Source organism: Bos javanicus, chromosome 13 (genome assembly GCF_032452875.1).
Source record: "Bos javanicus breed banteng chromosome 13, ARS-OSU_banteng_1.0, whole genome shotgun sequence".
In the NCBI taxonomy this organism is placed as follows: Eukaryota; Metazoa; Chordata; class Mammalia; order Artiodactyla; family Bovidae; genus Bos; species Bos javanicus.
In genome coordinates, this window is record NC_083880.1 from 29697910 (window position 1) to 29757257 (window position 59348).

General features: G+C 42.7%; 3 protein-coding genes and 1 long non-coding RNA gene across 8 annotated transcripts; 2 read left to right on the top strand and 2 right to left on the bottom strand.

Moving 5' to 3' along the window:
* The first annotated feature begins 2045 nt into the window (after positions 1 to 2045).
* OLAH (oleoyl-ACP hydrolase) lies at positions 2046 to 30895 on the top strand. The gene is made up of 7 exons (XM_061435574.1): positions 2046 to 2076; positions 8054 to 8239; positions 20418 to 20556; positions 22784 to 22934; positions 23778 to 23950; positions 29114 to 29196; positions 29779 to 30895. The coding sequence occupies exons 1-7, from the start codon at positions 2046 to 2048 to the stop codon at positions 29916 to 29918; spliced, it is 903 nt and encodes a 300-aa protein (XP_061291558.1). The 3' UTR covers positions 29919 to 30895.
* Positions 30896 to 31724: 829 nt separating this feature from the next.
* Positions 31725 to 38575, bottom strand: ACBD7 (acyl-CoA binding domain containing 7). The gene is made up of 4 exons (XM_061436112.1): positions 38112 to 38575; positions 33400 to 33517; positions 33235 to 33297; positions 31725 to 33150 (listed from the first exon to the last, which is right to left on the bottom strand). The coding sequence occupies exons 1-4, from the start codon at positions 38121 to 38123 to the stop codon at positions 33077 to 33079; spliced, it is 267 nt and encodes an 88-aa protein (XP_061292096.1). The 5' UTR covers positions 38124 to 38575; the 3' UTR covers positions 31725 to 33076.
* A 1365-nt stretch (positions 38576 to 39940) lies between these two features.
* On the bottom strand, positions 39941 to 51807 carry LOC133259095 (uncharacterized). The gene is made up of 3 exons (XR_009740263.1): positions 50452 to 51807; positions 48695 to 48879; positions 39941 to 42789 (listed from the first exon to the last, which is right to left on the bottom strand). It is a non-coding gene; the product is annotated as an uncharacterized LOC133259095 (long non-coding RNA).
* RPP38 (ribonuclease P/MRP subunit p38) lies at positions 43195 to 57871 on the top strand. 5 transcript variants are annotated; one of them, XM_061436119.1, is made up of 3 exons: positions 43195 to 43311; positions 53632 to 53672; positions 56927 to 57871. In XM_061436119.1, exon 3 carries the CDS (start codon positions 56938 to 56940, stop codon positions 57784 to 57786), a length of 849 nt encoding a protein of 282 aa, XP_061292103.1. In that variant the 5' UTR covers positions 43195 to 43311; positions 53632 to 53672; positions 56927 to 56937; the 3' UTR covers positions 57787 to 57871. The 5 variants fall into 5 exon arrangements, with proteins under 5 accessions (XP_061292103.1, XP_061292099.1, XP_061292102.1 ...); XM_061436115.1 differs by lacking the exon at positions 43195 to 43311 and adding an exon at positions 51941 to 52183; XM_061436118.1 differs by lacking the exon at positions 43195 to 43311 and adding an exon at positions 51961 to 52177.
* The last annotated feature ends 1477 nt before the right edge of the window (positions 57872 to 59348 follow it).

A 59348-nucleotide genomic window follows, 5' to 3' on the forward strand; every position in this document is an offset into this window, starting at 1 on the left:
TCAGGAAGAGAGGGAAGTTCAGTTCAGTTCAGTCACTCAGTCGTGTCTGACTCTTTGCGACCCCATGAATCACAGCATGCCAGGCCTCCCTGTCCATCACCAACTCCCAGAGTTCACTCAGACTCATGTCCATCGAGTCAGTGATGCCATCCAGCCATCTTATCCTCTGTCGTCCCCTTCTCCTCCTGCCCCCAATCCCTCCCAGCATCAGAGTCTTTTCCGATGAGTCAACTCATCTGAAGGCTGATCTCCTTCAGAATGGACTGGCTGGATCTCCTTGCAGTCCAAGGGACTCTCAAGAGTCTTCTCCAACACCACAGTTCAAAAGCAGCAATTCTTCTGTGCTCAGCTTTCTTTATAGTCCAACTCCCACATCCATACATGACTACTGGAAAAACCAAAGCCTTGACTAGACGGACCTTTGTTTGCAAAGTAATGTCTCTGCTTTTGAATATGCTGTCTAAGTTGGTCATAACTTTCCTTCCAAGGAGCAAGCGTCTTTTAATTTCATGGCTGCAGTCACCACCTGCGGTGATTTTGGAGCCCAGAAAAATAAAGTCAACCACTGTTTCCACTGTTTCCCCATCTATTTACCATGAAGTGATGGGACCGGATACCATGATCTTCATTTTCTGAATGTTGAGCTTTAAGCCAACTTTTTCACTCTCCTCTTCACCTCCATCAAGAGGCTCTTTGGTTCTTTTTCACTTTCTGCCATAAGGGTGTTGTCATCTGCATAGCTGAGGTTATTGATATTTCCCCTGGCAATCTTGATTCCAGCTTGTGCTTCCTCCAGCCCAGTGTTTCTCATGATGTACTCTGCATATAAGTTAAATAAGCAGGGTGGCAATATACAGCCTTGACGTACTCCTTTTCCTATTTGGAACCAGTCTGTTGTTCCATGTCCAGTTCTAACTGTTGCTTTCTCAAGAGGCAGGTCAGGTGGTCTGGTATGCCCATCTCTTTCAGAATTTTCCACAGTTTATTGTGATCCACACAGTCAAAGGCTTTGGCATAGTCAATAAAGCAGAAATTAATCTTTTTCTGGAACTCTCTTGCTTTTTTGATAATCTAATGGATGTTGGCAATTTGATCTCTGGTTCCTCTGCCTTTTCTAAAACCAGCTTGAAAATCTGGAAGTTCACAGTTCACATATTGCTGAAGCCTGGCTTGGAGCTGTTGGCAGATTTTGGAGACTAATCCCTTACTGGTTGCATCATTTTCAAATACTTTCTTCCAATCTGTGGGTTGTTTTTCTATTCTATTTATTGTTTGAGTTGCTGTGCAAAAGGTTTTAAGTAGATCCTATTTGTTTATTTTTGCTTTTATTTCCATTATTCTGGAAGACAGGTCAAAAAAGATGTTGCTATGCTTTATGTCAGAGTGTTTTGTCTATGTTTTCCTCCAGGATTTTTATAGTGTTCATTCTCACATTTAGGCCTTGAATCCATTTTGAACATATTTTTGTGTATGGAGTTAAAGAATGATCTAGTTTCATTTCTTTACATGTAGTTGTTCAGTTTTCCCATTGCAGAGACCATCTTCCCAACATTGTGTAGACTTGGGGGGAGGTGAGTTTTACATCCTTCTGCTCCACATTTTGATCTCTCTCAAGCCTGATTCTTTTGATTTCCCCTGCTTGAGAGTTGTTCTGAAAATCCCAATTGAGCAATTTTTCTTTTAGCACTTGAGATTAGGCTCTCTTCTAGCTTTCCACTCTGCTGTTCCTTCCAGATTATAGACCATCCCCTCATCCTCTGGGATTTTAATATTTGCCCTTTGTCTTTGTTTTCCAGTTTCATCATTACATACATTTCTTTCTTTATAGTCTATTCTGCTCAGAATGTGCTGGGCATCTTTACTTTTTGGATTGGTATTATGTATCAGTTCTGGGAAAATCTAAGCCACTGTCTCTTGAATATTGTCCCTACCTCATCCCTCTCTTCTCTCCTCCAGGATTTCAATCAAATAGATGCTTCTATTGTTTTTATCTTGAGGACAGAGTCACTATTACTTTTGTCTGAGGTAACTCCAAATGTTGAGAAATGACCCAGGACGTCAGTGATATCTATCGAAGTAAGACGTCAACCGAGTAAATTGACATTTACTCAATCGACATGTCAAAAAAATGTCTATTAAGTTTTTAATTTTTATTTATTTTTGATTACAGTGGGCCTTTGTTGCTGTGCGTGGGCTACTCTCTAGTTGCGGTGGTTTCTCTTGTTGTGGAGCACAGACTCTAGCGTGTGCAGGCTTCAGCACTTGGGGCATACAGGCTTAGCTGCTCTGTGGCATATGGGATCTTCCAGGACCAGAGACTGAACCCATGTGCCCTGTATTGGTAGGCAGAGTCTCAACCACTGGACCACCAGAGAAGACCTATTAAGTAAAAGTAAACACTCATCCTGCCTATAACTGATCACAAGATGTGCCAAGTCAAAAATAAGATGATATCAGAAAGAAGAATAGGTTTTATTTATTTCTATTAGAAACAGCTGATGGAATTTAGCCTCATTTTACTGAAGGTCTATAGCCCTCAGTAAGAGCCTTCAATCATAAAAACTAAAAATATGCATCCAACCTCTGATTGCCAATTTTTCTTGGTAGGCAAAGCTTTCTCTTCTGGCATTTTATGTCCTTTCTTGAAGAGTCAGTGAAATCCTAATGAATCAAGCAGGTGGTGTCTTTGAGAATTTGTGATTTCTCCAGGCCATTCTTACTAAGAAAACAGCCTGAGTTACTAAGTGATTCCCTGCCTCTGGGAACTTTCTTTCTCTAAACAGGTTTTTCAGTTCCACCAGCTTCCGTGCACTGCACTATAAGAAGTCAGCACACTGAGAGATCAGCCTGGTCTCCGGGGAACACTCCTGAGGCTCACAGCTGAGTGATCCAGAGCCTTGACATGATTCAAGGAGCTTCTAGGAAGTAAAAGGATAAAGTCCACTTGGGGAGTGGTAATTATTCTCCCTTTCTTTTCTGAATATTTGCAGCTTGCAGAGTTGGAAGTTTGGTATTTTATTTTTTAGTTATTTGCTTATCTTTGGTTGTGCTGGTCTTCACTGCTGTGTGTGTGATTTTTTTAGTTGCAGTGAATGGGGGCTACTCTTTATTGCGGTGCATGGGCTTCTTGCTGCAGTGGCTTCTCTTGTTGGAGAGCACAGGATTAGGCACACAGGCTCAGTAGTTGTGGGGCATGGGCTTAGATGCTCCATGGCAGATAGAATCTTCCCAGACCAGGGGTTGAACTCATGTCCCCCGCATTGGCAATGGTTTCTTATCCACTGAGCCAGCAGGGAAGTCCCAGAAGTTTGGTATTAGCAGTAAAGTTTTTCTAAGACTTCCTAATTCTTTGTTAAGTTTTAAAACTTTATAAATATCTAGAAAATGAAGACACCAATATTTTAAAAGCAAACCTCCCCTCAGACTCCAATTTTCTACTAAGTATTGAGTGTTCTTGGCTTGATTTGGCTGCAGGGTGCTTACTAGCTAGAGTTTTAGAAATGTTGCATCTTTGTCTTTCTCTATATTAGCCGGGGGTTCAGCTAATGGAAGCACTTACTGATGATTGAATGTGAGCTGAGGCGGGTGACTCCAACATAACATCTGTCATGTTGCTTCTAACCCATTTCTTCTCTTTTTTTAAATAGGGCTTGGAATAATCAATACAATCAACAGATTTTAAAGTGTACTCAAGGCCGGTCAGAGGTTTTATATCCAAAGAGGTATTGAATTTGGCACTGGCCAGAAAGTTCCCGAGAGCAGCAGTTTTGCACCATTTCCTCAAAAAATGGAGAGGAGAGACAAAGCTGAGACCATCAGGTATGTCACTGTGTGCAGTCTGGGTCTTTCCAACCCCAGGTGCTCTAATACTCTGTTCTGGAAGTTGCCCTTTTACATGGAAAGGGGCTTCTCAGAGAAACCTCATTTGATGGCCATTGTCCCTGCTGCTGCTAAGTCACTTCAGTCGTATCCGACTCTGTGTGACCCCATAGACGGCAGCCCACCAGCCTCCCCTGTCCCTGGGATTCTCCAGGCAAGAACACTGGAGCGGGTTGCCATTTCCTTCTCTAATGCATCAAAGTGAAAAGTGAAAGTGAAGTCGTTCAGTCGTGTCCGACCCTCAGCGACCCCATGGACTGCAACCTTCCAGGCTCCTCCATCCATGGGATTTTCCTGGCAGGAGTACTGGAGTGGGGTGCCATTGATTTTCCCTAGTGCAAGGCATTTGTGTTTTTGCCACACCATGTGGCATGTGGGATTCTAGTTTCCCTACTAGGGACCGAACCCATGTACCCTGCGTTGGAAGTGCAGAGTCTTAACCACTAGACCGCTAGGGAAGTCCTGTAAGGTATTGTAAATGGCACCAACTACTCTCTATGTAAAATGGTACTGACTTGGTGGTGAGCTTAATGTGAAATTGTAAATCCATGACTTGGCCAAAAATGTGAAAGCAGGATTCCATTTACACCCAAAAGTAGAGTAGAGGTCTGTGTCCCTGGCTCTCTCATCTGAAGCCTCCCAGGTATGCTATCCACTCCCTGCCACTTATGGGTCTACCTGTTTGTTGATGCTGAGAAAACAAGAAAAGGGATAAAGTGGGGAAGTAGCTCTTAGGATGAACAGGACTTGTGTTCTAATTCCTGACTTGTCACTGGCCAGGTGACCCTGGGCAAGTAACCTAATGTCTCTTGGCCTCAGTTTCTCCAACTGTCAAACCAGAATTAATAGAAAACATTAATTTTTGTTTTGTGGGTTCCTAAAACCATGCTAAGTATTTTTGAGACATTTAATCAAAATGTAAGGAAGATGCTATGATTGTCCTTATTTTACAGATGAGGACATTGAGACTTTCAGTCACTCAGGTCATTTTCCTAATGTCATATCAATGGATTTGAATTCAGATCTCTTTGTTTCCACAGGCTCTTGAAAGTTAAAGTCACTCAGTCATGTCTGACTCTTTGTGACCCCATGGACTATACAGTCCATGGAATTCTCTAGGCCAGAATACTGGAATGGATAGCCTTTCCCATCTCTAAGGGATCTTCCCAACCCAGAGATCGAACCCAGGTCTCTCACATTGTGGGAGGATTCTTTACCAGCTGAGCCACAAGGGAAGCCCAAGAATATTGGAGTGAGTAGCCTATCCCTTCTCCAGTAGATCTTCCCCACCCAGGAATCAAACCTGGGTCTCCTGCATTACATGCAGATTCTTCACCAGCTGAGCTATCAGGCTGCTGATAGTGGGTTAAATGATCACTCTAATCCCTCTCAACTCTAAAGTCTTAGAATTTTATGATTTAACCAAAACCAAAAATGAAGAAGGGGAAGATAAAGAGAAGGCAAGTGCAGGTAGAAGGCTTCCACCCAGAGGACTGGCTCAGGAAGGTTAGCTTTTCTTGGTCTTCGTGTGTTTTTCTCAGGAGACACAGGAGATTGGATGGATGCAGAGGACAGGCAAGAGCCCAAGCATGAGAACGTTCTGCTAACTGTCCAGGCTTCACAGCAATGAGCACTACCCTCTCAGGCTCCACCTTCTTGTGAGATCCTGGCCGTGGGTTTGCTGTGGAGGACAGGCACCCCATCAATGTGGGTTCTGAGGACCCACTGTGACACTGGCCTGGCTCTAAATAAGTGAAGGGCAGCTCCTACCCCCACTCCCAAGGCAAAGAAAGGTGGTTTTATCTTGAAACAAATAATCAAACAGTTTCACTGGTGGTTCAGTGGTAAAGAATCTGACTGCTAACACAGGAGACACAGGTTTGATCCCTGGGTGGGGAAGATCTCCAGGAGAAGGAAATGGTAACCCAGTATTGTTGCCTGATAAATCCCATGGACAGAGGAGCCTGGAGGGCTATAGTCCATGGGGTTCCAAAGAGTTGGAAATGACTTAGCAACTAAAAAAAACAGCAATGATCAAAGTGTCTACACCTAATTTTGTGTTTATGGCTTTGTATCGTTTTTCTTATAGAACTCCCCTACTTCTGCTGATTACATAGTCTTCAGGTATGGCAAGGCTAGTCTTATTCTGATATTTTTGTTCATGAGAATGCAAGTCATTGAAATAGACTGAAGTAGGGCTCCTTGGCTTTAAAAAATATGGACCTGTTCTAAAGTAATGTTGAATATAAGTCATTTTTCTAGACTCTTCAATAGCTTCCAGAAATAAGGTTCAGAAAACTCACCCATTAGCTATGTAGCTTTTACCAAACTGTGGAAGGCACTATGGAAGGCTTTTGTATTCCTTTAAAAAATGACTCTAGCGTTTTTCCAGTAAATGGTTGATACCTATGAAGCTCTTATTTAGGGCTGATCCATGGTCAGTGAGTTTGTTGGTAATAGGTTTAGTTAGAAGGAATGTAGCCTCAAGTACATAATGTCCCTCTTCAAAAGAAAACATTAAAATTACCCCTTTGGGGGGACTTCCCTGACCATCCAGTAGTTAAGACTTTGCCTTCCAATGCAGAGGGTGTGGGCCTGATCCCTGGTCGGGGAGCTAAGACCCCACATGCCCCATGGCCGCCAAAAAACCAAAACATAAAAAACATACTGTAACAAGTTCAATCAAGACTTTAAAAATGGCTCACATTAAAAAATCTTTTTTAAAAAATTGCCCTTTTGTTTTTTCTCTTTAAATTAGCAATTATTACATAAATGCTCTGATACAAGCCAAGGAGTTTTTCTCCAAAAGTTATTCTTTCCCCCAAGAAAGGTTTTAACTTATGCTTAAGTTTGTGTAAAGTTTCTCATAATTAGTAGTGTTCTATTATTTTATCATGAAAACCAAAATCCTCTTTAAAGAACACATGTAAACCAGACAAAATCTCAATCAGTTAGTTTTGGATGCTTGTAGAGATCAACTGGGGGTGTGTCCCTGGTAGTTCAGCTGGTAAAGAATCCGCCAGCAATGCAGGAGACCTGGGTTCAATCCCTGGGTTGGGAAGATCCCCTGGAGGAGGGCATGGTAACCCACTCCAGTATTCTTGCCTGGAAAATCCCCACGGACAGAGGAGCTTGGAGGGTTACGGTCCATGTGGTCACAAAGAGTTGGACACGACTGAGTGACTAAGCACAGCACAGCACAGAGATCAACTGACTAAATGGGAACCTAAAAAAGAGAGAGGCAAGACAGATTTAATCACGATAGTAGGGTTGATTTGGAGAAGGCAATGGCACCCCACTCCAGTACTCTTGCCTGGAAAATCCCATGGACCGAGGAGCCTGGTGCGCTGCAGTCCATGGGGTCACTAAGAGTCGGACGCAACTGAGCGACTTCACTTTCACTTTTCTCTTTTCATGCACTGAAGAAGGAAATGGCAACCCACTCCAGTATTCTTGCCTGGAGAATCCCAGAGACGACGGAGCCTGGTGGGCTGCCGTCTATGGGGTCACACAGAGTCAGACATGACTGAAGCGACTTAGCATAGCATAGCATAGCATAGGGTTGATTATCTCACATTTGGCAAGACTATATAACTTTTTAAATAATTTAATGATCAATTTGAAAACTTTACAGGAAGTGTTTAAATTATGGATGATACAAATGTATATATATTGAATGTTTATGTTGAATATATATATATTGAATTTTTAAAAAAACAATTATCTGGAATACTAGGTGAAAGGATGCTTGGACATTGCGGTAAAATTTCCAACAATTATATGCAGATGCAAAAAGGTGTCTTTAATTAACACTCAGAAGGGAGTGAAAATTATGTGCTCTAGAAAACTTACAGATGACCTGAAATCATGAAGACATTGAGATAAAACTGTGTAGATACAACTATTCCCTGAATTGGGAAAAAGGTGATTTCTAAATTAGCATGTCTATCCCTTTTAAATGTGCATATAAAACGTATTTCTGAAATATTACATATAGATACTTGACTATTTCACTTACATCTATCAAAGTTTATATACACTAACTGTTAAAAATGAATCCACGAAAATTTTTTTTGGTCGTTCTTGTTGGAAAAAAAAAAAGGCAATCCCTTTACATATGAATACAGTCTCCTTATAATGAATAAAAATTTCTGTTAAAACACACCTAATTCAGTTAGGACAGGTGAACTGACTTTACATCATGTTAAATATTTGAATTTTTTCCCTAGGAATGAAAAAGTTGTGAACTGCTTATACCAGAATCGTAATGCACTTTTTAGGCTGGTTTGCTTTCCTTGGGGAGGAGGTGACTCCACTTATTTTGCCAAATGGGGCCAAGATATTCCTAATTCCGTGGAAGGTATGTAAACTTTTATCAGTAAGTAATTTGCAAGGTCAGATAACATGCACATACAAACGATACAGATTTCCTTACTGGGGGATAGTTAATATTAATCGACACTCAAGATTGTTGTTCAATAATGTGATTTTTCTATTTCCAGAGCAAGAAATTCTGTTATCTTCTGTTACCAAATTAAACATGTTATACCGTTTGTTAAGGCCAATAGGTCACTGAGATTCTGTTCAGACTCTGTTCAACTTTTTTATGCCCCTTGTCTGTCTATTACCCTGTCTGTCTTAGGAATTTTCTTTCTTTCTTTTTTTATTGTTGTTGTTGTTTAGTCTCTAAGTCATGTCTGACTCTTTTGTGATTCCATGGACTGCAGCCCATCAGCCTCTGTCCATGGGATTTCCCAGGCAAGAACACTGGAGTAGATTGCTATTTCCTTCTCCAAAAGATCTTCCTGACCCAGAGATCAAACCCGCGTCTCATGCACTGGCAAGTGGATTCTTTACCTGGAATCCCCTGTCCTAGGCACTTTCTTATTGGTGGACTGTGAGCTTGAATTTTTTTCTCACAGCAGCATGAAAGTGAATTAAACACCACTCTTAAGTCATTTTCTGATTATATTTTCTTATTCCCTGACATGGGTGACTTAAGATAAGTCAAAGCCTTGAGGGACAAAACACTGTACCTCTTATCTCTCTGAAACTGTAAGTCGCTCAGATGTGTCCAACTCTTTGGGACCCCCATGGACTGTATAGTCTGCCAGGCTCCTCTGTTTATGGGATTCTTTAGGCAAGAATACTGGAGTGGGTTGCCATTTCCTTCTCCAGGGGATCTTTCCCATCCAGGGATCGGACCCAGATCTCCTACCTTGCAGGTAGATTGTTTATAGTCTGACCCACCACAGAAGTCCTTTATATCTGAGGTCATGGCATCTAATTCTTGGCTGACATTGCAGCACTGTTTTCTAACTTTTGGCTCAGCTGGTAAAGAATCCACTTGCAATGCAGGAGACCTGGGTTCAACCCCTGTGTTGGGAAGATCCCCCAAAGAAGGGAAAGGCTACCCACTCCAGTATTCTGGCCTGGAGAATTCCATGGATCGTATAGTCCATGGGACTGCAAAGAGTCAGACACGACTGAGCGACTTGCACTTTTCCAACTTTCCCTCTCTAGCCCTGTGGGAATACATACAGTGCTGCTGACTTCTTGGCCTCTTAAAAGTAAAGCAACTATATTCCAACAGAAATTTAAAAAGAAAAAGTAGGCCTCCACCTGCAGTCTAGAACTTGCAACCTGTACCAGGTAATTGACACATCTCTACAACAGGAAAAAGGCTGGAGAAATCGCACTTCACTTCTCCAGAGTTTTCCTCCCTTCAGGGAGGTCCAGGTTGCCCCAGCAGTTCAATGATGCCTTCAGACAGGTACTGTGTGTGTGTGTTATTCAGCTTCCCTACCTGTTCAATGAGAGGATTTTTCTGCTGTAAGGCATTAAAAATTTTTTTATTGGATTATAGTTGATTTACAATGCTGTGTTAGTTTCAGATGTGCAGCAAAGGGACTCAGTTATACCTATATTCACTCTTTTCTTTTTTTTCTTTTTTTATAGACTCTTTTCCCATTTGGCTATTACAGAGTATTGAGTAGAGGTCCCTGTGCTATATCAGATCAGATCAGTCGCTCAGTTGTGTCCAACTCTTTGCGACCCCATGAATCACAGCACACCAGGCCTCCCTGTCCATCACCAACTCCGGGAGTTCACTCAGATTCACGTCCATCGAGTCAGTGATGCCATCCAGCCATCTCATCCTCTGTCGTCCCCTTCTCCTCTTGCCCCAAGTTCCTCCCAGCATCAGAGTCTTTTCCAATGAGTCAACTCTTCACATGAGGTGGCCAAAGTACTGGAGTTTCAGCTTTAGCATCATTCCTTCCAAAGAACACCCAGGGCTGATCCCCTTCAGAATGGACTGGTTGGATCTCCTTGCAGTCCAAGGGGCTCTCAAGAGTCTTCTCCAACACCACAGTTCAAAAGCATCAATTTTTCGGTGCTCAGCCTTCTTCACAGTCCAACTCTCACATCCATACATGACCACAGGAAAAACCATAGCCTTGACTAGACGGACCTTTGTTGGCAAAGTAATGTCTCTGCTTTTCAATATGCTATTTAGGTTTGTCATAATTTTCCTTCCAAGGACTAAGCGTCTTTTAATTTCATGGCTGCAGTCACCATCTGCAGTGATTTTGGAGCCCCCAAAAATAAAGTCTGACACTGTTTCCACTGTTTCCCCATCTATTTCCCATGAAGTGATGGGATTGGATGCCATGATCTTCGTTTTCTGAATGTTGAGCTTTAAGCCAACTTTTTCACTCTCCACTTTCACTTTTATCAAGAGGCTTTTGAGTTCCTCTTCACTTTCTGCCATAAGGGTGGTATCATCTGCATATCTGAGGTTATTGAGATTTCTCCCGGCAATCTTAATTCCAGCTTGTGTTTCTTCCAGTCCAGCGTTTCTCATGATGTACTCTGCATATAAGTTAAATAAACAGGGTGACAATATACAGCCTTGACGAACTCCTTTTCCTATTTAGAACCAGTCTGTTGTTCCATGTCCAGTGCTAACTGTTGCTTCCTGACCCGCATACAAATTTCTCAAGAGGCAGATCAGGTGGTCTGGTATTCCCATCTCTTGAAGAATTTTCCACAGTTTATTGTGATCCACACAGTCAAAGGCTTTGGCATAGTCAATAAAGCAGAAATATATGTTTTTCTGGAACTCTTGCTTTTTCCATGATCCAGCAGATGTTGGCAATTTGATCTCTGGTTCCTCTGCCTTTTCTAAAACCAGCTTGAACATCAGGAAGTTCACGGTTCACGTATTGCTGAAGCCTGGCTTGGAGAATTTTGAGCATTACTTTACTAGTGTGTGAGATGAGTGCAATTGTGTGGTAGTTTGAGCACTCTTTGGCATTGCCTTTCTTTGGGATTGGAATGAAAACTGACCTTTTCCAGTCCTGTGGCCACTGCTGAGTTTTCCAAATTTGCTGGCATATTGAGTGCAGCACTTTCACAGCATCATCTTTCAGGATTTGGAATAGCTCAACTGGAATTCCATCACCTCCACTAGCTTTGTTTGTAGTGATGCTTAAAAGGCCCACTTGACTTCACATTCCAGGATGTCTGGCTCTAGGTGAGTGATCACACCATCGTGATTATCTGGGTCGTGAAGATCTTTTTTGTACAGTTCTTCTGTGTATTCTTGCCACCTCTTCTTAATATCTTCTGCTTCTGTTAGGTGCATACCATTTCTGTCCTTTATCGAGCCCATCTTTGCATGAAATGTTCCCTTGGTATCTCTAATTTTCTTGAAGAGATCTCTAGTCTTTCCCATTCTGTTGTTTTCCTCTATTTCTTTGCATTGATCACTGAAGAAGGCTTTCTTATCTCTTCTTGCTATTCTTTGGAACTCTGCATTCAGATGTTTATATCTTTCCTTTTCTCCTTTGCTTTTCACTTCTCTTCTTTTCACAGCTATTTGTAAGGCCTCCCCAGGCAGCCATTTTGCTTTTTTGCATTTCTTTTCCATGGGGATGGTCTTGATCCCTGTCTCCTGTACAATGTCACGAACCTCCGTCCATAGTTCATCAGGCACTCTATCTATCAGATCTAGGCCCTTAAATCTATTTCTCACTTCCACTGTATAATCATAAGGGATTTGATTTAGGTCATACCTGAATGGTCTAGTGGTTTTCCCTACTTTCTTCAATTTAAGTCTGAATTTGGCAATAAGGAGTTCATGGTCTGAGCCACAGTCAGCTCCTGGTCTTGTTTTTGCTGACTGTATAGAGCTTCTTCATCTTTGGCTGCAAAGAATATAATCAATCTGATTTTGGTGTTGACCATCTGGTGATGTCCATGTGTAGAGTCTTCTCTTGTGTTGTTGGAAGAGGGTGTTTGTTATGACCAGTGCATTTTCTTGGCAAAACTCTATCAGTCTTTGCCCTGCTTCATTCCGTATTCCAAAGCCAAATTTGCCTGTTACTCCAGGTGTTTCTTGACTTCCTACTTTTGCATTCCAGTCCCCTATAATGAAAAGGACATCTTTTGGGGGTGTTAGTTCTAAAAGGTTTTGTAGGTCTTCATAGAACCATTCAACTTCAGCTTCTTCAGCATTACTGGTTGGGGCATAGACTTGGATTACTGTGATATTGAATGGTTTGCCTTGGAAACGAACACAGATCATTCTGTCGTTTTTGAGATGGCATCCAAGCACTGCATTTTGGACTCTTTTGTTGACCATGATGGCCACTCCATTTCTTCTGAGGGATTCCTGCCCACAGTAGTAGATATAATGGTCATCTGAGTTAAATTCACCCATTCCAGTCCATTTCAGTTAGCTGATTCCTAGAATGTCGACATTCACTCTTTCTATCTCTTGTTTGACCACTTCCAATTTGCCTTGATTCATGGACCTGACATTCCAGGTTCCTATGCCATATTGCTCTTTACAGCATCGGACCTTGCTTCTATCACCAGTCACATCCACAGCCGGGTATTGTTTTTATTTGGCTCCATCCCTTCATTCTTTCTGGAGTTATTTCTCCAGTGATCTCCAGTAGCATATTGGGCACCTACTGACCTGGGGAGTTCCTCTTTCAGTATCCTATCATTTTGCCTTTTCATACTGTTCATGGGGTTCTCAAGGCAAGAATACTGAAGTGGTTTGCCATTCCCTTCTCCAGTGGACCACATTCTGTCAACAGCGTAATCTAACAAACCATCAGGCATCAATTACTACTGCCTTTTCAATACTACTATTTTGAAATATTTGCTTCACATTTTATTTTTACTTTTGATTAAGATCTCTATTAATCTTCTTAAAATACAACTATTTTTAAAAATGGCTTTAGATTTATGGAAAGATTGCAAAGTTGTTCTCAACTATCCTTCATCCAGTTTCCTCAATTATCTTCGACACACAGTTTCATGTCATTATATTTCAGGGACATTTACATGGATTATAATTTCAAATATTAGTTCTTTACCAGTCTTTTAGTTTGTTTACCTTTCTTGAGAGTTGCCATTTATTCCTGTGTTGGAACACTCTCTGCCTTTTATGAGTATCACCTTCTTTGGGGATCTTTTCCTTCTTTCTTTGTTTTCTTATTCCCAGCTCTTTTATTCCTGTCCTCCATATCCATTTAAATACACTGCATCTGTTACCTCGCAGACAACATTCAGTCATTTTAAAAATAATTTTTGTCCCTTTAATCAATTTCTTTCCAGTATTCTGTCAGCCCTTTGCGTAACTGTTTGACTATTTCTGTTCAGGATTTTCAATTTCTGAGTTAGAGTGTTTTTTCATATCTGCAATTTCTCATTTGAATTTATATTAGAGTTTTGTATGGTTTGCTTTGCTTTGTGAGCTTTTTAAAAAGCATGTTCAATCATTAGCTGAAAAAGTTTGACTCTTACTTTCTTTGTTTTGTGTGTTACGCTTACTTCTACTCATGATGAAGTGTGTTGCATTTTCCTGACCCACAAAAACGGGTCATTCTGGAACTTTGAGATGTTTTGAGGAATAAACTCAAATTCTAAAACAGTGGGACTCATATGCTACATTTTTGCAAGGAAGGAAATGAACTTACATTTACATATGCATAAAATACCTTTCAAGGCTTATGTTAATAATTGATACATTTGATTGCCCCTAGCTGGTTAACTAGGTGGCTAAGGAAGGAATGATGCTAAAGCTGAAACTCCAGTACTTTGGCCACCTCATGCAAAGAGTTGACACATGGAAAAGACTCTGATGCTGGGAGGGATTGGGGGCAGGAGGAGAAGGGGACGACAGAGGATGAGATGGCTGGATGGCATCACTGACTCGATGGACATGAGTCTGAGTGAACTCTGGGAGTTGGTGATGGACAGGGAGGCCTGGCGTACTGCGATTCATGGGGTCGCAAAGAGTCGGACACGACTGAGTGACTGATCTAATCTGATCTGAAGAGTAAGATTTGGAGAGATTCTTGCACTGCAAGCCTTTTTGTACTTCTTGAACCATGTATGAATTTAAACTGCCCTGGAAATTAAAAAAAAAAAATCCTGTATGAAAAAACAAACAACCACCCAGGTCATTCAGCAGCAAGTAGCCCAAGGCAATTAGTTGGTTACTCTGTTTATTAGATCAAGGGTGGCCTCTTCTGTCACTATAAGTGAAGTGCAGTTTATAAATAAATGACACTGTAGAGTTGGGGGTTCATTCTTCTGATTCTCTGATGCTACCTGGCATCTGTAGGGCTCTTATCTTCAGCCACTTCCTTCTTTATTTTTGCCATCAGGCCTCCAAGGGATGTCCCTCCCTTTCCAATGTGCTTTTCTCAGCCACTACAACTCTGCTCCCTCATGCTTTCCAAGCCCCTTTCTCTCCATTTCCAGGTACCAACGCTCTGCCATGGGAGTCTCCCCAAAACCCATGCACTGGAAGAAGAGAGCCCTGTTACTAATATATAAAGATATTTTACAAATTATTGAAGGTCATTTCATATGAGGTTTTCAATCAACAGTTGACAGTTTAAGATAGATATTTCACATATTTTTCTGACTTTATAGAAATGTAACATACTGTAATATTCCTCTGAACCTTGCTTTTTTCTCCTCTGTTTTTTTTGAGATTCATCCCTTGGATATGTGACTCTCTACTTCACTGACTTTTAACTAGTATATATTATTCCACTGTGTGACTATATGTGTCTAGTCTTCTCTTTATAGGTATTAAGGTCTTTTTCTGCTATGTATAATAACTTCTGTGAGCAGTCTCATATACAGTTGACCTTTAAAAAATGCAGGAGTTAGGGATGCTGAACCTCTGCACAGTTGAAAATCCACGTATAACAAATAGTTGGCCCTCTGTTTTCAGGGTTCAGCATCTGTGGAATCAACCAGCTGCATTTCTTGTGGTACTGTAGTACTTACTATTGAAAAAAGTCTGCATATAAATGGACTCTCCCGGTTCAAACTCTTGTAGTTCAAGGGGCAACTGTATGTGTTCATGCATGCATGGATAAAAGTCTATACTTAAAGGTAGAATTTCTGGGTATTGAAATAGGAATGTCTCTACTTCAAACCGTCCTCCAAAAGAACTGCAAAGATTTATACTGCCAAAGCAGCACATGAAAATTCGTATCCCTTTATATCCTTGACAACACTGTTATTGCCAAGGCTTTTAATTTTTTTGCCAATCTGTTCATGAAATTATTCTGACTTTGTTCTAGTATTTCCAGTGTTATTGAGATGTAAATGACTGGATAAGCTTGGGGCTTCCTAGGTGGTGCAGTGGTAAAGAATCCATCTGCTAAGGCAGGAAACGCAAGAGACAGAGGTTCAATCCCTGGATCGGGAAGATCCCTTGGAGGAGGAAATGGCAACTCACTCCAATACTCTTGCCTAAAAAATTCCATGGACAGTGGAGCCTGGCGGAATACAGTCCATGCGGTTGCAAAGAGTCATACATGACTGAGTGAGTGCACACACACACACACATGCATGCACATGGTGAATAAATTTAAGCTGAACCACATAACTTGACATGTATATATTGTGAAATGATCAACATGTAAGTTTAGTTAACATCTATCCTCTCAAATAGTTTCAGCTATCTTTCCTGTGATAATTTTTTTGATCTATTCTCTTAGCAATTTTCAAATATGCAATATAATATTGTTAACTATAGTCACCATGTTATTTTACATTATGTCCCTAGAATGTATTCATAGTAATCAAAATAGTATCCTATTGGCATAAAAACAGACACACGGGCAAATGCAATAGAATCGAAAGTTCCGAGATAACCTCCCAAATACACAGTCAACAAACATTTGACGAGAGCGATATGAAAGTCGCTCAGTTTTGTTAGATGCTTTGCCACCCCATGGACTATACAGTCCATGGAATTCTCCTGGCCAGAATACTGGAGTGGGCTGCCATGCCCTCCTCCAGGGGATCTTCTCAATGCAGGGATCGAACCCAGGTCTCCTGCATTGCAGGTGGATTCTTTACCAGCTGAGCCACCAGGGAAGCCCACAGAAAAGACAGTCTCTTCAATAAATGGTGCAGGGAAAGCTGGATATTCACAGAAGAATGAAACTAGACCACTCTCACCACTCACTCAAAAAATTAACTCCAGAAGAATTAAAGACTCAAACATAAAACCTGAAATCATAAAACTCCTAGAAGGAAACAAAGAAAAAGCTCCTTGACATTAATCTTGGTTACAATTTTTCAGAGATGACACCTACAGCCCAAACACAAAAGTAAGATAAATTAATAAGATAACTCCAAACTAAAAAGCTTCTGTACCATAAAAGAATCAGCAAAATGAAAAAGCAACCTACCAAATGGGAGAAAATATTTGCAAATAAAACCTCTAAGAAGGAGTTAATAGCTAAAACATATAAGGAACTCATACAACTCAATACCAATAAACAATGATTTTAAAACTGAATAAACAGAGGAACTGAATAGATATTTTCTGAAAGACAACTTACAGATGGCCAACAGGTGCACGAAAAGATGCTCAACATCACTCATCATCAGGGAAACGCAAGTCAAAACCACAAGGTATCACCTCACACCTGTTAAAATGACGGTTCCCAAAATGACAAAAGACAACAAGTGTTGATGAGGACGTGGGGAAAAGGGAACCCTTGTGCACTGTTGGTAGGAATATGAATTAGTGAAGTTACTCTGGCAAACAATATGGAAGTGCCTCAAAAAATTAAAAATAGAACTACCACTGCTGCTGCTAAGTCGCTTCAGTCGTGTCCGACTCTGTGTGACCCCATAGACGGCAGCCCACCAGGCTCCCCCATCTCTGGGATTCTCCAGGCAAGAACACTGGAGTGGGTTGCCATTTCCTTCTCCAATGCATGAAAGTGAAAAGTGAAAGTGAAGTCACTCAGTTGTGTCCGACTCTTAGCGACCCCATGGGCTGCAGCCCACCAGGCTCCTCCGTCCATGGGATTTTCCAGGCAAGAGTACTGGAGTGGGGTGCCATTGCCTTCTCCGAGAACTACCACATGATCCAGCAATTCCACTTCTGGGTATATATCTAAAGAAACAAAACTGGTTATCTCAAAGAGATAGCTACCCGTCCCATGTTCATTAGAGCATTACTTACAATAGCCAAGACATGGAAGCAACCTAAGTGTCCATTGATGGATAAATGATATAGAAAATGTGATATCTAGATAGACAGATAATGGAATAATAGTTAATACTGAGCCGGAAAAAAGGAAATCCTGCCATTTGCAACATCATGGATGGATCTTAAGGGCATTAGACTAAGTGAAATAAGTCAGACAGAGAAAGACAAATACTATATGGTATCACTCATATGTGGAATCTAAAAGAACAAATTCAGAGAACAGAAGTAATTGGAGGAAATGGGTGAAGGTGGTCAAAAGGTACAAGTTCCAATTGCAAGATAAATTACTCTGATTTTAAACGGAGCAATCCTTGTTATAGGTGAGACTGGGTGTTTTTCACATATACATATATTGTTGTTGTTCAGTCACTCAGTTGCGTCTGACTCCTTGCGACCCCATGGACTGCTGCAGCAATGCCACACTTCCCTGTCCTTCCCAATCTCCTGGAGTTTGCTCAAATTCATATTTCTATTCATGTTTCCTTTCCTGTGAGTTTCTCATCAGATTCTTATGCTTACTATTCCATTTGATTCTCTTCTTTTTATTGATGTATAGAAATTCTTTACATATTTATGACCCTAATTTTTTAGGTATTGCTGGTTAAAATGTCTTTCCCAGTCAATGCCACCTCTTTCTTTACATGTCTTTTGATTTGTGGAAGTCTTAAATTTTAATATAGTCAAGTTTATCTCCCTTAAAGTTTGCACTTCTTACAGCTTACTTTAAAAAGTATACCCTGTCAGTCACAAAGTTATTTGCCAATATTTTCTTTTATCAATTTTAAAGTATTTTGTCATATTCAGGCTAGAATTGACTTTTCTATATCGTGTAAGAGCTAGGTATTTATTGATTTCACATGAATAATCAGCTGACTTGGTTATTCAGAGACCTACACTTTCCTTCCCACTGATTTTAAATGGCAACACAGTTATAAAGTGAGTTCCCACATGTATGTCATCTATCTCTAAGCTCTCTATTCTGTGCCATTGGTCTATTTGCCTTTCTCTTAAATTTAAGGCACTTCAATGCCTTGTCCTTCTCAGTCACCCTTGAAACTTGGTGTCTTATATTCCTGATACAAGCCACGATGGTGTGGTCACTCACCTAGAGTCCTGCACATCCTAGAGTCCAAGGTCAAGTGGGCCTTAGGAAGCATCACTACGAACAAAGCTAGTGTAGGTGCTGGAATTCCTACTGAGCTGTTTCAAATCCTAAAAGATGATGATGTTAAAGTGCTGCACTCAGTATGCCAGCAAATTTGGAAAACTCAGTAGTGGACTGGAAAAGATCAGTTTTCATTCCAATCCCAAAGAAAGGGAATGCCAAAGAATGTTCAAACTATGCATGATTGCACTCATTTCACACGCTAGCAAAGTAGTGGTCGAAATTCTCCAAACTAGGCTTCAACAGCACATGAACCGAGAACTTGCAGATGTTCAAGCTGGATTTAGAAAAGGCAGAGACCAAATTACCAACATCCGTTGGATCAAAGAAAAAGCAAGAGAATTCCAGAAAAACATCTACTTCTGTTTCGTTGACTACACTAAAGCCTTTGACTATGTGGATCACAACAAACTGTGGAAAACTCTTAAAGACATGGGAATACCAGACCACCTTACCTGCCTCCTGAGAAACCTGTATGCAGGTCAAGACGCAACAGTTAGAACCAGACATGGAAAAATGCACTGGTTCCAAATTGGGAAAGGAGTACATCAAGGCTGTATATTGGCACCCTGCTTATTTAACTTATATGCGGAGCACATCATGTGAAATGCTGGGATTGACGAAGCACAATCTGAAACCAAGATTGCTGGGAGAAATATCAGTAACCTCAGATATACAGATGACACCACAGTTATGGCAGAAAGTGAAGAGGAACCTCATGAAGAAGCTCTTGATGGAAGTGGAAGAGGAGAGTGAAAGAGCTGGCTTAAAACTCAACATTCAAAAAACAAAGATCATAGCATCCAGTCCCATCACTTCATGGCAAATAGATGGGAAAACAATGGAAACAGTGACAGACTGTATTTTCCTGGGCTCCAAAATCACTGCAGATGGTGACTGCAGCCATGAAATTAAAAGATGCTTGCTTCTTGGAAGAAAAACTATGACCAACCTAGACAGCATGTTAAAAAGCAGAGACATTACTTTGCTGACAAAGGTCAGTCTCTTCAAAACTATGGTTTTTCCAGTAGTCATGTATGGATGTGAGAGTTGGACCATAAAGAAAGCTGAGCGCTGAAGAATTGATGCTTTTGAACTGTGGTGTTGGAGAAGACTCTTGAGAGTCCCTTGTTCTGCAAGGAGATCTAACCAGTCAATCCTAAAGGAAATCAGTCCTGAATATTCATTGGAAGGACTGAGGCTGAAGTTGAATCTCCAATACTTCGGCCACCTGATGCAAAGAACTGATTCATTGGAAAAGACCCTGATGCTGGGAAAGAGTGAAGGCAGGAGGAGAAGGGGATGAAGAGGATGAGATGGTTGGATGACATCACTGACTCGATGGACATGAGTTTGAGCAACCTCCAGGAGATGGTGAAGGACAGGACGGCCTGGTGTGTAGCAGTCCATAGGGTTGCAAAGAGTCAGGCACAACTAAGCGACTGAAAACAAGAAGCCATAGACAGTCATTCTGTTAGCATAGGCTCATGACTGGAATTTTTAATTCCCTCTTATTTTTTTTTCTCTTCTAGTTATACCATTTACCTTATTGTGAGCCAAACTCTGCACACATGTGATTCATCCAGTGTTTCTAAATGTTTGTTAAAAATTCTCAATGTTGGAGAGTATTTTTCAGATATGTAGTCTGCTGTAGCTTGTGTTCATTTAATCAGCAAATTCTAAAATTTTTCTCTCCTTACATTTGACTACTATTATTCACATCTTTGAAACTCTTCCCATCATATTAACATAAGCCCTTTCACAGTATCACAGCAACCCTCCCACCATCTGCACACATTAACCATCTTCCTTTACTTCCAGTGCATGCCATACGGCTTGCTGGGAGAGAAAGTCGGCTTGAAGAACCTTTTGCAAGTGACATGAATCAGATAGTTGATGAAATTGCCTGTGCCCTGCTGCCGATCATCCAGGGTGAATATTTTGCATTTTTTGGCCACAGGTATTTAACCTCTGTTTTTAATTTTTTTAATTTTGTTGTTTTTAAACCTCTGTTTTGAAAAACATTTGGGGGACTTTTTTCCACCACAGATCCATGGTTAAGGTTGTCCTCTGTGTCTTATGGGATGTGTGCCTTTGTTTTAGTTTGGTTTTGATATTTCATCACTGCTTGAAAGAATGATTCAGTATGGTTAGAGCTCTTCTCAAATGAGACAGTCAGACTGAAAGAAGTCCTAGCAGGGACCGAAAAGATGGAAAGCCCTAGTGCTGAAGTGAACGAAACCTCTCCTTCAGGAGTGTGTAAATCCTAGGCTTCTCTCGGTATCTTCTCTTTTGAAAATAGCCCCAGTATTGGGTAACTCTGACCAGCCAAGGCTCTTACAATTGGCCAGTTTGTACAATCATCCTACTTTTTTTCCCTTTTAGGCAGAAAGCATTAAGACTTGTAAAATAAAGACTCTAGCAGCAATGTATATCCCATTTATTTTTTAAATTAAAAAGGATAGAAATAGTATGTATTTCTTAAGCTAAACTGTAGAATTTTAAGGTTAAGTCATAAATATCAGAGTTCTGTCTGCCTCTTACTCAGTTCGACCTTCGGCAACTTCCTTGGGTTTCTGAATTAAGTTTCTTCCTCTGTGAAGCTGGAATGATAATGGCTCCATTTCTGAGGATTAAATGAATAATAACCATAAATTACTTGGTATTATGGTAAGGACTCAGTACATTTTGGCTCCTGTATTATATATATTTACAGATATGATTGAGCAAAAAAAAAAAATGAAAAATTGAAGTATCCATTATCCTAGATAATCCTTCAGAATTTTGATGTGACTCCATAGTATTTTTGATGTTGGGATCCTATTTTATATTTCTTCCTAATTTCCCCCCTGGCCCCACTTAAGCTATTGCTATGGAGATCTGTAATCGCTGCAAGATGACTTTGTCAATTCCTTTTAAGAGAATACTTATTTCTATCTTTTTTTCTGTTATAAAAGCACTTTGGTGACATTTTGGTAGAAAATTTAGTATACATTTCTTATAAATTTCTTAAGGACCACATGTCCAGAATTGAGTTAATGATATACACATTGATAGAGCACTTGATAGAAATTTCCAAATCACCTTCAGTTTACACTCCAGCAGCAATGACCATGGAACTGAGTTTCCTTTGTTCATTGCCTGAAGATATTTGCAAAAAATGCTCTTGATCAATACTGTCTACAAAATGTAACTACGTAATGTCTACAGCAGTTCACAAACTTTTCATTCCTGGCACTGCTTTAATACTGGGTTGACCAAAAGGTTTGTTCGGGTGTTTCTGTAACATGGTATGGAAAAACCCGAACAAATCTTTTGGCCAACCCAATACTTCTAGAAGCATTGGGGGGATCAAAGAGATTTTATGTGTGGTTTATCTATCAATATTTACCATATTAGAAAATAAAACTATGAAACTTTCCAGATACTTAACGTTAATAATCCCCTTATATGCTGATATAAAGAATACATATTTTATGCAAGACTATATTCTCCCAGAAAATCACTGTGGGAAGAGTGGCACTATTGTACACTTTGGCACACATTTAATGTCTGGCTTATTAGAAGGCAGCTAAGATTCTCTCTTTTGCATTCCAACTATGCTGATAACCCGTGACACAAGTGGTGTATGGAAAACTCAACTATACTCTCATAAAAAAAAAAAAACACGAGAGTTTAAAAGGGAAACATTTTAGCAATATTCTAAAAAAGGCTTTAACCTCACAGACTACCTAAAAAGGTGACAGGGACTCCTGGAAGTGCCCAGACTATACCTTGAAAACTGCTGATAAATATTCAATACATAATGACATCTATCTTTCAGGGAGGAAAGGAAATTTAAACTAATTTCAAGACATGGTGGAAATCAGTACTCAGTCTTAGTTTGAATTATCTAGGATGTCTTGAAACACTGCAGATGTGGCTGCAAATCATTGAAAACCTGCTGCTGCTGCTGCTGCTAAGTCACTTCAGTTGTGTCCGACTCTGTGAGACCCCATAGACGGCAGCCCATCAGGCTCCCCCTACCATTTACAAATAAGTTAGCTATTATTCAACTAATATAAGCTCTCCTTTGGTCTGTTTCTTGATCATTGCTATGTTTATGATGCTTGTTCTTGTGGATTTCTGATGTATTACCATGAGTTTTGTTGAATAGTTATTATCATGTTTTTCTTCCCCAAATGTAGTATGGGATCTTTTACTGCTTTTTTTACCGCACTACATCTCAAAGAAAAATATAATCTAGAACCGGTACATTTATTTGTGTCAAGTTTAAGCCCTCCTCATGTAAGTAATTTCATTTTCCTTAGGGAGGGTGGTGGAAAGGAGGGAAGTGCGGTGGGGAAATCAAGTCATTGTTTTCCGTTCTGATGAGTTTTGATCCAGTAGACATGGTGATGAATAAAAGATACTATTGGTTAATGAAACACTCACAAATCTCTTTTACTGTCCTCTTCTCATCTTTGCTCTGAAATGCACTTTAACTGTTTCCTGGTCAGTGCCTGCACTGGCCCAGGCATCTCTGATTAAAACTATTGATTCTAAGTGTATTTTCCTCCATTCTGAGTCAGCAGAGGATTTAACTTTCAGCAAACTAACTGGATCATTCTTTTTTTTTTTTTCAATAAAAAATGTTTATTTATTTTTGGCTGGGCTGGGTCCTCGTTGCTGTGTACATCTTCCTCTAAGTTGCAGAGAGCCAGGGCTCTTCTCTAGGTGTGGTGCAGGCTTCTCATTGCAGTGGCTTCTTTTGTTGTGGAAAGAGGCTCCAGCGCACACAGGCTTCAGTAGCTGCTGCACATGGGCTGAGCAGTTGTGTCAGGCAGGCTTAGTTGCTCCGCGGCATGTGGGATCTTCCTGGACCAGGGATTGAGCCAGTGTGCCCTGCACTACCAAGGCAGATTCTTTTCCGGTGGTCAGGTACTCCTGTCTGCCATCAGGTGATGGTCTGTAAGCACTTCTGTGTCTGAAGGTGTATTCCTGACGTATCCGTGGAGAGACATGTACTCCACGTCCACCTACGTCTCTGCCACCTTGTTCTTCCCACAAGGCAGATTCTTAACCCCTGGACCACCAGGAAAGCCCTGATCAGAGAATTCTCAAAATCACCAAAAGGGAGCGTAGAGAGCGTTCAGCGTCTGAGCAGGTGCTTTAAATGAAATGTCAGACTAATGTTTTTACTGTTTCAAGTCAAAGGCCCGCATTCATCTCCACAAAGATGATTTGTGTAAAGAAGAAATTTTCTATGTAATGAAGAAAGTGGGAGGCATTCCTGACAAATTTTTTGATAAGAAAATGAGTCCAGAATTTGTTACCAGATTGTTAGCAGATCTTCATATTTTGAATGATGTCACGTAAGTCATTAAGGCACGTTTTTTTTCTCTCTCTCTCTCTTTTTAAAATAATTGTCTATGGAAGATGCAGGTTGGCTGTTCTCTGAGGATCCTTATCCAGGAAGGCAGAGTTTGACTTGCTTTCTTTTGAGGCCCACCTGTGATATTTTTGCCGCCTTAAAATGGAGCCTGGGCATGGAAATTACATCAATCAATGATGCACAGGGCATCTTTATCTTTTTTTAAAAAATGTGGTTCAATGTGTGTTGGGTTGGCCAAAAGTTTGTTCGAGTTTTTCCATAAGATCTTACAAAATCCCCAAATGAACTTTTTGGCCAATCCAGTATGCTTTATCACATAAAAAACATTTGTTGAATAAATTACTAATGTCAAAGGATGCTCATCTTCTTAGGGGAACAGCAGAAGGGGATCCCTACTTATTAAATATGTGGAGGTGATCCAGGACAAGGGAGTGGTTTGCTTCTTGGGGGAATTTTGTTCCAGAACCCATTTGGCTCCATGACACCTGACTATTCCTGTCTCCTGAGAGGTCTCACTGACATTTGATTCTTCTAATAGGACTGAAGTCCTAATGTTCCAGATACTGGCCCTAATAAACTGAAACCACAAGGTTCTCCTTTTCCTAATCTCCCCACAGCAGGTCCTGTGGGGCCAGCATTTGGGCCTCAGTCACTATTATATACCATCATGCATTTCTTCAATTTTGTCTGGCTCTTGTCTCCTTTGGGGAGGAGCCGGACAGACGGGTCTGTGTTCCTTTTCTTTCTGCCACTGTGCCTGGAGCTGAACCTAGGGCCTCCACAGGCAGTGCCTGTGAGTAGAAGTTTATACAAATAGCTTTAAAAAAGGAAAAAAGTGGAGCAGACTTGAAGCACCTTGAGAACAGAGACAATCCTGTTCATTTCTATCACATCTCTGCGTTCACACCAATGCTCACCTCTGCTCCACCACTACGGGCACTAGCTGCCCTGGTCTGTCATCTCTTTCCATTTCTACCCCAACCGTCTGAGCAAACGTGATCCCCATAGGGCTGTGCTGTCTGTGTTCCTGGCTTAGCGTAGAGTCAGAATCCAAGAAACACCAGTCCAAGTCTGACATCCCCTACCCCTACTAAAGGAAACGTAATCCAAAGCACTGTGGACATTAGTGAAATAGCGTAGGCAAAAGCTGCTTTTTAATTAAGCCTCGTACAAACATGCCTTCTGTAGAGGCTGTTCACCAGGATCCAGACCCCTGGCCTAGTGGCTGTGAGATTTGGACTCAGGGTCCCGTCTCTCAGAGGAAGGGATGCTGAGAGTAAACCCCTCAAGGTGTGGTGGGTGAGGATGCAAGGAGGTCGTGTTTGGGAGACGCCGTGGATATGGCACACAACAAACCACCCTCAATTTTTAAAAATCCAACCCAACAATTCACTACCAGAGGTTCTGATGACTTTGGGGAATTAACATTTGTTAAGAAGAACCCTGAGTGCTGGAAAGGGAGCCAAGGTTCAACAACAGACCCTGAGAGAAATTGAAATAGAGAAGTTCATGACTCACGGGTGGTGGAGGAGGTCCATGGTGCACCTAGTGGGGCCACACGGGGAGGTCAAGGCCAACTGCAGGCAGAGAGGTGGCTGGACCTGATGGACACGCCCTTAGGCCTGGGTGGAGGGCTTTGGGGTTCCTGGGCTAAGTCCGGATTGCTATTGACCAAAGAGCGAACCCCAAAGAGCGGGTTTTGGTAAACTTCATGGGAGGTTTATCTAAAAGGTACACAAGGGAAGGCTCCAGGGGGCCCAGAGCAGCTGTCACCTAGGCCACTGGGGGAGGGTCACAACAGGAACTCACCCGTTTGTGACTCTGCTCCAGGAGGGCCAAGTGTCAGGTCCAGGCTCTCACAAGCTGCCTGGCCACACAGCATGGCTGCTGAGGCACCAACATTATAAAGCAGTTTAGCTAAACTCTCAAGAGGTCTCAAAAGAAACCTCCCCCAGACTGAAAATAAAAGTCATCCACAAGGATATTCTACTCGCAGAATACCAAAAAAAAAAAAAAAAAAAAATTTTAACAGTCTCACCCTCTCCTCAGAGAATCAAATCTCAGGAGCTACTTAGAAGGATTCACTTCCTCTCTCCAAATCTCAAATGTCCTAAGCTTGTTCTGGATTCTCCTCTTGCTGCTTCAGCTCCTTCCCCTTCCTTGGTCTGCTTTCCTCTCTCCACCTCTCTGCAGCACTCAGCTTTTCCCAATATACAGGAAATCAGGCCTGGAATGTCTCTCCACCCTCTCCTTGCCCATCACCCACCCCCAAGGCTCAAAGCCCGGAGGTCAAAAGGAAAATCTGAGGCAGGAGGGAAGGCTTTGCAGCTCCACTTCACTGAAGCTGTCCTCCTGTCCTACTCGGACGAACACACAGTCCTCTTCTCTCTCTGGGACCCTGATGACACACATGTCAGGCTGTCTGTCATCATCCCAGGGCTCTCAGATGTTCTCCTTTAAAAAAAATTTTTTTTCTTTTCGTTTCAGTTTGGATAATTTCTATTAACCATCTTCACATTGACTTTGCTCAGCTGTATCAGATCTACTGATGAGCTTGTCAAAGGAATGTCCTATTGCTGCTGCTGCTTATTTCTAGGATTTCTTTTGGACTCTTTCTTGCAGTCTTCACCTCTCTAATGAACTTCCCTATTTGTTCACATATGTCCATCTTTCCTATGAAACCCTTTGGCATCTCCATCATAGCGACTGTCAAGCCCTTGTCTGACAGTTCCAACATCTGGGTCTTATTTGAGTCTTGTGCGTATGTGCTAAGTCACGTCAGTCGTGTCCGACTCTTTGCAATCCTATGGACTCTAGTCTGCCAGGCTCCTCTGTCCATGGGGTTCTCCAGGCAAGAATACTGGAGTGGGTTGCCATGCCCTCCTTCAGGGGATCTTTGCCACCCAGGGATTGAACCGGAGTCTTTTGTGTCTCCTGCTTTGGCAGGTGGGTAAGTTACCACTGGGCCACCTGGGAAGCCCATTTAAATCTTATTCTTTTAATTACTTTGCCTCTTGACAATGGAGTTATTTCTTGCTTTTTGTGTCTGATAATTTTTTTTTAATTTAAAGCTAGGTATCATGCATAAAACAGATATTCTATTGAAAGATATCATGCATGAAACTGACATAAATATATTTTATGATTTGAGCACATCTCCTCTGGCAGGCCATGAATGTGGGGAGTTGGGTCAATCCAGACTGGAGATGAGCTGAGTTTCAGTTTTGTTGCTACTATGGTTACACTTCAGGGCAATGGTTCTCCCGTTACTGCGTGCTTACTGTGGAGACTGGACTGGAGAATTTTTCTCAATTTTTCTGTCTCTCTCCAGGCTCTCCCCACTGACAGCTGTTGTTTGGTCCCCTATGTGTGATGCTAGCCTCTGGGGTAACAAGGGGAGCTGTTGGACATCTGAGCCAATCTTCAGCTTCAGTCTTAGTCAGGTCCTCTGTGTCTAGGCCTTGTGGGTGGGTCTGGTGGGTATTGGGTGGAAGTTTCCAGTCCCGCCCCAGTAGTAGAAGACTTTGCCTTGGCTTTTGTATAGAATTGGGGGCCTGGTAGCTCAGTTGGTAAAGGATCCACCTGCAATGCAGGAGACCCTGGTTTGATTCTTGGGTCACGAAGATCCCTTGGAGAAGGGATAGGCTACCCACTCCAGTATTCTTGAGCTTCCCTGGTGGCTCAGATGGTAAAGAATCTGCCTGCCGGTGGGAGAACTGGGTTTGATCCCTGGGTTGGGAAGATCCTCTGGAGGAGGGCAAGACAACACACTCCAGTATTCTTACTTGGAAAATCCCAATGGACAGAGGAGCCTGGCAGGCTACAGTCCATGGTGTTGCAACGATTCAGACACAACTGAGTGACTAAGCACAGCACAGGGGGCCCAAGACCCTTCCCATTCCTTCCCCCAGGGTAGAGGGTTAATGCTTCCATCCCCTACATCCATGGGTCTTCCCATGTGCCCTGGGTGGGGGGCGTGGAGGGGAAGTGTTTGATGCCCCTCCTCTAGCAACTGAGATTTCTGCTTGGTAGGAGGGGAGGACTTGACTGGGGGCAGGGTCAGTGTCCATCTGATGGTCACATCCAATTTCCTGCTGCCCACCTGCCCTGCAGAGAGGGCTATTTCTGACCTCCTGCCTTGTTCCTAGTCTTTCTCATGAACCCCTAGTGGGGGCCATGGACAGAAGCCTGTGAGTCAGTGTGAACTGCATCTGACACATCTCCCCATGCTTGGTCCCCAGCACTTGAGCATTTGTAGCTGGTTCCTTCTCGCCCACATGGACAGCAGACACCCTTCATCCTGTGCTCTGCCCACACGATGAGCCAGTCCCTGTGACCCATCTCTCCTTAGAGGGGCCCAGTCTTCCTTGGAGTTCGGTTTCTGGTTTGCCTTGCAAACTCAGCTTCCTGAAGAGTTCAAGAATTTATGGTTTTGCAGTTTGTCGGGCTTTTTTCCTTGTTAGGCCACAAGTGGTGCTCCTGGTTTTCTACATTCCAGGCAGAAGTGGGACTTCTTGCCCGGACTATTGAAATAGACAATTCTTTGTCCCCTTCAGTCTGCTCGACACATTGTACCAGAAGGGATGACTGTCAAGTCTGGTCACGATGTGCCTTGCGCTAAATCCTCCTGGTGGCTTCCTGACTCTCTTAGGATGACCACATTCCTTCAGGAGACCTACACGTGGCCCTTTCTTGCTTAGTATTATTTCTTTTGGGGCACACCACATTGGATGTGGGATCCTGGTTTCCTGACCCAGGATTGAACCTGCACACAGCAACCCTCTCCCAAACAAGGGAGGGCTGGAGGATAGAGAGGTGGCTATTTCAGGGGAATGACAGTTAAAGATACTACATAGCCAGCCCCGTTTTGTGTTGGACCGGGTGCCCAGGTGCTACCTGTCTGCACCTGACTGTTCTAGAAGCCAGAAGATCTTGGAAAATAACCTGGACCACAGTGACTCTCAGACAGGTGCTGACATGTAAACGTGTCACGGATTAAAAAAAATAAAATGTTTGTTTTGCTGTAAACAGTAAAAGGGAAGGAAGTGAGGACTTGTTTGATTTAAATGAGGTTATTAATAGGAAAAGATTCTAGGGGGTGTCTATTATGAAACGTTACTAACCGGCTCCTTTATATTTGCAGCTCTGACATACCCTCTAAGACTCGTCTTTCTTGTGACATAACATGCTTTTCTGGATCTGAAGATATACCACTGGATATGGAAGGTGAAGTGATCTTGATGGTTTGAGGTGTTTTATTGAGATATCTGATGATTTCCATGCCAGAGGTGCTGGCATGCCTTACAGCACAGATCTGATTTTTTTAAATGTCCTGTACTAGTACATAAATCCAGTCACACTTTTTTTTCATACACTACAAGGGGATATGTAATACCCATGCTTCTTTTTATATCCTTAAACTATTGCTATACTTCAAGTAAGTGTCTTTTTTAAACGATTCGTTTGTGTAAAAATGGTCTGGTCAGTATAGGGCACAAAGGCAAATAAAAGTATTAGTGTTAACAACAACAACAACAAAACTCTCAACTGGCAGTTACATGGAGTAGAAAACTGGTCCTGGTTTTATCTAGTGTAAACGGAGAGATGTCAGTTGTGTGTAAAATGGGAGAAGGTGGGTGATACCACTGTATACTGCTAGGTCTCTGAGAAATTAAAAATTCAGGGTGTATAGAACATGAGACCATGGAAGTAACCCTACGACTAGTGTGCTCTTAGAAAAGTAACACCTGGGAGTAACTCTGTGGGTGGTGGCGTCATCTGTTATTAAATACAATTCTGTTTTTTCAGCCTGGAAAGACGTAACCAGTGGAAGTTTCGACAGTTTTGTGCTTCCAGGAAACCACTTCTATCTTATGGAACCTTCCAACACAAGCTTCATCAAGAAGTACATAACCAAGACTCTAGAAATATCAGCGTTCACCTCTTGACAGATATCTCCCCTTCTTGGTCTTAAAACAGTCCAGTTGATTATCTGATACTCTTCTTCAGTTTTTTAGAGTAGCTTAGGACTTTGTTTCAGAGATTGGAAAATGATACATTTGCTGCTGTCAGGGTGATGGTTATCTACAAATGTATTTCCCCAGAGCATTTACGTATCTAGGGGATGAAAGATGAATGGGTCAAGAATACTTCCGGGAGGGTCTTTCTTCTTTGTATTAGAATCTCATTTGAGTCTCATCTGTGGAAGGTTTGTCAATGAAATTCCTGCTTGGTCGATGATTTATTTCTTCCTTTCGGTTATTCTGACAGTGAAAATCACAGACAGGGGAAGTGCTTGAAATGAAATGACTGTTTCATTAACACACTGTGGCCCAAAGCCTGATCTCACCTTTTGAAATATAGGGTTGCCCCATTCAATGAGGAAATGTAGCCTACTGTTAAAATAAGACAGCCCTGAATAATCATTGCTGCCTGTCCTGGCAAGTCCCCGGAATGCCTGTAGCCTTCTTAGGTTCTCTTCTAAGGGGTTCCTCCAACCTGGATTGCCTGTTGTCTCTGTGTGTCCCTGCTGCTCTTTATGCAATGACCAACTGGGACTCAGGGCAACTGTTTGGGGTCTAGTCCTTGGCATACAGAGGGTCAAGCACAAATGCCAGACCCAACAGGCTGCCTCAGCTTTGTGTGTGATCATCTGAACCAGACATAGAGAGAAAGCACACCAGTTGGAAACAGACAGAAAAAAAAAGGGGGGAAATTAAATAGGAGAATGACTTGAGTCCGAGCAACGGCAGAACACCACTGGTAGGATTCATACATACCTACTGCCTGGATGGAGAGGCACCATATCCCCAGGGCTACGTGGGTCCTGCCATCTCTGCCAAATCCCAAACTGTGTGTGTCTCTTGGAATCCTAGCTGTTCAATTGGCACCTTGATTTGTTATCTCCCTCGGTTCTTCACAATAAAGCCCCTACTTCATGCAACCAGTGTCTCTTCCTTATGGCTTCAAATGCTTGACACAGCTTGACACACTAAAATGTCGCTTCTAAAGCATGGATGTGTTTGGGATCACATAATAGGGGGTTGTGTTTTTGTTGGTTTAAAAATAGTATATAGAGAATCTTAGTAAGTTTAAGGGAAATGCACACAAGAGGGATTTTTTAGAATGTATCATTCTTTTTAATATTTATTTATTTACTTGGCTGCAGTGGGTCTTAGTCGCAGCATGTGAACTCTAAGCTGCAACATGTGGGATCTAGTTCCCTGGCCAGGGATCAAACCCGGGCCCCTGCATTGGGACCTCTGAGTCTTAGCTACTGGACCACCAGGGAAGTCCCCATTGTTTCTTTTTAACAAAGTGAAAATAATACAAAATTCACCATGGCCGGGAGAAGGGTTTTGAGTTAGAATTCATGTAATACATTTGAGCTAAAGGTAACCTCAAGAAACTATGTTCCCTGTTTAGTACGCACTGAACTGTGCTTTACTCTTTGGTGTAGGATACAGGGCTCCATTCTGGAAGGATTGGTGCTAAAGGAATCTAGATTTGTGATTATTCATTCGAACAACCTGTAGTTACTACAGTCCACAAATAGGAATCTCATGATGCAGCCGACGCCAGGCTTTTGGGGTGGATGTGAGGTCCACACAGGAACAGCTCGAAGAGTTTCTGAGCCCTCCGCTGGAAGAGGGTGTGGACTTCTTCGTGGAAGGCTTCTGTCTTTAGGCAACACTTAGTACAGAGGAGAATCACCTTTACTTTCCAAAGTTTTTCAGATTAGAAATCAAGCTAGATTTGTTTTTCATTAAACTTTTTATTTTGAGGGAACTGTAGATTCACATGGGGTTCTAAGAAACAACACAGAGCTCCCCAGTTTCCCCAGATGGCAACATCGTGAGAAATTCTAGGGTCACCGGCCAATCAGGGGATGACATTGATACAGAACATCCCATCACCGCTGGATCCCTCCTGCTGGCCTTTTAACATCCTCCCCCATTCCCCTCCTCCTTGGCAATCACTGTTCAGTCCTCAAGGTTTGTAATTTTGCCAATTCAAGAATGTTACATAAACAGGATCATACAATATACAACCTTTTGGGACTGGCTTTTATTTCACCCAAAATAATTCCCTGAAAATTCATCTAGTTGATCCAAAATTTTTTTTCTTAAGTCACATGAAATCAATCTCTCACACAACACCAAACCTACACCCTTCAGCAGGGGACAGGCACCCAGTCTGGAAAGATTTCTAGCCTGTGGAATCTCAAGCAGATGTTAGGACTCTGAAAATGAGACCACCTTCTTTCAGAGAGCCTGTGGACAGCCAAGTGAGACTGCAAACTGGTCCAACAGACACTCCAGATTCTGCATTTTCACTCTGATAAAACTGGACTTCAGAGGCGTACTGCACAGTCTGTCATCACCAGCTACTACCTTTCAGCCTGACGTTTTTGTCTTAAGCATAGAAACTTGAATAGTTGATAGCCCATGACAGCTTTTATTCTTTCTTTGAAGAGTTTGAGATAGACTCATAAGTTTATTTTTTAAAGTTTTGTTGCTTGCTATCAGGTTTTATATAGTATACACTTTTAAATTAAGGTAGGATAATTACAGGTACCTCATTCAATTCTTACCCTCTGAGATCAACATTTTCCCCTTACCCTACAGATGAGCTTTAGCAAAGCTTCAGTAACTTGCCTTGGGTTACCTATAAATCAGTCACTGAAGGGAGCCTGGAGCCGGGTGTGTCTGTATTGCTGAGGCTCCGTGTTGGTGTGAACCCCAAAGCTACACAGTGAAACAAAGACCCTTGTGATTAGTTCTTAATAAACTGTGCTGATTATACCAGTAAGACCACTTCACTGCAGAAAAAACAGAGGAGTCAAAAGAACAGCAATGATTAATGTTTTTGTGTACACACTACCAGAGCAACACTTTAAAAAGAACTCTTAAAAATTGCCTGGTTTTAGCAAGTAAAATTTCGTTAAACATGTAGTTTCAGCATACCTCTAATTCAGAATGACAAGTCATGTTACCAGCAAAAATATTGATGACCCATCAAGAGTCACAGTGCATTTCTCCCTAAGTATTAGGTCACGATACCATTATGAAGGCTTCAAAAGGAAAATTCTGTCACGGGCTGGATTCTAGATTCCGTATTTTTCTATTAGCTCTTTTGCTTTAGAAATATAGGCATTCATGGCATCTTCCTTTGATAATCCTAGAAAGATACAAACAGGTTGACTCACCGACCGATGTATGTGGAAATTAAGAAGGTTCGTGTAACATTTAAAAAACTAACTACCTTTTTGAAGGTTCCAGGCTTCCCACTTAGCCTTTCCTTTTAGATCTAACAGTGCTGGACACTCTGCCAAAAGAAGGACAGATATTCACAGGATTACTTGTTATTTTATGCTTCTACACTGTTCAATAAAGTGTACTGTTATTTTTAAATATGACAGCACAATACCAATATCTATGTCTCCAATTACAGACTGTTTGTAGAGTCCATAGAGCTCTTTTAATTCCTCATCATCTGGCCTGGTTTTCAGCTTCCTCACGTCTTTGGCCGCCTTGTCAAAATCAGCCTAAAACAAAAAGACACAGTGCATTTGCTAACTTTTGGCAGGTTTATTTGCTTCAGGGGAACTTAAAGAGGACAGGAAGCTTTCAATCAGAAATGAACTATTATTGCTCTGGTTCCACCAGAATTATTCTTATTTTAACTTGTGGATACTTCCTCTGGTCCTTACCTGTTACATGGACAATGCACCTATGTATTTGATACAGAGGACAAAATAAAATTCTTAATATTTAAAATGTTTATCTAAATGTTTAAAAACTGAAGAATACATAAATAAATGGAAAGATATTCCCTGTTCATGGATAGAAAAAGTTAACAGTTAGTAAAATGTTCATCTTACCCAAAGTCATCAACAAACTCAATGCAATTCACTATCAAATTTCCCATGGTATTTTTCATAGAAAGAGAAAAAGCAATCCTAAAATGTGTATGGCAGAGAAGGCAATGGCACCCCACTCCAGTACTCTTGCCTGGAAAATCCCATGGATGGAGGAGCCTGGAAGGCTGCATGCAGTCCATGGGGTCACTGAGGGTAGGACACAACTGAGCGACTTCCCTTTCACTTTTCACTTTCACGCATTGGAGAAGGAAATGGCAACCCACTCCAGTGTTCTTGCCTGGAGAATCCCAGGGACAGGGGAGCCTGGTGGGCTGCCATCTATGGGGTCACACAGAGTCGGACACGACTGAAGTGACTTAGCAGCAAAATGTGTATGGAACTATAAAAGCTAAAGCAATCTTGAGAAAGAAGAACAAAGCTGGAGGCATCACAATTCCTGATTTAAAATAATATTACAAGCTATATAGTAAGCAAAATATATGGTATGGTACTATATGGTACTGACATATAAACAGACACAAAGATCCATGGAACGGAGTCAAGACCCCAGAAATAAACCCATGCATATATGGTCTATTCGTTTATGACAAAGGACCCAAGAATATACAGTACAGAAAGGACAGTGTCTTCAGTCAACAATTCTGGGAAAACTGAATACACATGCAAAAAAATGAGACTGGACTCCATCTTACACCACATACAAAAATCAACTCAAAATGAATTACAGACTTGAACATGAGATTTAAACTGTAAACAACTAGAAAAATACATAGAATGTTCCTTGACATCATTCTTAGCAATGATTTTTGGATGTGACACTGAAAGCAAAACTAGTTAAAATGAAAATAAACACAAGAGACTACAGCAAACAAATAAGCTCCTGCACAACAAAGGAAACCATCAACAAAATGAAAAGGCAGCCCACTGAACGGGACAAAATATTTGCAAACTGTATATCTGATAAGGGGCTAATTTCCAAAATACATACAGAACTCATATGACTGAACATCAAAAAAAAAAAAAGCAAAACAATCTGATTTTAAAAGAGTCGGGAGATTTTTCCACAGAAGATATATAGGGACCTGAAATGATGCTCCACATCATTAAGCATCAGGAAAATGAAATCAAAACAACAATGACATATCGCCCCATATCTGTAAGAACGGCTATGATCAAAAAGGCAAGAAATAGCCAGTGCTGATGAGGATGTGGCGAAAAGGGCACCCTATACACCTTGGTGGGAATGCAAATTGATGCAGCCACTGTGGAAAACAGTGTGAAGCTTCCTCAAAAAAATTTAAAAAAGAACTACTATATGATCTCACAACCCACTTTGGAGTATTTATCCAAAGGAAATGAAATCAGTTTCTTGAAGAGACATCTAAATATACTAAAATGTGTCAATACTAATGGCCTCTATTGGTAAGTTTCCTGTTCTTTAAAAAAAACCATCAATACTCTCCAAATTTCCCATAATGTGTACATATTGTATCTATAATAAGGACAAAGTTAAAATGCTACATCACTGCCCTCAGCTTCCTAAGGGCAGGACAGGGAGACACTGTCCAGGAGGTATAAGGATCCTTCCCTTCAGGGTTGGCAGGCATCTCGGGTGTTCTATCTGCTGTGAAGTCCCGTGCCATCTTCCAATGACAGCAACTCAAGTCCTTTTGGCAAGCTAAGCCTTGATACGAATTCTAAGGCTTTTCAGAAACCATGCTAAGTCCCTGCCTTCCAGGAAGGAGTTTTTGGAAGACTGTGCTTCATGTTTTGAGGGGTATGGAACCATCTGACAAGCTCATGAAAGTCTTGGACCCTCTCCAAAGTGGAGCCCTTGACCATTTCCCAGGCAATTTCAGGGGTCCCCTCTATAATCTCTCACCAGGCAGAGAAGAAAAACCCATTCCAGAGCAGGGCCCAGGGCCAGTCTGTCTCTCCAGCATGCCCTTCCCTGGCACCCCAACGTGGTACACTTGTGTTCTACATGGCAGTTTTGATGTGCCTTCTCCCAGCCCAACCACGATGAGCGTGGCAGGAAAAACATCGGGCTCGCATCAGGATCCTGGAGTTTAATTCTAGCTTGGAGACACACTGCCCTGGGACTCTGTGTAAGCAATGGAGAGATTTGGCTTCAGCTCAAAAAAAAGGCATCAGCCTCAGCTGGGAAGCACGAGGATGAAACAAGAATAAGACTGTAAATATTCTTGACTTCATTCTGTTGACTCTGCCAGCCCAGAGCTCACCACTTGTATCACACTATTGATTCAATATGTATTGAACACTTCTGAGGGGCCAGGCCTTGGGAGAGCAGACAGGGATGAATAGGGCAGCCAGCTTTCACAAAGCTCAGCGTCCTGTGGGAGATGAGTGGGTCACAGTGATCATGTGATACTTGCTCAAGCAGAGGAGCAGTGGGTGCCCTGGGACCACAGAGAAGGGAGTAGTCACGAGGGTGGAAGGCACATTTTTAGAGGAGATGATGCTTAGCTGAGCCTGGGGAGGGGTCAGTGCCTAGGGGATGGACAGAGACAGGGAAGGGGGTTCCAGGCAGCCCCAACAGTATTTATTAGGGCTCAGCACAAGGGCTGGTGGGAATGTATTTGTTCCCCCCAAGTATTCAGAACAGAGGATAGGCACAAATGTTCATCTCAGTAGCAAGAGCCTTGCCTTAACAGAGTGCTGGCAGGTGGTAGGAGCCCATCTGAGCCCTGTACCTCCTTGTTGAATACATGAATGAAAAGTGAGTAGATATTAGGAGAGTCTGAAATCATCATAGGTGAGAAACAGATTTTTTTTTTCTTTTAATCTTTGGCCACACCTCACCACATGCAGGTTCTTAGTTCCCTGACCAAGGATGGAACCTACACCCGCTGCGGTGAAGCACAGAGTCTTAACCACTGGACCACCAGGGAAATCCCAGAAACAGGGATTTAAAGGTACAGTCATTTACACTTAATTCCAAGAACTCTGAGCCAAAGGGAAAGTTGGATGATGTTCCTGTGCTGCTGCAGAGCTGGGCTCGCAGCTTTGGGTGAGGAATTTCAACCTCCGCTAAGCTCACTCTGCTGGAGTCGGGTCCTCAGCACCCTGGCTGAAAGCTGACCCACTGGATATCCCCTGCACCTGTGCCTGAAGGGTCTTCAGAACAACTCCCTTAAAACCTCTCCTCACACCCTCTCCCGTTCATGTTTTCACAAGGCCCCCGACCCCACCCTTGGTGTAGCAGTGACCCTGGTGTCACCACTGTCCCATGGGGTGCACCCTGCCATGTACCCAATGCAGACAATTTAAAAATTTTAAAGGATATTTAGTAGTGACAAAAAGCTCATAGTACAAAAAGAGAGAGAGCAAGCAAAATTATATAAAAAGCAAAGTGTGTGTATAAACATATATATTCACATATCACAGAGATGTTTCTCGAACACTTGAGAAAGTAACTTAGTGCTACTGTGATTATCACTTGGGTGAAGGAATGCCTGATGTTTTACTTTATATTATGGGCTTCCCTGGTGAAGAATCCGCCTGGTTTCATATCTGGGTTGGGAAGATCCCCTTGAGAAAATAGCTGCCCACTCCAGTATTCTTGCCTGGAGAATTCCATGGACAGAAGAGTCTGGCGGGTCCATGGGGTCACAAAGAGTCGGACAGAGCTGAGAGACTAACACTTTCCCTTTTTTCCTTTTTTACTTCATATTTGTTCTCTTTCTCTCAAATTTCCACCCTGAACGTATATATTTTTTTCCCTCCAAAGATCATAAGAACAGTATTTTAAGATCGTGGTTTTCCAGATCTCTGCACTTGCCTGGGAGAACCCCTAGACGTGCCCAAGGAGCAAGGGAAGGCCGCAGCCGCCCACACCTCCCTCTCCACGATAGCAAGAGAGCGCTGGGCAGGCCCACCGGGTCTGCCGGGAGCAACGCCGCGCCCGCCCTCCCCCCGCCCGTGCCGGGTTTGCGTCTAATCAGTCCCCGGGGTTCACAAGAGTTGCTATAGGGAGCCCGGCACGCCGTCAACTGAGTGCACCGGTGCGGACTACGCGCAATAAGGGGGCGCTGAGGATGGGGTGGGCGTGTCTCGGGGGTCCCCTCGGACTGCCACCGGGGACAAAGGCGACTGGCAGCAGCAGCCCGAAGCGGCGGGTCAGAGATGCGCCGCGCCCCCGGCGGGCCGTCACGCCGGCCCCACGCCCCACTCGAGCGCTTTTCTCCGGGACGGACGCTCCTCCCCGCCCCCAGCAGTTTTAGCACACCCAGCTCACCTGCAGGGACATGGCGGCTAAACCTGAACGATGCCTGTCTCCAAGTGCCGGGTTCCCGGGACCCCGCGCCCAGAGGCTCCTTAAAGGGCAGAGAGCCTCCGCCCGCCGGCTCCCGTTGGTCGCGCTGCCGGGCCCGGCCTATGCCCATTGGTCGCTGGCCCGCGAGGGCGAGGCTGGGCGGTGAGTGACACCCTCCCGGCCCGCTGGGCCGCGCTCTTCTCCCAGCCCAAGCCCTACAGAGAGTTGTACGCTGCCAGAGGTTACAACTGGCAAGGCGCAGGGAAGAGAATATAAATGAGCTCCTCTCTGCCCCTGACTCGCTGTATTCATTCTCTAGAAGTTGTTTGCAGGAAATCCTGAGAGGTCTCTCTAGGGCACTGACTCACTTGGGATTCCTTTTGATATATACCTCTGTCCTCTGCATGATTCTTAGAACTTAGATGGCAGACAGCCTTTATCTGATGTCTCTGTCTCCCGACCCGTCTTTAGGCACAGCCCATCAGGAATGAAGAGGTAGTTTGCCTCTTTTCTTCTCGTTATAAAAGGAGAGCCACTTACATTCTGAACACGCTCTGCAACCATCCCAGCTGGATTTCAATTAGGGTAAAAAAAAAAAAGCACAGGACTCTTCAACATGACCCCGTTCTTGAAGGGCACAAACTTCAAGTGTCACTCCAAGTCTGCAGACACAGAACGGGGTTGTAATTCACATCTGATTAAATTTTCATAGAACTGGAACTGCATTTTCTGGTCATCTGAGGAGTTCATTACATAGAAGTCTTCCTGGAGCAAAGTGATTGGAAGAAAGGGCAAACTCAGTTTTAAGAAAGCTATTGATTTGAAATGTCTAACAATGTAAACAAGATACAGGAGTTCAAGGCCCTAAAACGGTTTGCCTTGTTTTCGCATAAGAAACATTTTACCTTGTTTTTGCATAAGATTACACTTAAAAATTATTTGCTACATCTTCACATAAATCCCTTGGTTTTTTATTTTCTCCTCAAAACTATTTTCATGGTGAAATCAATGAGTTTCCAAATAAAGGACAAAAAGCAAATTTTAGAACAATATACTGAAAGGAGAATTCCCTGGTGGTCCGGTAGTTAGGGCTCTGCGCTTTCACTGCTGAGGGCCAGATTGGATCCCTGGTGGGGGAACTAAGATTCCACAAGCCATGTGATGTGGCCCCAAAAAAAGAAAAAGAAATTCCTTTTTCTGTCCTTGGCAGAACTTTTTTCAAAATTTCCCAACGATGAGAAGCACACTAAAAGGCACAATGAAAATAGCAGCTGAAGAAGAGCAAGTGCTCTGTCTGCTAGGGAAAGCCCTCTTTATCAGTGTGTGTCAGCCGGGAAATACTGCAGTGAGCTCTGGTATCGGTGTGTATCTGCAGCTGAGACATTTTGATATTATAGTCATTATAAAAAATCAGGAGGAAAAGAGAGGGAAGATTCACTGTGCTCCATTTTATTCTCTAAGTCTAGAATGTTATTTCAAGCACTGTTTTCAAAACATGTTCTTCTCTTGAGTTGCCATCCTCCTACTGGTTGCCAGGGCCATGACTGGCCTGTCTCAAGGAGCAAAAAGAAACAACAGAAACATCAATGTCCTCTGTTCAGTGATCATAATATACTGCTGCTGCTAAGTTGCTTCAGTCGTGTCTGACTCTGTGCGACCCCATGGACTGCAGCCTACCAGGCTCCTCCGCCCATGGGATTTTCCAGGCAAGAATACTGGAGTGGGGTACCATTGCCTTCTCTGCATAATATGCTAGGTACAATGAAAACTCAGTTTTGTAGAACCCTTAGGGAGTCAGTAAAGCTGGACAATAAAGATTTTTATTTTTATTATTATTAAATATTCATTATAAACCAGTATGCATATACATATGTTTTTTTTTTAAAATAAAGGGTGCATTTATGAACATACCACCAATTTAAGAAATAGAACACTCCCCTTTACCTCTGTGACTCTCCTGGTTCCATCCCACCCTATCCTCCTTATTCTCTCACACTTTCATTCATCTAATCAAACAGTTATTGAGTGCCAACATGACCCAGGCACCCTTCTAGGTTTTTGAGAAACAACGGTCAGCAAAACAAACAAGAATCCCTATCCTTAAAAAAAAAAAAAAAGAATCCCTATCTTTGTCTTACATTTTGGTAGGGGATGACAGATAATAAACATATAAAAAAAGCAAATTATACAATCTATTGAAAGATGTTAGGTGATAGGTGCTATTTTCTTTTGCAAAGATTTTTTTGACTTGGACCATTTTTAAAGTCTTTATTGGGCTTCCTTAGTGGTCCAGTGGTTAAGAATCTGCCTGCCAATGCAGGGGACACAGGTATGCCCTAGTCCAGGAACTAGATCCCACGTGCTGCAGAGAAATTAAGCCCATGCACCACCACTACTGAGCCTGCACTTTAGAACCCGTGAGTTGCAACTACTGAAACCCAAGTGCCTTGGTCCGGTGCACTGACACAAGAGAAGTCGCTGCAATGAAAGCCTGTGCACTGCAATCAAGAGCAGCCCCTGCTCACCACAACTAAAGCTCTCATCCAGCAGTGAAGACCCAGCACAGCCAAAAAAAAAATATATATATATATTAAAAAATAAAATCTTTAGGAATTTGTTACAATATTGCTTCCGTCTTATGTTTTTCTGGGTTTTTGGCCATGAGGCATGTAGAATCTTAGCTCCCTGACCAAGCATCAAAACTGCGCCGCCTGCATTGGGATGTGAAGTCCCAACCACTGGACTGCCAGGGCAGCCCCTGATAGGTGCAGGTTTCAAAAAGAGCAGAGCAAAGAGATGGAGAATCTTGTGCATGTGGAGTGAGGAGGTGACTTGCCATTATAAACATGGTCATCAGGATGGGTCTCTTGGGAAGATGACATTTGAGTAAAAGTTGAAGGAGGTGAGGGAGCTGGCCTGGAAGATCCCTGGGGAAGAGGTTCCCTTACAAAAACAGCATCCAGTACAAAGGCACTCAGAAATGACCTTCCTGGCAGGTGTGATATGCCAATGGGGCTGGAGCAGAGTAGCAAGAGCAGAGGTCTAATGGAGACCTAATCATACAACACCTTGTCTGAAGGCGTTTGGCTTCAAGGGGGGGGAGTCAAACAGAACCACTGAAGGGTTCTGAGTGAGGACTGACATGATCTGACTTTATCCTTTTTTTTTGTTTTGTTTTTAAGAATCTCTTCTGTTACTATGACTACAAAAAACAACATTGGAAGCAAGAGTCTTACTATAATAATCCAGGGGAGAACTTATGGGTGTCTCCAACTCAGGTGGCAGCAGTGGAGGCAGTGAGATGTTCAGATTCTGCATTTATTTTGAAGGTAAAGTCAACAGGAGTCCCTGATAGATTCTATATTGGTATGAAAGAAAGAGAGGAATCAGGACAGCTCTGAGATGTTTGCCTTGAGTAACTGGAAGGCCTATAGGTGGAGTTGGCCTGATGGCATGGCAAAGATCAGAGTCCCTTGGACAGCAGAATCAAATCAGTCAAATCCCAAATGAAATCAACCCTGAATATTCACTGAAAGGACTGTTGCTAAAGCTGAAGCTCCAATACTTTCTCCACCTAATGCAAAGAGCTGACTCATTGGAAAAGACCCTGATGCTGGGAAAGATTGAAGGCCAAAGGAAAAGAGGGTGGCAGAGGATTAGGTGGTTGGATAGCATCACCAGTTCAGCAGACAAGAACTTGGGCAAACTCCGGAAGATAGTGAGGGGCAGGGAGGCCTGGCGTGCTGCAGTCCATGGGGTTGCAAACAGTCAGACATGACTCAACAGCTGAACAACAGCAACAAACATCAGAAGTTCCACTGTGGACATGCTGCGTTTGAGATATCAGACATCCAAGTGAAAATGTGAAATGGACAGTTAGATATTTAAGTTTCGACTGGGCTAGGTGTATAGATCTGGGACTCAAGGGTTCAACTTCTGAAACTTGAGATAAGATGGCCCTAGAAACTCAATGTGTATGGAGGAGATATGGAAACAGAACTGAAGAGTGAGCCATGGGAAATTTCAACACTAAATGTTTGGGGAGAAGAGCACAAAGGAGACAGAGAACTGATCACTGAGGTGAGAGAAAAACCAAGAGAATGTAGTGTTGAGAAAGCATCATGAGTGAGAAAGTATGTTTTGTTGTTGTTCAGTCGCCAAGTCAAGTCCAACTCTTTGCAACAGCATGGACTGCAGCATGCCAGGCTTCCCAGTCCCTCACCATCGCCTGGAGTTTGCCCAAGTTCATGTCCAAAGTATGTTAGGTTAGATTGAAGACTGAGAATTAGCAATTGGATTTAGGTCATTGTCCAGATCACTGATGACTTGAAGGGAAGTTTTAATGCAGTCGTTGGGGTAGGGGTGGGGGGAACAAGCCTGATTAGGGTGGGTTTAAGAGAAACCATGAGAGTTAACATACTAATAGTTTCTTGGGCTCTGCATTTGTTTATCCCCCCACCTACATCACATTGTCTTCATTATTAAAGCCTCCTAATTTTGTTCTTCTTCAGGAAGGCCTGTCCTTGGCACCTTGCTCTTCTGTATAAATTTTAACATCCATGAGTTGAGTTCCATAGAAGATTCTTGAATTTCTCTTGTCATTGCATGGAAATTATAGCACATACAACAAGCTGGGGAAGCATCCTCTCGTTTTTGTATTCTGGAAGAAATTAAGTAGAATGGGAAAAAAAATTATAAACGAGAGGTTGCCCAGCCATCAATGATTTGAGCTGACCTTGTTCTTGCTGTCTCCCTCACTGTCCTTGCGGTAAGAGGCCACTTTCAAAACACAAAGAGAACGTGGCCGCTTATCCATCGAGTCTCTAACCTGCAGCCAGAAAGAGCATCCTATAACCCAAACAGCGCCTGCTGCGCGCACATTTCAGTTTCATCCCAGCTTTCTTATGATCAACCCCAAACTCTTTTCGTCACTGTGGTCACTGTAATACTAGTCAGGCCTGCTCAGCAAAACTCGCCCAAGAGATTTTCTCCGGAAGCTCCCGTTAGGGGTTCTGATACGTTACCAAACCGCCCTCTCGCAACCCTGGCTCCCCTCCCCCACAAGCACGACAGCAGAGCCGGCGCCGAGATGCGCGGCCAGGCAGTCCGGATGCGGACAGGTGCGGGGGCAACGACTGCCCCACCTCTTGTCTCCCTGGAGGCTCCTGGCCACTTTTTGAAGGTAGAAGATGCAATGATTTTTTTAGCGGCGGGGGTGGGGGGGGGGGGGAGTGGAGACAATGCTTTCCAAATCCGCAGAAGCGCAGCTCTCCACGGAAAAGGAGCTACGTTGAGAGGCGGCCATGACCGTTTGGACCCCTGTTCTCTTGGCCCCGGCGCCGGGCATTGACAGCAGCGCAGGCCTCCTGCTCAGTTCGCACTGACCGCCCTTTGCTTCCAGCACCTGGCTGAAGCCCTGCACCTTCTCGCTGGGCTCCATGAAGTTCACGGTCTTCAAGCGTCGTGAGCACGACCTGGCCTTCTCACGGTTTTTCTTTCTCACTGCCTGTGCTCCCACTCCATGAGGGGGAAGTGTCTCCCACCCGCCTCATACTGTCAAGATTTCTTTTGACAAAGCCAAAACACAGAAATTTCAGTATGAACTTGAACTTGAACCTGGTGAAGAAGCCCTTGCTGGTCCTTCGGAAGGAAGGCTGGGGTGGCTTATCCTTCAGAGGTTGCCCCGATGGATGGAGCTTCTTTTGGACACACCCTGGAGGCCGCTGGTTCCTTCTGTGGCTCTGCCACTACTTCTAATGTGTGGTTGGAAGACAAGGACACCCTTGGGAGTCTGGGCTGGGGACACATCCCAGCTTCCCTATGGGGCATGGCCCCGAGGCCCTAGGGAACCGTAATGCGTGGATCTCTATGGAGGCATGGCTTTGTCAAGGAAACTGGGGTGTTGGAAGGGTGCAGACACCTTAGAGCCCTTGACCTTGGCAGGGTTAGGCTGTCTTTGCCCTTTTGCATGGAGGCCTGGCCTGGGCTTGCTCACTCCCAAAGCAGACAATTCCTGCATTGATTTGTGCTGGAGGCTAGGTGGTCTCTTCCCCTCTTTGGCTTTGCCGCTACCCTTCTGCCCTACACTTGGTCCTCTTCAGGTGGCTTATATTCTGTGTTGCCCCTTTGAGTATTCTTAAAATAGGAATTAGTGGAAGGGGCTGCCAGCTCGCTAACACCTCACTGTTGTGTGTTAGCAGAAACTTCAGGTGAATCCTTGGTGGGCTGCTGTTGATTAGATTCACCAAAGTCTGGGGTTTCAGGGCTATGACATGGCCCTCCTGCTCGGCTCTCTTGTACCTCAGAAGCAGATAAATGGCCATCACTTGGTTGTGTTTCCAGCCATCAGTGAGCCTTGGACTTCTTCCCTTTTGTCACACTGGACACCACCGTCAGGGTTCCTGGTAGTCAAGAGAGTGGCTCCACATAAGGTTTGGTTCATCTTTATGACCTGTGTTTATTCATGGATCTTTCCTGATGAGCTCTAAAGTACCTTTTTTGCTGGGATTGAGAATGAGAAATTTCTTAAGCAGTTTTTCACATTTCCTGGACATGTGAAAGGGCATATGGTCTATTTCATTAAGTACTGACTCCTGCAGCTCCTTGAAGGCAGGGGCCCATCAAAAGGTAAGGGGTTTGCAGACCAGTGTATATAGGATGATCCTCAGATTCCACACGTCTACTGTGGGTCTATCTTATTTGGACTTGGAAGACTTCCAGGGCAGCCTAAAGGGGTATGGCCAATGAAGATATCTAGCTTGTTGCCAAAGGTGAATGTAACGCCAAAGCTATAGTCTTCAAAGTTTTTTTTCATATCAGCATCCAAAAGCAGGTGCTCTGCCTTTAACTCTATGAGCAATGCACTTCTGGTGACAGTGTGTCACTGATGGAATTTGCCAGAACCTCTTTTTCTTACGGATATCCATGAGCCACCAGGTCCTCAAATATGTCTCTTCCATTGAGTAATTCCTCAAGGAAGGCAGAATGGATCACAACAAATACTGTTTGGGAAGGACTCAAGTCTTTCATGGTTCTTACTCAAGGGACCATCTCTGCAGTCTGGAGGAGTTTGGCTAAGTCTTGTTAGTAATCTACATGACTGCCTCTTTCCTAAGTCAGGATGTACTGAGCCAGCTTTAGCTTGGTCATGTTGCCCATGGTGATGGTCTTGACTGTCGGTGATTGTCAATATGGTGGTCATCCTCAACAGAAATGTCTGAGAGGCCAGGCGTGTGTTGGACTTACTGCTGACCTGGGAGTCAAGGTGTCTCAAGGTCAACTTAAAATTGAGGAAAGCTGGTCAGAAACTTGACCCAAATCACCTCAAAAGAAAATCATTTCCCAACGCCCTCTGATGAACTGATCTTTATAATGGAACCAAAACATAATGCCAGACATGCCAATAAACAAAACCAAATACTGACAAATCTAAATAAGAGAAAACAAAGTTTGAAAAAGGAAAAAAGTGAGAGAAAAAAAGTAAAGATGAAAATGAAGAAAAGAGTTTTTAAAAAATGAAGGAAAAAAGAACCAAGAAAAAATGGGGAAGTAAAAGTAAAAATTAGTAACAGCCAAAAACCCTGTGTCTACAAGAAAACATTGGTCAGAGTTCTGGTCACTGAAAACCAGTTTCTTGAGCTAGAAGAACTGAAAAGCAGCCCAGCCCGGGAGTTAGAGGATTGAAATTTTATGATGATGGTCTCTTGTGAGACTGTACCAAGAAATGGGCCCATTTTCTCATTTTGGGGACTCTAGATCACTTTACTCTTTTAAATAAATTATTGAAGATCCCCTGAGAGTTTTTTGATTAATGGGTTATAGTTATAAACATTTACCTTATTAGAAACTAAATCCTGTAGGCTTTTCATTTTCAGTGGCTTTTTTTATCTCTAGCTTAAAAAGTTGTAATAATGTTTGGCTTAGAAGAGCTCCTATTGGCTACACACACACACAAAGTTATATATGAAGCAAACTGCATTTTTCAAAGATTTTCTTTTACACATAGATTAAAATTTTCTACCCATTTTATTTTTTTCCTACTTTGTTACATTTTCTGTGATGAGATTCACCTTATTATTTTACTAGTCACTAATCAGAAATATTAGCTTTTCCCATAAATCTAAGTGGTTTTAAATGTTACATTAACAATTACGATATGGTTCTCCATTTCTGATATCTGGTTTTGTGTGACTGGCTGAATTTGCTCAAGGTCTGATTGGCCTAAACAGCTGTTGATTATGAATATTCACAAGGAAGGAAGTGAAAAGACTCATACTTGTGTTATTTATTTGAAATAAGTCTATTAGTGCTACCAAATTCATTATAAACAGGTCCATGGGAAGAAAATCAAAACAGGATTCTTAGTACCTTCTGACTAAGCAATGAGGCCAAGTTACTTCTAAACTAGTAAAGTTATAAAGTCAGGATGTCCTAACACTGAATTGGTGATTACGTCAGGTGACTATGTCACAGGTTAGGTACAGGTGACTATGTCACAACTACAGATAAATAATTTTCTACAACAAACATCTTAATATAATTTCCCTGAAACCACAGACAACTAATACCATTTCCCAAAGCAAACAACTAAGTAGGCATAGCCAGGAAGATCACATTTCACATTATTTTAAAAATAATATGTTTGAAAACTCCTTGCAAAAAACTAACCAGGATGATTTCACTGTAACTAGCTTCAGAAAAAGCCTGTGTCTGACAGGAGGCACTTTTACTTTGGTTTAATATTTATTATTATTTTGGGCTTCCCTGGTGGCTCAGATGGTAAAGAATCTGCCTGCAATGCAGGAGACATGGGTTTGATCCCTGGGTTGGGAAGATCTCCTGGAGAAGGGAATGGCTACCCACTTCAGTATTCTTGCCTGGAAAAATTCCGTGGACAGAAGAGCCTGGCAGGCTATACAGTCCATGGGGTCCCAAAGAGTTGGACATGACTGTTATTTTAAAAGAGTGTTCAAAGTAAAGGTTCATGAATACCTTCCAGCTTTTACCCAGTTTAACAAGATGTAATGGCTAGCTCAGGGCTTTATCGTCTCAAGGTACCACTGCCAACAACCTCTCATGAGTTTAATATTCCTCTTTAAACTTGTATCATTTTTAGGCTTGGTTTCAATGGTAATACACAGACAGGGCTGAATTAAATTATAGCGGCTCATCATTTTGTTTCCACCCTGATCATTTGGTTGTTATATTGCATGTGTTTTATGTATTAGTGTCCAATTAACATATTTTACAACTGAACTCCACTAAACAAAACGTCTCCCTACTGGAGATATTAATGTATGGGTTCCCCACCTAGCAGCCATTTCCCCCTTCATTTTTGTCAATGATCCTACTTTCATTTAATTATGGAGCCATATTATGCTCCATCTCCAAGAGAAGGCTCATAACTGGTCTCAGCGAGTCTCATCTGACTCACTCACCCCCACCAGGGACTGGTTTCGGTGTGGCATACTGTCCAGTGAGCCACAGAAGGAAGTCTGTCAGGGCTTCTTAAGAAGATTTTTCTTTCTGATAGAATGAAAGGCACGAAGGAAACTTCTGCTTCCTGCCACGTGTTTGTGAGGATTGTGATGATCAGAGCTGTGACCACTAAACTGTGAGCTTGAGAGGACAATGCCAAGAGTCAGAGGATGGCAAAGGGGAAGGACGGAAAGTCCTTGGGGTTTTGAGGAGATGTTGTGTAAGCCAATGAGCAAGTCTTGGAAAAGATCCAGACTTTGAAGACAGATAATAACCACTGACTAACCACTTTCAGTAGGAGGCTTTGTTAACTGCATACTGAAAAGGTCATTGATTTTGTAGCTCATCACGAAAGTTATTCTAGTCACTGATTTTAAAATAACATTATTGTTTATATAACAATTATTATGTATGATACAGTAACCATCACACTGTGATGGTTAATTTTATGTGTCAACTTGACTGGCCTGATTAAACATTATTTCATTATTTCTGGGTGTATCTGTGGGGGTTCTTTTAATCAGGTAGTCAAAGTATTAAAGTTGACTCATTGGAAAAGATCCTGATGCTGGGAAACATTGAAGGCAAAAGGAGAAGAGGGGGGCATAGGACGAGGTGGTTAGATAGCATCACTGACTTAATGGACATGAATTTGAGCAAACTCCAGGAGATAGTGAAGGACAGGGAAACCTGCAGTCCATAGAGTCACAAAGAGCTGGATACAATTTAGCAACTGAACAAGAACTGTGCTTCTGGAAAAGATTAGCAGTTGAATCAGTGGACTCAGTAAAATATTGGGTTGGCCAAAAAGTTTTTTTGGGTTTTTCCATAACAACTTATGGGGAAAAACTTGAATGAAGTTTTTGGCCAACCCAATAGATCCCCTCTCCCCAGTGGAGGTGAGTACCATCCAATCCACCAACTGCGTTTGCATGCTCAGTCGTGTCCGGCTCTTTTGTGACCCCATGGACTGCAGCCTGCCAAGCTTCTCTGTTCAGGAAGGGCCTGAATAAAACAAAAGTCAGAGGAAGGAGGAATTGCCCCCTTGTTTCTTGCTTCCCTGATTGAGCTGGGACATCCCATCTCACCTTCTCCTGTCCTTGGAATGAGATTTTTAAACTGTCAGCTCCCATGATTATCAGGCCATTGGGTTTAGACTGAAATGACATCACTAGCTTTCCGGGTTTCCAGCTTGCAGACAGCAGACTGTGGAACTTCTCAGGCTCCATAACTCACATCTGTATCTCCACTGGTTCTACTTCTCTGGAGAACTCTAATGCACACACACACACAGAGCAAAGATGAGGATGCCACAGAGGGAAAGAAGAGTCTGCTGCTCAATTCCCCTACATTCTTCTGTTGACAAACTTTCTAGCTGGTAACTTTCTTTCAACTTTTGTTAATGACAAAACTTATTGCCAGATCTCTTAAATGACTCTTACATCATGGCAAGCATATAAACCTAACTGTAGTCCAATTCTAGAATGAATATAAAAAGAACACTTTGTTATTCAAAGACAAAATTGAGAGTTCACAGGGTAAAATAACAGTAACAGCTATTATTAAAAAGTAAACTGATTAGTATAAGATACTAAATATATGTTAAAGTGATAACTTTAAAACTATGTTTGGGAAATATAGGGGAAAATGTTATATGAAAAGAAAATCAGAACACGAAATTTATATTATTTTAACAATGTAAGTGCACACTTAAATGTGAAATTAGAAGGAAACACTGAAAGGAAATGAGTTTTGAGGTAACTGGGTCATGGGAAAATTGTTTTAAAAACTTTTTTGTTGCAGTGTTTGTATGATACAAATGGGAGAGAAATTACCTTAGAAATGCGGTCATTCATTTTAGCAACATTCTTGTGGAAATTTTATTGCTTAGTCTTCAAGCAGAACAAGGCACTAAAATCATAGAGGCTTAATTTTTAGTAACCTATTATCTCTGAATTCAGGTTGCTACTGGATGCGTCAGTTCCATTTACGAAGCACTCTGTATGTATCAGGCTGTGCTAAGCATTTTAAGTAGATTATTTCTTCTCATCCTCAAAACAGGTACTATTTTTATCACTTCATAGACAGGGTTAATTAGTTTGCTTTAGAGTCATGTGATGATGAGATTAAGATCTTGACCTTAGCTGGTCTTGATCCAGAGTCATGGATATAGTAGCTGCAAATCTTCATAGAATAAATATAAACTGAAATGATACTCAAGCTATAAATCTGAAACCTTAGGGGGACAAAAACTTACACATATTTCCTTCCCATTACTTTAGCATTTCAATCTGACGTGTTTCTGTCATACAGCTTAAAAGCTAGATCTGAGACTTTATTATTTTTTTTAATTTAAAACTATTCATTGGAATACTTTTTTAAAAAGACTCATAATACTTGATTCTTTTAAAATTATAATTACCTTCCACTTTGATTGAATAATTTCTCATCTTTTTATCCAAAAATTTCTACTGAGAGTTTTAAAACTTTTATTTGGTGGCACTACTTAACATGTGATTTACCCTCATCATTATTTAATCTTTGAGATGATACTTTATAATTTTTAAATCAGTGTGAGTTCATTGAAGGTTTGAGAGCCACTCTGTAGGACTAAGTCATTAACCTGCAATTTTACAGTAGATAAAGTACTGTTTTCATTACTTTGAAAATAAAAATAATAACGTTGTGATTGGCTCTTACATTTAACATTTTAATATCAGCTTGTCACCATTAAATATAACTGATTACACTGACCACATAAGAAGCCAGGAAAAAAAATCACTGCATCACAAGTTAAGCTAATTCAATTTAAATTTAACAAAGATAGCCATAATCAGCAATTTACCAAATCAAAAGCCAGGGTTAAGTTACATTCAAAACCAGCAAGTTGGGGGACTTCTCTGGTGGTCCAGTGGTTAAGACTCCAGCTTCTAATGCAGGGGATGCAGGTTCAGTCCCTGGCAAGGGAACCAAGATCTCTCATGCTGTGTGGCTCAGCCAAAGAAGAAGAAGAAGAAAAAAAAAGGTTTATTAATGTTTTTCAAGGGTTGAATGATTTATGAAGGTTATAACCTAACACAGTACTGAGTCTACAAACAGGTCCTGTTTCACGTGGCCTGCCTTAGGGTCTAGTGTCACAGCTTTTACCAAGGGTAGTAGAAAGTCTAGCTGCCACCGAAGATTTTAAGTATTATATTAAAAAATCATGAGACATGAACTTCTTGCCTTCCAGTGCCCAAAACGCCCATCTTGTTTCTAGTGAATAAGGCGACAGACATGATAGAAACAGGTTAGACCTGAATGAGGACATTCAGTGACATTTCAAGAATAGAGGGATTCTGTTGGGCAATGAGAGGTTGCTGCTCAAAATTGTGATCTGAGATTGCTTTACAACTGCATGTTTACAGTTCATCGTGATGATCTGTTACTATTCATTTTACGAAACAAAAGCCTGTTACACTCAAACTCCTAACTTTGTTTTTTCTTTATTTTTTTAATTGATTAAAAGAAAGTCACCCTGTACTTTACCCCGCGTAACCTGCAATACTCTGACCACACGCACAGCTCCTTGTTTCGTTTACCTTACGGCCAGTCGGGTACTACGTAGGTGATGAAAATTGAAGTTATACAGACCAAAGATGCGAAACAAAACGAGCGGTGAAGCGATTGAGAAAAAGTGGAAAATATTTAGAAGAGGAATAAAAGTGCTAAGTTAGAATGGAAAGGGAAAAGAAAGGGTGTGAGGAGGGAGGAGGCTTATTAGGTTAGAAGCAAACTATGGTCTCGGTCTTGACAAGAGTATATCAACAGATTCAGATCCCTGATCTTGAAAATGTTCTTCAGCTGTCTTACATTGTCTGACTTCCCAGAGACTCCATTCCTAACCATCCAAGCCTCCTACTATGGCTGGGGTAGTCATAGTATTTGGAATTCTCTGAACTGCTCTCACAGAATTCAAGATAGCCTTTATTCTTTCCGGAGGCTCCTCTTTCCGGAGGCTCCAGATCGTCTACATCGTTGCCTATAAGTGCATAGTTTGCTCACCACCTTCCCGTCTCCCATTTATCTTTATTTTTTTATTTCCACATTGCCGGGGATTCGGCAGAGAGTCGGTGAAGGGGGCACTGGTTTAGCGTCTCTTTGGCAAGCCGAAAACAGAAAAGCGAGAGAGGTTCAGAACCAGGCGCTGAAGGGCAGAAATTGGGTTAGAAAGGAGCGGCGACTGGAGAGAGAACTAGCCTTTGGAGTCTAACCGGTACACTAGTCCTCAGGACAGACTGCAGACAGCGGGCTGCCCGTTACCAGGCAACTGGAGATCTCGCGAGACACACCTTGCGCCTGCGCACTGCCACTGGAGGTCCTTTCCCAAAGCCTCCGCCCAGCTCCTAAAGTCCTGAACTCTGTCGCTACGGCCTGGGCCGACTTTCCGGTTTGGGAGTGGTCGGATGCAGAAGAATGAAAACTGTTCTCTGAGTGGTTCCATCCCCTACCCCACCGCATTGGAAGGCAGAGGCCTGGCAAGGAGTGGGCTCTGCGCACGCGCAGCGCGGCCACGTGGAGCCGGCGCGGAGGTAAAAGTGAGTGGAGGGCTCTGCGCTGGGATCTGAGAGCCGGAGGGGTCGCTCTGGTTGGGATCGAACCGGCGACTCGGCCAGGCGCACGCAAAGTTTTCTGGGCTCCGCATCCCTAGGGCTTCCCCTTACCGGCGTGTTTTCCTGCGTCCCGGCCCGGGATCAGGCTCTGCTCTATTTGGAGTTGAGCGTCTTTTGGATACGAGAAGCAATCAGACAAAGCCCCACCCGGCCCTTCTGTTCTCCGCAGCCTAGAAGTGGAGGCCGACAAGAAAATAACTCCAGTCGTGTGTGCTGAATAGTAGGTCGGCACTACATAGACGGCAGACGAGAGAGAGAGGACCTCGGGGATCGGTTACCAGATCCGGAAACCGAGAGTCCTCCCTGAGTCGTCTCTCTGCTTCACTCCCAGTTGATCACTAAGTCGGGCGGATTGTACCTCCTGTTTCAACTAGCATGTGTTTCCGTCCATCAGCAACTCTAGTGAAGGTCACTGTCATGTCTTCCCAGGACTCTTCTGAGTCCTCTTTGCTGCTTCCAGTCTTGGTAAAGATTCCTCCTGGCTCGAGTCCACCAAGATCTTTGTATGACGTCTTTCTAGCTGTGCCATTTCTCTGCTTTGAACAGCCGCTCCCACTGTAAGGGTTGCAGCAGTCTTCACCATCTGGTCCAGTATTTCTCTACTCTCTCTAACATCCATGCCCCAGCAACACTGACATTATTTCCTTTATGCAGTTCCCTGGGGTGCCCTTCCCGAATAGGTACTCCTTTTGGTGGGGATTCTTTAGATGTGGGTTAAAAGGTGACTTCCAAGGTGGTTCAGTGGCTGACACTCCTGTTCTCCCAACGCATGAGACCCCTGTTGTAATGCTGCTCAGAGAACTAGATCCTATATGCTGCAACTAAGACCCAGTGCAGCCAAATAAATAAATATATGGTCACCTGCTCGAGGCCCTTCTTGACCCCAACTTTGTCAGGCCTCAGGGCCCTGACCTTGAAGTGCATCACATGCTTTGCTGATGAGTCTCTCTCATAGACATTAAGCCCAGTGAGTTCAGTAGCTGTTTGTAATTCATAATCTTTCTGTCTTGGTGCATTGCGTATAGTCCACAAATACTTGTTTAAGTAAGACAGGTGGTGGGGGTGCTGAGGGTGGGACTCATTTTCCAGGCAGAAGGAATGGGTATAAGGCCATGGAAGGCCGGACTGGTGGCCTTGGTAAATAGTAAGTGGTTCAGTGGTGGGGCATAAGGAGAAAGGCTGATGGGGAGATGGGGACCCTTGGATATCACCTTAATAAGTTTCCACTTGATGTTTGGGGCAGAAGCCTCCAGAGACACCTCAGCAGGCCCTTCCTAATTTTCTCCTCCTCCAACGCTGTTACTTGTTCCCACTTTAGTTCTGGATTATATCCCATGAGATTCTACTTATCTGGCTCTGGTCTCCCCCTCTAGATTCTGAAGACAGGAGGAGCTAATGCCCAGAGCTTCTAACTGTAAGTACTAACTTCCTGTTGTTTGGGGGGATTTTGGTCATGCAGCTTGTGGGATCTTAGTTCCCCAGCCAGGTATCAAAGCTTTGCCCCTTGCAGTGAAAGCACAAAGTCTTAATCACTGGACCGCTGGGGATGTCCCTCCCTGTTGTTTGAATGTGGAGGCACCTGAACTATAGCTTGTGTGCAGCAAAAGCTCTGTTGGGTCACCGTATTTGCTCCATGGTCACCTAATTCCCTCTTCCTGACCACCTTAACCTGGTGCCAGCCTCTGCCAGTCACGTCACTGGATTTGGATGAGCAATCTCCAGTTTGCAGAGCTGGAGGGGAGGAGCCGACTCCAATGACTGGCATGCGCAGGTCTGCTCGGGAAGGAAGTTTAGGAGGCAGACACCGAGTCTCCGGCAGTGGGCGCCACTGACAGGAACAGTTCAGTTCAGTTCAGTTCAGTCGCTCAGTCGTGTCCGACTCTTTTTGATCCCATGGACTGCATGCAGCTCGCCAGGCCTCCCTGTCCATCACCAACTCCCGGAGTTTACTCAAACTGGTGTCCATTGAGTCAGTGATGCCATCCAACCATTTCATCCTCTGTCGTCCCCCTCTCCTTTTGTCTTCAGTCTTTCCCCACATCAGGGTCTTTTCCAATGAGTCAGTTCTTCGCATCAGGTGGCCAAAGTATTGGAGTTTCAGCTTCAGCATCAGTCCTTCCAATGAATATTCAGGACTGATTTCCTTTAGGATTGACTGGTTGGATCTCCTTGCAGTTCAAGGGACTCTCACGTCTTCTCTAACACCACAGTTCAAAAACATCAATTCTTCAGTGCTCAGCTTTCTTTATAGTCCAGCTCTCACATCCATACGTGACTACTGGAAAAACCATAGCTTTGACTAGACAGACCTTTGTTGGCAAAGTAATGTCTCTGCTTTTTAATATGCTGTCTAGGTTGGTCATAGCGTTTCTTCCAAGGAGCAAGCATCTTTTAATTTCATGGCTGCAGTGATTTTGGAGCCCCCCAAAATAAAGTCTGTCACTGTTTCCACTGTTTCCCCATCTATTTGCCATGAAGTGACGGGACCGGATGCCATGATCTTAGTTTTCTGAATGTTGAGTTTTAAGCCAACTTTTTCACTCTCTTCTTTCACTTTCATCAAGAGGCTCTTTAGTTCTTCACTTTCTGCCATAAGGGTGGTGTCATCTGTATATCTGAGGTTATTGATATTTTTCCCAACAATCTTGACTCCAGCTTGTGCTTTATCCAGCCCAGCATTTCTCATGATGTACTCTGCATATAAGTTAAATAAGCAGGATGACAATATACAGCCTTGACGTACTCTTTTGCCTGTTTGGAACCAATCTGTTATTCCATGTCCAGTTCTAACTGTTGCTTTCTGACCTGCATACAGATTTCTCAAGAGGCAGGTCAGGTTGTCTGGTATTCCCATCTCTTGAAGAATTTTCCAGAGTTTGTTGTGATCCACACAGTCAAAGGCTTTGGCATAGTCAATAAAGCAGTAGATATTTTTCTGGAGCTCTCTTGCTTTTTTGATGATCCAGTGGATGTTGGCAATTTGATCTCTGGTTCCTCTGCCTTTTCTAAACCTAGCTTGAACATCTTGGAAGTTCACGGTTCATGTACTGACAGGAACAAGGTAGCTTTCACTCCAGGGAGCTGAATTTTGGTTTTCTGTGAGGTGACGTAGGAGGAACTTCAGAGGCCAGTAGACATCAGGAGACCCTGTCTCAGGGATGGTTCCCAATCCCAGTTCTGTATCAGAGTCACCTGGGCAACCTTTTGACAAGTAAAGGAGCCCTGCCGTATTCTCAGGGATTTCGATTCAGTAGACCTAGGGTAAGGACCAACCATCTATATACTTTAAAAAGTCACAGCTTATTTTTGAGATGCAGCCAGGATTGAAAGAGCATAGAATTTGGATTTGGGAAACCAGCTGTGACTGGCAGGGTATTTAACCTGAGTCTGTTGCTTCCTCCACTAATGGACTTTTGTGAGAATCAAATATTTCTTGGAGAAAGTGCGTTACTTGTTCTGACTTCCTCCTCAGCATTGGCAGCCAGGCTCTTAAGGTGTTTATTGGAGGGGAATTTATCCTTAATCTTGCCTGGGCCACTTGTGGGTGGGGGTCATCTGTGTGATGAATGACCTCACATGAGGAGAAATCTGGAATGAGAAAATCTGGTTACCTGAAAATAGGGACAGTCCCAAACTCCAGACTTCTCTGGCTCATTTACCTTCTTTCAGTTTTGCAACATGGGTCCCTATGGTTCCCAGGTGAGCCCAGGAAGTGAGGAAGAATACAGAAGAGAGGAACGTGCAGTTGCCTCCGGATGGGATTATCAGGAGATGCTCCTGAGAACAGTGATCTATAACATTTTGCTAGCAATCATCCCTCTGTTTTGCCTTAACAGATTAGTATCTTTAAATTGCATTACAAAATTCCCGTTGTTTTCATCACACTGTCGGCCAGAGGAACAGCCTGCTTGGACTTACCAGAGGAAGGGGGAATCTGTGTATCCGTGTTTTATGAAGGACAAAGAACTCAGGGTCCAGGGAGGGGAGGAGGACTCGCAAAAGGGCACAGAATGAATCATTCAGATTTTCAGTCATGTGCATAGATTATGGTCCCAGTTCTTTAAAAATCACACCTGGTTAATGGCAGAGGCTTCCAGGGCCCTCAGAGATTCTGTGCTGAGGGCAGAGGGATGTGGGGAATCACAGAGGTGGTCATGGGAACTTGTTCAAGGCTGAACCCCAGTGCCTATGACTCGGAGTAGAGGTGCTCAGTATTTGCTCAATGGATAAGTAGAAGCCTAAGTGGAAAGCAATCTAGGAAATGGTCAGAAATCTATCAGACTAATAACAGAGGTCCTGAAGAAGATAAATAATTACGACAAGTAGTAAAATTGGAACATTTTCAATAAAGGAAACATAGAATTTCACTGGGATTGCAATAAGGCAAAACATTCATAAATTGCCTGTATATGAATGAAGACTAAGTCATAGGAAAAAATGGGGAAAATAAATGACTTAAAAGAGAGATTAGGTGTATGGTCACATATATACATATATATATATAATTATTTACATATATACATATATATATGTAAGTATATACATGTCCTATGTAAGTAGGCTTGCTCTAGCCTTTCAAAAATCAGAAAGAGCACAACCAAGATATCCTTAAGACGCGCATGTCTAGTTAACACGAATTTTCCTTTGCCATTTTGCTCCCCTGTGAAGGATTTTTCAGTATGGCTGCAGCCCCACAGGCACCAGGGAGGGGCTCCGTGCGGAAGACGAGACCTCTACCTGTGAAGACGTCACTGAACAACCCGTACAGCATCTGCTGGGGCGTCCTGGATAGGGAGGACATGCACTTCATACTGCAGACCCTGGAGGACAGAATTCAGTCTCTCGGGCTTCAGAAGATTGAGGATAGGAAAAGAAAGAAAAAGCAGCCGCCTTTGAAAAAACAAAGTGGAGACATGAGCAGCATAGACGTGGACACTGGTGAGGATCTGAAGAAAGAAAAGCCCAAAGGTGATGCCCAGGCGTCAGGGTGGACCCCGGTTGATGTCAGGAAGCAGCTTGCTATCGGCATCAACGAGGTCACCAGAGCACTAGAGAGGAACGAGCTGCTCTTGGCCTTGGCGTGTAAGTCTGCCAAGCCAGCCATCGTGACCTCACACCTGGTGCAGCTGAGTGTCAGCAGAGGCGTCCCCGCCTGCCAGGTTCCCCGGCTCAGTGAGAGGCTCGCACCTGTCCTGGGCTTAAAATGCGTCCTGGCCTTGGGGTTCAAGAGGAACACTACTGCCTTTGGGGAGGAACTGAGGGCCATCCTCCCCAGAGTCCCCCGTCTGAATGTGGCATGGCTCCAGGATGCACTCGAAGACCCCAGGGAGAACCTGCAGGCAGAATCTTTGGAAAGCCAAGATGAAGAGATTCTGGACACTTCCTTTGAAGACCTCTCTAAACCCAAGAGAAAGCTTGCTGAGGGTCAGCAGCCTGTAGTGTTACAACCTCTGAAGATAAAAAAACTGATTCCAAACCCCAATAAGATAAGGAAACCACCCAAAAGTAAGAGAACAGCTTCAAAGTAATCTTGCATAAGCCTGTCACTTGATACAGTTGTAAAAAACACCTTGTTAAGAAGCCTAGAAATGAATAAAATGACTTTTACATATATTCTTGGGACTATTTAGTGTCATTCCTTTCACATGTGTAAGATTTTCTGTGACTGTAGAATACAGATATGCTGAAGCTTAGAAACACCAAGTGCTGAGACTGTTCAGAAGTGTGAATATCAAAATGAAGCTTTATTGAAATGAAGGTCCAGGCTGGCATAAATTCACTTTTTAAAAGGCTGGTATAGCGCTTGTGAACAAGAACATCTGTATCCTGCAACACTGAACATCTTTCCATCCAAACTTGGAAAACCTGCCACACAAACAACAGTTCCAGTTGTGGGGTGGGGTGGTGGGGGAGATGAGGCTAGACTGCAGGTGCACCATCCGTGTAGGGGAGAGATACTAAATGCCAAGCAATATGCTGTTCTCAGAAGTAATACGTTATTAATTTCTACTGTCAGTTTGCCTTTCTTTGTAGGTAGGTATGGGCTTGGGAGAAAGGCTAAACATAGAAAATGCCAGGTAAGCTATTTTGACTAGAATTCACCACTTTATTTGGTTAACTTACTTCCTTGGAATTTTATTATTATTTTCTCCCCTTGGAACTTTAACATGTATAAAAAGTATGATGGAAAAAGGTGAAACGAGGCAGGAAGAGAATAGAAAAGTAAACGGAGGAGGCTGTATGCTCCGATGTGGGTCTGTCGTGACAGGGTCATTTGTGTTAGTGTGTGGAGCATAATTGATGCTCTGAGTGAAAGCATCGCTATTTATAGTGTTGTTGTTTGGAAAAGGTATTTTCTGCAATTTACAGGGAAGGAATTGGGTTAAAGTTTATTTTTAGCCTAAATTCTGGTTGATCTGTAGATTATGCCACCTATTTCTTAAATCTACTGAATGTCATCTTGACCAAAAAGGTTGGGGGGCAAGGATGTCATGGACTAGAGCATTTCCATTGCTGACAAAGGACACGGGATAGTGTGGTTTCTTGAATCTATGACTCTATACATCGAAATTTGGTTCTATAATAACAGCTATTTTATAAATATGAGCTGTTTTACTGATTTTCTATTTTAAAATGCTCATTGGTAACATGTTTACATTATAAAGAGATGGATGTGCTAGTCATTTATTAAATACTGAATTTAAAATGAGTAAAAGAATATGAACCCTATAACAACAACTATGTAAGTGAAGAGAGTAACTGCCACAGTTCCATCATGAGGTGAGCCTGTGCAAAATTTATGAGTGGCAATCAAGCGATTTTTTGAAAACCTACTTCGTATGAGACTGCCATAAAAATGACTGGGACATGATTCTCAACTGGAACCTCTTCTGCAGATTAAGTTAAAAATCTCCTTTACTTAATTCTCGTATTTCAGTGAATTGGTTCACTTTTGCTTCTGAAGCCATCCTGCTCCTGTTAAGAAAAAAATGGTAGTGCAGTTGGCTTTGAGTCATCGTATATGAGAAATCTAACCTTGTGCCTTCTAGAAGGAAAACAGCACTTGTCCTCAATTAGGAAGGACTTAGGG

Excerpts from the sequence above, each read along its gene's own strand:
- OLAH (XM_061435574.1), top strand. The coding sequence starts at position 2,046 with ATGACCCAGGACGTCAGTGATATCTATCGAA. Across the intron at positions 2,077-8,053 it reads CGTCAGTGATATCTATCGAA|TTAGGACAGGTGAACTGACT; the intron begins GTAAGACGTCAA and ends CACCTAATTCAG. Across the intron at positions 29,197-29,778 it reads TATACCACTGGATATGGAAG|CCTGGAAAGACGTAACCAGT; the intron begins GTGAAGTGATCT and ends CTGTTTTTTCAG.
- ACBD7 (XM_061436112.1), bottom strand. Across the intron at positions 33,298-33,399 it reads AATTGGAGACATAGATATTG|AGTGTCCAGCACTGTTAGAT; the intron begins GTATTGTGCTGT and ends TTCTTTTGGCAG. Across the intron at positions 33,151-33,234 it reads AGCCTGGAACCTTCAAAAAG|GATTATCAAAGGAAGATGCC; the intron begins GTAGTTAGTTTT and ends GTATCTTTCTAG.
- RPP38 (XM_061436119.1), top strand. The coding sequence starts at position 56,938 with ATGGCTGCAGCCCCACAGGCACCAGGGAGGGGCTCCGTGCGGAAGACG.